Source organism: Lactuca virosa, chromosome 4, assembly GCF_052849685.1.
Source record: "Lactuca virosa cultivar CGN04683 chromosome 4, Lactuca_virosa_CGN04683_v6, whole genome shotgun sequence".
Taxonomy (NCBI): domain Eukaryota; kingdom Viridiplantae; phylum Streptophyta; class Magnoliopsida; order Asterales; family Asteraceae; genus Lactuca; species Lactuca virosa.
In genome coordinates, this window is record NC_136429.1 from 49,247,556 (window position 1) to 49,319,644 (window position 72,089).

General features: G+C 37.3%; 4 protein-coding genes across 6 annotated transcripts; 1 reads left to right on the forward strand and 3 right to left on the reverse strand.

The window, feature by feature from the left end:
- Positions 1-18,020: 18,020 nt before the first annotated feature.
- Positions 18,021-20,270, reverse strand: LOC145104005 (transcription factor SRM1-like). Of its 2 annotated transcripts, none has more exons than XM_079041288.1 (3): positions 20,039-20,270; positions 19,055-19,484; positions 18,021-18,738 (listed from the first exon to the last, which is right to left on the reverse strand). In XM_079041288.1, the coding sequence occupies exons 2-3, from the start codon at positions 19,444-19,446 to the stop codon at positions 18,357-18,359; spliced, it is 774 nt and encodes a 257-aa protein (XP_078897414.1). In that variant the 5' UTR covers positions 19,447-19,484; positions 20,039-20,270; the 3' UTR covers positions 18,021-18,356. The 2 variants fall into 2 exon arrangements, with proteins under 2 accessions (XP_078897414.1, XP_078897413.1); XM_079041287.1 differs by having other exon boundaries at positions 19,055-19,481; positions 20,039-20,269.
- A 2,022-nt stretch (positions 20,271-22,292) lies between these two features.
- Positions 22,293-23,782, reverse strand: LOC145104006 (forkhead-associated domain protein). Of its 2 annotated transcripts, none has more exons than XM_079041289.1 (4): positions 23,596-23,782; positions 23,197-23,396; positions 22,686-23,098; positions 22,293-22,611 (listed from the first exon to the last, which is right to left on the reverse strand). In XM_079041289.1, the coding sequence occupies exons 1-4, from the start codon at positions 23,750-23,752 to the stop codon at positions 22,569-22,571; spliced, it is 813 nt and encodes a 270-aa protein (XP_078897415.1). In that variant the 5' UTR covers positions 23,753-23,782; the 3' UTR covers positions 22,293-22,568. The 2 variants fall into 2 exon arrangements, with proteins under 2 accessions (XP_078897415.1, XP_078897416.1); XM_079041290.1 differs by having other exon boundaries at positions 23,197-23,446; positions 23,590-23,782.
- Positions 23,783-34,485: 10,703 nt separating this feature from the next.
- On the forward strand, positions 34,486-38,063 carry LOC145104008 (protein GAMETE EXPRESSED 1-like). Its single transcript, XM_079041291.1, has 7 exons — positions 34,486-34,817; positions 35,641-36,152; positions 36,252-36,839; positions 36,937-37,063; positions 37,150-37,336; positions 37,431-37,575; positions 37,663-38,063. Exons 2-7 carry the CDS (start codon positions 35,668-35,670, stop codon positions 37,907-37,909), a joined length of 1,779 nt encoding a protein of 592 aa, XP_078897417.1. The 5' UTR covers positions 34,486-34,817; positions 35,641-35,667; the 3' UTR covers positions 37,910-38,063.
- Positions 38,064-44,434: 6,371 nt separating this feature from the next.
- LOC145104009 (polyamine oxidase 2-like) lies at positions 44,435-48,937 on the reverse strand. Its single transcript, XM_079041292.1, has 10 exons — positions 48,329-48,937; positions 47,281-47,396; positions 47,058-47,146; positions 46,833-46,946; positions 46,450-46,537; positions 46,253-46,338; positions 46,033-46,135; positions 45,665-45,762; positions 45,103-45,532; positions 44,435-44,991 (listed from the first exon to the last, which is right to left on the reverse strand). Exons 1-10 carry the CDS (start codon positions 48,369-48,371, stop codon positions 44,683-44,685), a joined length of 1,476 nt encoding a protein of 491 aa, XP_078897418.1. The 5' UTR covers positions 48,372-48,937; the 3' UTR covers positions 44,435-44,682.
- Positions 48,938-72,089: the final 23,152 nt, after the last annotated feature.

The following is a 72,089-nucleotide window of genomic DNA, read 5'->3' on the forward strand; positions in this document are numbered from 1 at the left end:
ACCATAAAGATAGTGCCTCCATATCTTTAAGGCAAATACTACCGCTGCCAACTCCAGATCATGAGTGGGGTAGTTCTTTTCATGCTCTTTCAATTGCCTCGATGCATACGCTATCACTTTATCCCTTTGGGTCAGAACACATCCTAACCCAACTCCAGAGGCATCACTATAAACTACGAAGCCATCAACTCCTTCAGGTAACGAAAGAATCGGTGCTTCACACAATCTCTTCTTCAACTTTTCAAAGGCTTCCTTATGCTTCTCATTCCAAGCATAAGTAGCTCCTTTGTGGGTCAAAGCTGTTAATGGAGTAGCAATCGAAGAAAAGCCTTGGATAAATCGGCGATAATATTCGGCTAATCCTAAAAAGCTTCTGTAATGACCCAAAAATCATGACTGAAAATTTCCTTTTAAAACATTACTTAAAACATAATTGTCAAACCATAAATGAAATCATAACATAAATCAGAGTGTAAATTCCAAAACATATTTTCATTATCAGCGTAAAACATCCCAGGCTGACTAATCAATGGTGTGTGCCATGCGATCACCCCGAGCTCTTCCCTCCGCTACCGGAAGTACCTGAAACCAAAACTGAAAACCGTAAGCACGAAGCTTAGTGAGTTCCCCAACCTAGCACACATACCATACAAATCTACTGATCCGAACATAATCCGGAACACATAACCATATACTATCTCACACCCCAAAACCAGAACGGCGGAAACGTTCGGAGGTGGAGGACGTCATGTTTAGTATCACGAGATATGTATATGGTAAGCAAGTAATGAACAACCATTTCATTTCGAAAGAAAGTGTTTACAATGTGTGTGTTCACAAAACATAGAATTCATAAACAAATAACAAAACAAGACTTGAAGCTATAATGCTCCATCTTCTGAATTCCCAGCACGAGCACCTGTCTAATAGTCTCCTGAGAATACAAGTTATTTGAAAGAGTTGATCAGCAATTAAGCTGGTGAGTTCATAAGATTTTAGTGATGCGAGTAAGTTGTAAAGTGTTGTTGAAAATGTAGATGTAAAATGGTGTTGAAAATGCAGTTGTAACATGTAGTTGTAAAATGTTGTAAGTTGTAAGTTCTGTTTTGAAAAGTTCGCCTGTTCCTCTAGAAAATCCTATATTTCCTACTTTGATGGAAGTTTGAGTAAAATGACACTACAACCCTTTCTATGGGTACTAAGTGGGTACAAGTTATATAAAACTCAGAGTAAACAAACAATCGATTGTGCGCATCTGCCCTAAGCTCACAACCAAACAAGGAACAGAAATTAAGGCGGATAGCACACATCCCATTGGTTGTTAGATCATCGTCATATATAACCCTGGTGTATTCACTTGTTACTCATGGAGTTAATTGTAATGGTTCCTTTATATCTAATGAAAAGTTCTTTAAGAAAACCCTTATATCTTATAATAAAATGGTGACCACAGTGACTACTTTTATAATAGCTTAGTTTATACTGATATATATAATCTAATATCGGATAGAAAGTTAATTGAGTGAATCTGCCCTAAGCCCACAACCAAACAAGGAACAGGAAGTAAGGCGGAAAGCACACATCCAACTACCTATTGGGTATTAGTTTTATATATAAACATGATGTAAAAACTAAGGTATTATAGAGTTACTCACCTAAGGTCCTTTAAATTATACTGGTTTAATAAAATGGATTAAACCCTTTACTGGGAAGTTTCTAGTTTTGTGTACCAAAAGTACTGAATTTGGAAAGTATGTTTTGTACTAGAAAAACTGTACTTTGACTCTGTGTCCTATAACCTGACCCATACCTGGTACCCTTATGATGACTTAATGTATAATAAGCATACATATATATAGAATCGTATAGAATATAGATTGGGTGAATCCGTTCCAAGCCCACAACCAAACAAGGAACATGAAATGAAGCGGAGAGCACACATCCTATTACCTGTCGGACCCTATTGGTATATATATATATCCTGTAATGTATACATTAAGGAATCATAAGACTAGCATTATGGTCCCTTCTTTTAAACGTAGCCTTCTACTAAGGCATCTTCTGTTATGTGCTAGACTCGACTGTTCCGTTTGTCGTTTGTAAAAATGTATGTTTTCCCTAGTTTATAACTATCTTAACTCGAAAATAGTTTGAGTTTGACTTTCAAGTGGTACTGTCACTTTATGAAAGTAATGGGAAATGTAAGTACACAGTTGTCGTTTATAATGACATGCGGATGTACAAATGACCTAAAAACATGTTTGTTTTAATACGGTCATAATGTGAAGGCTAGAACCCCTACTAAACGTTCTCCTGTCAAGAGATTAAGGGAACCAAACGCGACCTCTGCAAATTCTTGCAAGCCGTGTAATCCACATTTGTTATATGATCATGTATACCCAATATAACTATCACCTTTTGTTTAAAACAATGAGTTAGTGATCAATTGGTATAATTAGATCCTGTGTATGTGTTCTCATGCTATAGCAACCTAACTTGTTTGTTTTGTACTGTATATTGTACGTTCTGTTTGTTTCTCATAATTGTGTGTTCTCTCTGTATGGTATTGTTTGTTTCTCTTCACTGTGTTTGACTCATGTAAGAACTGACTCTTTGTGCGCTTCATTGTACTAGAAGTAATGAATAGCATTCTCCTAAACTATACCTATTATAGTTTACTAATGTTCTACTTGGACTGTTACTGAAAAGACTCATTTATCTACTAAGTTATGTTTGTACTTTAAAAACGGAGTTTTGTATAACTATAAAGTAACATAACTTTTAAAAGAGTTTTTGAAATGTTTTGACAACTTATAAATGACATAAGTAACATTTTGAAAGATGTTTATAACAAACATTTACACAATTATCATTGTGTTCCACTTGTATTCCCCCCCTTAAAACAGTTAAAAGATTCATTACGGGGTATGAACTCACCTGAAATGAGTGATGCGAATGAAAGATCGGAAAAAGGATGCTAAGTGTCAAGTGAAGACTTGAGCACACGCGGATCCTATTTAGCATATAAAGACACATATATGCATGCAATTAGTGCTTATACAACTAATTAAGAAGGGTAACACTCTCATAGACTAGAAAACACTCTTATCGAAGTGTTACTATCATAAATGATTACATAAAATGAGTGTATGGTTACCAAATGGAGCTTTTGGCCTAAGTCGTATGTTCCTAGGAGCTTTCGGTCCTAATGGAATTTTCAGTCCAAATGGTTCTCGGTCCAAATGGTTCTCGGTTCAAATGGTTCTCGGTCCAAATGGTTCTCGGTCCATGAGGTTAAGACCGAAAACTCATGATATTTGGTGCATAAGGTGATTTTCAAGGGCTTTCAAGTATGTATAGGGGTTCTAAGTTTCATCCAAAGCCTTATGTGAGTTTAAGGTCTTAAAGGCACCTTTCTTTAGGGTTTTCGGTTAACGGAGATACACTTGACCGAAAACACCTATTGTTCTTGAGAAAAGGATGTTTTCAAGGCCCTAAATCAAGTATCCTCACTAGATAACAAGTATAGGAGATAGATACTTACAATATGGAAGCAAAGAAGGGTGTTTTCGGCCCAAAACACTAGTGTGTGTTCTTGGTGAAATGAAGAACACTTGAAGATCTAAGAAAATGGAATGATTTCATGGATGAAATCATGTAAGATCACTAGATAATGGAAAAGATCAACTAAACAAGGAAGGAAACACTTACAATCTTGAAGATCTTGACAAAAATTCGGATGATACTTGAGAGAGAATTGTTCTTGACTTGGAAATGGGAAAAATGACTAAAAATGACTAAGTGTCATTTATATACCCTTTAGGGTTTTCGTCCCTAACACTATTTTGGGTCGTAAACCCTAAACTCTTGGAGTTTTGTGACTTAAATGTTGCACGATTAATCCCAAAGTATACTTCCTCTAATTATCTCTTGAAGTACTAGGCTTTAGAACACTCAAACTGACTCCAAAAAGCTTAAAAATTAGCAGAAATAAATCTGACTTCTACTGAAGTGCTAGACGGTAGAGTTTGTTCAAATGGAAATTTCGGGTTGTCACATCATCCCCCCGTTAGATGGAATTTCGTCCCGAAATTAGCTTTCTTAGCATTACTACTGGGGTTGCGCTCCTCTGATTGGCAGAATACCCACTCGTAGGCCTGGCAACTTTGCCCTAGTGTTCATGATAGGATTCGTACTTGGTCCATCTATCATTACCTCGTGTATACCAGTCGTATATAATTAGGGTTAGTAAGACGGTCGGATGTGCGGCTTTGCCCCAGGTCCACAACCAAACAAGGAACATGAGATAGGGCGGAAACACACATACTAAATCTGCGTAATCATAATCATATACTACCCTCGCGTATACACTGAATAGTGATAGGTGGGCTGTATTCGTCCATAGCCTCTGTGCTCGAACCTGGTCTGTTGGACGAGTGGTATTTCATGACGGTCTGCGGACATCTGACGATAAGGCTTCGGAGGACAAAGTACTCTTCGCATGAGTACTTCGGGGTTTAGAATACGAAAGATAAAATTGAGGTTTAGGTCGGACTTTCGATACAAATGACGAAAGTTTCGAGAACTTGCCGATCGAGGCGATAGAAACATATGAACTCAGTATGGTGAGGACCACGCCAACTCATGACGAACGAAAGCAACAGACTCTTTACTGAACAACGTTTTGGTCAAATGAAAGAAATGTCTGATATACGACGATGTATCCCTTGTATGCTCGATACTGTACTCCTAGTATGTTCGAAAATGTACTCTTTGTAAATGTTCCTGTGTTTCCTGTTTTCTCTTTGAAGTTAACACTCCTACGTATCGTACTGCTATGTGCGCATACATACAAACGAAAGTGCTCTAATAACAGGTGGGGATACTTTATATCATGATCCTCCTTGGTACCACTACAGTCGCCTGCCATATACAAGTTATGAATATTTAAGATGAACCAGGCAGTCGACTGAGTAACTCTGCCTCAAATCCTCAACCAATTAAGGAATGGGGACCTAAGCGGAGTCACTCACTCTAAGTCTGCAACATCTTAGTTTTGCACAACCCTGATGTATATGGTAAGCCATAATAGCTTCTCTAAACGGATCTTTTAGTTCTCTTGAATATTGTGACCTATTTCAACATGTGAGTTATTATAATTACTTTTAGGTGTTATCCCCAAATTTTAATCTTATATGAATATAAATTAATTTTAAAAGTAATTACTATTTCGAAAACGTACCGCTACTCGTCGACGACTCCAGGGTAGATTCTCCTGCGGTGATCATCAGAATGCGTCCATCCGCGCCCGAGTTCCTTATTATCGGGCAGTCCCTCTGATAGTGTCCTGTCTCACCACAGCCATAGCAGGCTTGGTTTTCTTCAGCTCCGGGGACTTGGGAGATCGGTTGAGCCGGTGCCCTGCAGAAACGGACTGTGTGTCCCTTTCTGTAGCAGTGCAGACACTGCATTTCCAGGCATACTCCGGTGTGGTGAAAGTTTCACTTTCCACACTTCGGAAGGTTTCCAGCATATCGACTGGCAAGTGCTGAAGCAGTAGGCGTCGTAGCGGCGTACATAATACTCGCTCGTTGCTCTTGCGGGGTGTCTTGTGTTGTTTGCTTCTTCTTCCTCTTGTTCCCTGACTTCTGATTATTGTCCTCTTCCCTCGATGGCTTGGAAATAGGGACTTTTACACCATGTCGGACTCCATCGTCGATGAGTCGCTGAGCCAGGCGTTTAGCACTATCGAACGTGGCTGGGTTAGAAGACAACACATTTCCTTGGGTCGGAGCAGTCAGACCCTAAATGTATCTTTCTATCTTCTTGCTCTCCGGGGTAACCATCCCGGGGCATAGAGCTGCTAGCTCGCTGAACCGGTCAGTGTAGGTCACTATGTCTGAGCCAACCATAGTGAGATCCCACAGTTCTTGTTCCAGTTTTTGAATTTCGCCTATCGGGCAGTATTCCTCCCGCATTAACTCCTTTAGGTTTTCCCAACCTAATGAGTTAGCCACTGATAGAGTCAGTGACTTAACATGGCTGTTCCACCATGTTAGGGCCTTGCCAGAGAAGGTGCAGGCAACAAACTTTACTTTGCTTCCTTCTGGGCATAAACAGATTTCGAAGATCGACTCTGTTTTCTCGAACCATTGCAAGAGGGCAATGACTCCTTCAGTCCCATTAAAGGACAATGGCTGGCATTTGGTGAAGTCCTTGTAGGAGAACTCTCTCGAGCGTACGGGGACCTCACCCTGAGTAGAATCAGTAGGCGTTTCACCTCCGCTGGTACTGATGGAGTGATAATGAGCCATGGCTGTTGCCACAGCCGCAGCCACTGCAGCGTTTATAGCTGCCATATCTATTTGCGAAGGAGGCGGCGTTGGAGTTATCAGAGTAGAGCGTATGTTAGATCTGCGAGGAGGCATCTTTGCTAAAAGAATACAAAGATGAGACAGAATAAGTCTAAAGCAATGGACACAAGCCGAAAGCTGAAAAGACAAGGTTATCCTAGTTCTGGATGTATCGGGTCCTGACTTCCACAGGGTTCTAGAAAAAATTCATAAAAGAGTCTATACCTAATAAACTCTATGAACTTGAACTAACTATCCTCGAATGAATATCTGTTTCCTGAATAACTGTTACCAGCTGCATGTAAGAAAATAATCTTAACATATAATGTGAGCAGTGTTTCCACTCGCTCATTTAAAATAACAAGATTAATATTTAATAGTGTGACGTGCAAGACGTTTTGGTTACTTCGACTGATCCCTCTTTGAAAACTTCTCATGAACTTGTTCTTGTTCCTCCTGGACTCTTCTGTTGTCTACTATGAGGAAGTGGTTACACCTATCTGGGCTTGTCGTGCGAGAATGAAAGTGACTAAAGAATCTATGAGCTTTAAGGTAACTTTATGGGGTGATCCTTACGGAGTCCTCCTATAATTGTACAATGTACACAAGTTTTTATATAATTGAAGATTAAATAGACCTTGGAATAAGTGATCCTACTCCAAAACTACACCCTTAAGAGGAATGGATAGCGAAGCGTGGACCACAGATTCTAAGTCTATAAGATCTTGATTATATATAAAACTTTAGGAATATACCTTGCAAGATTATAGACCTATCTGTAAGGGTCTTTTAAGTTATCACATAAGTTATTTATATGGACTAAAATACTCCTATAGTATTTTAACGTAATGTACTTGGTATGTTCTAAACTCGTTATCGCGCTATCGTATCATAGAATACTCCTATAGTATTCTAACTCTGAATGTACTTGTTCTGGTGTTCTCTTGACTGGTGTTCAAGTAAGTTTTAACACTGTTGCAACACCACATCATTCCCAAACACATGTCGGTCACATCTCGAATGAATATAGTTGATCAGGCTATATTGATCCTAGCTATGATTACATAACTGTTCGGGTTGACGACAGTGCCCAACGTTTAAATACTTTAGTTCTGTTCTCCTCGTGACACTAGTTCTATTATGTACATGTATAAGCAAGTAGGTATTTTTTTTATAACCTATAGTTATATTCTAAAAATATATCATTATCCAGAGCACTTAAGCCCCATTGTATTTATAGTTGTATATCTTTTATCGGTTGATATACTTAGTTCACTATAAACAATGCTCTGATACCAATCTGTCACACCCCAAAACCAGAACGGCGGAAACGTTCGGGGGTGGAGGACGTCATGTTTAGTATCACGAGATATGTATATGGTAAGCAAGTAATGAACAACCATTTCATTTCGAAAGAAAGTGTTTACAATGTGTGTGTTCACAAAACATAGAATTCATAAACAAATAACAAAACAAGACTTGAAGCTATAATGCTCCATCTTCTGAATTCCCAGCACGAGCACCTGTCTAATAGTCTCCTGAGAATACAAGTTATTTGAAAGAGTTGATCAGCAATTAAGCTGGTGAGTTCATAAGATTTTAGTGATGCGAGTAAGTTGTAAAGTGTTGTTGAAAATGTAGATGTAAAATGGTGTTGAAAATGCAGTTGTAACATGTAGTTGTAAAATGTTGTAAGTTGTAAGTTCTGTTTTGAAAAGTTTGCCTGTTCCTCTAGAAAATCCTATATTTCCTACTTTGATGGAAGTTTGAGTAAAATGACACTACAACCCTTTCTATGGGTACTAAGTGGGTACAAGTTATATAAAACTCAGAGTAAACAAACAATCGATTGTGCGCATCTGCCCTAAGCTCACAACCAAACAAGGAACAAAAATTAAGGCGGATAGCACACATCCCATTGGTTGTTAGATCATCGTCATATATAACCCTGGTGTATTCACTTGTTACTCATGGAGTTAATTGTAATGGTTCCTTTATATCTAATGAAAAGTTCTTTAAGAAAACCCTTATATCTTATAATAAAATGGTGACCACAGTGACTACTTTTATAATAGCTTAGTTTATACTGATATATATAATCTAATATCGGATAGAAAGTTAATTGAGTGAATCTGCCCTAAGCCCACAACCAAACAAGGAACAGAGTAAGGCGGAAAGCACACATCCAACTACCTATTGGGTATTAGTTTTATATATAAACATGATGTAAAAACTAAGGTATTATAGAGTTACTCACCTAAGGTCCTTTAAATTGTACTGGTTTAATAAAATGGATTAAACCCTTTACTGGGAAGTTTCTAGTTTTGTGTACCAAAAGTACTGAATTTGGAAAGTATGTTTTGTACTAGAAAAACTGTACTTTGACTCTGTGTCCTATAACCTGACCCATACCTGGTACCCTTATGATGACTTAATGTATAATAAGCATACATATATATAGAATCGTATAGAATATAGATTGGGTGAATCCGTTCCAAGCTATACCTATTATAGTTTACTAGAAGTAATGAATAGCATTCTCCTAAACTATACCTATTATAGTTTACTAATGTTCTACTTGGACTGTTACTGAAAAGACTCATTTATCTACTAAGTTATGTTTGTACTTTAAAAACGGAGTTTTGTATAACTATAAAGTAACATAACTTTTAAAAGAGTTTTTGAAATGTTTTGACAACTTATAAATGACATAAGTAACATTTTGAAAGATGTTTATAACAAACATTTACACAATTATCATTGTGTTCCACTTGTATTCCCCCCCTTAAAACAGTTAAAAGATTCATTACGGGGTATGAACTCACCTGAAATGAGTGATGCGAATGAAAGATCGGAAAAAGGATGCTAAGTGTCAAGTGAAGACTTGAGCACACGCGGATCCTATTTAGCATATAAAGACACATATATGCATGCAATTAGTGCTTATACAACTAATTAAGAAGGGTAACACTCTCATAGACTAGAAAACACTCTTATCGAAGTGTTACTATCATAAATGATTACATAAAATGAGTGTATGGTTACCAAATGGAGCTTTTGGCCTAAGTCGTATGTTCCTAGGAGCTTTCGGTCCAAATGGTTCTCGGTCCATGAGGTTAAGACCGAAAAGTCATGATATTTGGTGCATAAGGTGATTTTCAAGGGCTTTCAAGTATGTATAGGGGTTCTAAGTTTCATCCAAAGCCTTATGTGAGTTTAAGGTCTTAAAGGCACCTTTCTTTAGGGTTTTCGGTCAAGGGAGATACACTTGACTGAATATCGTACTAGCATACTGTGCCTAGGGCTAACCCCCGGGTCTTCCTACTCATATCTACATGGGCCGGCATTGTGGCCGTAGACCCATCCACACAAAGGGAAACTCACCTGCACCGCTGAACTTGCCGACACGCTTCTGACTGCTGACTAACAACTCCCGAACCGCTGCTCCTCTAGCTCCCCAAGCTACCAATAACAACATAACACTTAGCCCCCAAACTGACCTCCAGAAGTCAAACTAAGTCAACTCCGGCCCAAGTCAAAGTCCTGGTCAAAGTCAACCTTCCAGGTCGACCCCACTCGCCGAGCCAGCCTATTGACTCGTCGTGTTCATAAGCTCAGGAATCCTAACATCCGCGACTCGACTCGCCGAGTTACCCCACGACTCGCCGAGTCCTCAACCTCCGAGTCCTAGTCCTGGTCCTGACCAACCCACTGAGTCATCACCTCAACTCACTGGTTCAACTCGCATCCAGAAGGGGTTAGGGTTTGCGACTCGACTCGTCGAGTCCAAGAACAGAATCACCGAGTCCACTTGTGACACCTTCATTCGGACGATTATAGTCCATTCCAATGCTTCCCACTTGTAGATCTGGACTCCTAGGGCTGGCATTACATGTAAAGTTGCCAACTTTACGTACATGCAAAGAGCTATGAAGCTTGAACATCAAATCTAAGCTAAAAATGAAGGTCCAAAACAAAAAATGAGGCTATGGCTGAATAAAGCTTCTCACTCAGAGCTCCTAAGGCTCATAAATACTCAGATCTAAAGTCCTATTCGTCCACAAAAGCTCAATACTCGGGTTGACCTTGGAAATGGCCCAAAAGTGACAAAATCTAGGTTAAGAAGAGGATCTAGATGACTATCAGTCAAGGTATGAGCTTCATACCTTTAATTGATTTGAAATGCTTCCCAAACTCTGGATCTACTGCCTCTTCTTGAATCCCCAAGGTTTTCCTTCTTCCTTCTAGCTTTAAATCACTCAAAAATGGCAAGAGAAGCTTAATTACACTCAATGGCTGCTTAGGGTTTCGAGAGTAGGTGAGGGGAGTGATGGAGGCTGGGGTGGAGGCCTGAAATGATGTTTAAATAGGGTACCAAGTCCGGAAATTAGGGTTTCCTAACCCAGACCTGACTCGCCGAGTCCACTCGCCGACTCGTCGAGTCGGCCACTTACTCTTCCACCCGGATCCCGCTTCGACTCGTCGAGTTCTTCCTTGGACTCGACGAGTTGACCCCTTTGACTTAGGGTTTTCCTTTCCTTTCTTGGCCTTTCTGATTCTGGGTGTTACAGCTTCGAATCTCCGTAGGACTTTTTGGTTGTTCCCACTTCATTACAGCTTCAATCTTTGCTGGGTCAACCATTATTCCTTCCTGGTTAGCCACATGACCTAAAAATTGGACTTCTTGAATCCAAAATTCACATTTGGAGAACTTTGCATACAACTTCTCCTTTTTCAGAACTTCTAGCACCTCACGCAGATGCTTTTCATGCTCCTGCTTGCTTTTCGAATAGATCAAGATATCGTCTATGAATACTATCACGGATTTATCAAGGTATGGTTTACAAACCCTGTTCATTAAATCCATGAAAGCTGCTGGGGCATTAGTTAGTCCGAACGACATAACCAAAAATTCATAGTGTCCATATCTTGTTCTGAACGCAGTCTTTTCGATATCCTGCTCTCTCACCTTAAGTTGATGGTATCCTGACCTAAGATCGATTTTCGAGAAATAGCTCGAACCTTGCAACTGGTCGAACAGGTCATCGATTCTCGGCAACGGATACTTGTTCTTTATTGTCGCTTTATTCAGCTCTCTGTAATCGATGCACATTCTCATGCTCCCATCTTTCTTCTTTACAAACAACACAGGGGCTCCCCAGGGTGATGAACTAGGTCGAATGAAACCTTTGTCCAATAACTCCTGAACTTGTGTCATAAGTTCTTTCATCTCGGTTGGTGCTAATCGATATGGTGCTTTGGCTATCGGCGTCGTTCCTGGTAACAAGTCGATACGAAATTCTACTTGTCGATCAGGGGGCAATCCGGGAAGATCTTCGGGAAAGACTTCCGGATAATCACACACCACCAGAATATTCTGCACCTCCTTCTTTTCCTACTTAGCATCGATCACGAACGCTAAATATGATGTACACCCCTTGGCCAAACACTTTCTGGCTTTTATTAGGGAAATGATTCCAGCATTTACTCTGCGTTTGTCTCCATACACCATAAACGACTCTTTCCCTGGCGGGTTTACTTTTACTATCTTCTGCTTACACAATATTTCGGCATCATTGGCGCTAAGCCAATCCATTCCTAAAACTATGTCGAAACCATTTAAATCGATAGGCAATAATTCCTCGTGGAACTTATTCCCATTCAAGTCAATGAGGATGTTTTTCATACGATGGCTAACAGGTACAAACTTGCCACTAGCAATTTCGACTAATAAAGCATTAACTAGTCTATCAACAGGCAAAGCTAGTTTTCTACCAAATTCATGCGAAATAAAGGAGTAATTGGCTCCAGAATCAAACAAAATTTGGGCAAGCAATTCGTTTACGAGAAAGGTACCTGAAGCGACATCGACTTCTTCTTTTGCAGCTTCAAGGGTCATCTGAAAGGCACTTGCCTTCGGCTTTGGTGGTAGATTGGGCTTTGCTGCATCCTTCCTCTTTGGACAGTCTTTAAAAACATGCCCTTCTTCATGGCACTCAAAACATACCCTCTTGTCGGACGGACACACGTTGGCATAATGCCCAGTCTTTCCACATCAGTACATTTCCCAGAGTGCTTTTTCTTGCACTTCTCACACCATTTCACTTCACATCCTCCTCCTCCAAACTTCTTAGACTTAGAAAATTTGCCTTTCTTGTTGGAACGTGAAGTTCCTTCAAAGTTTCTCTTTTCACCAACTTCTGCCCTCTCCAGACCCTTCTCTCTGATCTGAACCTCAACATTCTTAGCAGCCCAGATGGCGGCTTTCAAAGTGGTTGCTTTCTTGACCATCAGACCAAATTCCGCTGGTAATCAGAGGGCAAACTTGTTGACCTTAGAGAGTTCAGTTGGAACAAGATGAGGAACGAGCTTCATCTTTTCTGTAAACTAGCAGCGTATTCAGTAACGCTCATCTTTCCCTTTTTTAAATTCTGGAACTCATTATTAATTTCCAGAAGATCCTGCTCAGAGCAGTATTGCAATTTTAGTTGTACCACAAAGTCTTCCCAAGACATCTTGCTAGCTTCTCCCTTGGGCATGGAATCAGCTAGTAACTTCCACCAGCTCAATACACCAGATTTTAATAGAGGAATTGCAAGTGCGGTCTTTTGTTTGTTGCTGCACTCACAACTTTCAAACATCGCCTCCATTTCGGAGATCCAATTCATGACTTCCACCGGTGTTGGACTTCCAGATAGACACGGTGGTTTGGATGCCATGAAATCTTTGTATTTGCATCCGCGCCCATCAACTCCTCCATCCTGATTGTTTTGTCTAAATATCGGTGGGTTGGCTTGACCAAGAGTCCCACTGTAGTTCCCTCCTAGTGATTGCCCTTCATTCAATTCGGGCTGTTCAACAGGTATCGTAGTTTCTTCCCTATGCTGTTGTAGTAATCGCCTTGTCTCCTCCATCTGGCGATCTAACATCATCTGCATCATTGCTTGTACCCCAGCCATCGTCATTGGCTCAGGTGTAGCTCCTACAACAGGTACTTGCTCAACTACTTGAGGTTGAGGCTGTTGATCCCTGTTTCCGTTTGCATTTTCAACTCCACTACGAGTTCTTGCCATTACAATCTATATACCGAATAAGGCGAATTTAGGTCTTTATCCTCGATAGGTATTTAAATTCCCTTATCACTCCGAAATGTTTACATGTTAGTTCTAATATCGTAATCATACGCTTAGAATCCTACACACATAAGGTTTCCAGATCCGGTCGGCAACAGACCATAGATCCGAACAAATAATGGCACATATGGAAAACATATAGCATTTAGCACATAAGGGCATTTTAGGCATCTTTCCTAAAATAAACTAGTGCTCGTGTCTAAAATATGGTAGAAACTCATCTCACAATCATCACTTAGCATTCTAAGTTTAAGTCTAGAAATCGTAGGATATTTCTTAGTTCGCTTAAACTAATGCTCTGATACCAACTGTGACATCCCCTAATTTCTCGGCTAGAAAAGACAGATTTAATTTATGCTTTTTAAAATAAAATCAGAGAAATCTTTTTAAAAGATGTTGCGGAATTGGTCCCCAATACAAAATATGATAAAAGTTTGTCAAAACCTTTCTTTAAGAAATATATAATTTCATTTCATATCAAAACCTCGGGATGTCATGTTCCGATACAGATCAAAAGCATAAACAAGACATTATAAGCCTTTCAACAGTTATTTACAACTACTGGCCTATAATCCAAAAATCTCTCATCGTCCTTCGACTATGCTCGGGGTCCACTACCTATAACATAAAAAGCTGAGTGGGTCAGGCTTGGGAGCCTGGTGAGCATATAGGGTTTTCAACCCACAATAATAATAAACTTATTAAGTTCATCAATCAACAATAACCCTGATTACCCGTTCTCGTTATCCTCACTTTACGTCCCTAAACACTTATCACAAGGGACCTAGCCTATAGAATATCATCGGGATGGACACTACTGCTAAGAGGTTTCCTCAACCATACATGTCCTAAAGGCAACCATGAGGGGGATGGAGTACAGCGAATGAACGCCCAAGTTCATTAACACCTATAGGTTGCGGGCCTGCCAACGTTTCCACTGGACTGTCTAGAAAAGTCCGTGGTCGTCATCCAAACTCCGCTAGATGACTGAATCACAATCACATCGAGGCCTCTCATCACTTTATTTCATCACACACCAACTATCTACCCATGTTTTACCCAACATATTTGTAGATAAAAATACATATACAGTTTAAAACTTGTATAAAACATCTATTCAACAGTCACCTCAATTAAACAATTAATATAATTACACGTCGCACGTATTTTATAGAAAATACTTCATATCTAGGTGTAAGATGAAGGTGACTATACACTCACATGATTTGATGATAAGCGGGCAGCAATTCCTTTCCTAAAACGTTCGTTTCTAATAAAACCGAGAGTTTTATTCAGAAACCGGGCTCTACGAGGGTCGGGCTTCGAAACCGAAAAGATAAATTTTCCGGGCTTCTCGGGCACTTCGTAGCGTATTCCGGGGGTTATAATTGATACCGGGGCTTTGGGGGATGTTAGAATGAAAGAAATATGGGTTTAGGGGCTAAAAGTGACAGGTTTTCAAAATACCCCCGGGAGGTCTCGCACCCTCCTATTTATAGGGGCCGAGGCTGCTGATCCAATGGCTGAGAAGCCTCCACACGTCAGCAGATCCGAAGGCTCGCAGGTGACTCGCACGTGGGCTGCACATGCGAGGGGCTCGCTGTCAACTTCTAAGTGGACCGAAGCCTGGGTCCGAGGGTCGGGTCCGAAGCAGGAGGAAAGGGTGACAGCTGGTGCGAAGGTCGGACACGCGGCAGGATTTGCGAGGTTCGGACTAGGCTGCACACGCGTCGCTCCTCGGATGCGCCACAGCTTCGGATGACTCAGCAATTCTTGGACACGCGTCGGATGCGAGGCGAGGACACGTGGCCGAAGTCCACGTATGCGAGATTTCTCGGTTTTGACAATATTTCTCGATTTTGACAATATTTCTCGATTTTCGCGCATAAACTTCTAAAATCCATAACTTTCGCATACGAGCTCCGTTTTTGACGTTCTTTATATGCACGAGTAGGTAAAATTACGCTCTACAACTTTCGTTTGGACTTCGTCGGCTAATTTTGACTTTAATTTTTATATTATTATTTTTAACAGACCGGGACAGGAAATCCGTTAAAAATTCATAACTTCTTCATCCGACGTCCGTTTTCGTCTGTCTTTTTACCGTTGTGCTACTAATGATGAGACCTTCGATTCTCGTTTAGGTCGTGTCGGCTAAAAATCACTCGATCTAAAATTCGAGTTTTTAGCTGTCTACTGCAAAGCTGAAACTTCGAAAAATCATAACTTCCTCATACGAAGTCAGATTTGGGCGTTCTTTTTATACATACTCTCAGTTTAACGAACACTACGAGTTTCATTTAGATCACTAAGGCTAAAAATTAGTTTATCAAAAACTCACTTTTTACGACATTCAACACCGTGCCGGTTTTGTCGCGAAACTTCGACAGGTCATAACTTCTTCGTTATAACTCGGATTTTGGTATTCTTTATATATCCATAATCCTTGTCACACCCACTACAAGTTTCTTAATAGATATCGGCTTTATCTAATATTTATTTTCCACGCTCATTTTTATTATTAATTAATTAAACCCTAATAATTAAGCATAAAACACATAATTTACATAATATTCACATAATTCCTTTTCATTTCTTCAAAATGAGTTACAAAGGTTAACCTAGACTATCACATCAATATTAATGCCTAGGCTAGAAACACGAGCGTTACATAACAAGCTTATGATCACATAAAATTGCTTTGTTTTTCAAAATAACTTTGCTTCTTCTTGCCAAACATTCAAGATCAATGTTGAAACTCTTTTCTTTGGGTAGATAAGGTAAATGTCGGTAAGTGTGCGTAAGCGAGTGTGGTAAAAAGAGTAAATGCCCTCATGTGCAAGACACATGAGACTTAAGAGAGGTTAACCGAAAGAAGGAGACAATGTCAAGTAGGGGTGTTCGCGGTACGGTTTGGTGCGGTTTAGAGTTGAAACCGCAAACCGCACCGCACATGCGGTTTGAGTTTTTTGGTAACCGCAAACCGCACCGCGAAAGCTCAAAACCGCATTATGCGGTGCGGTTTCATGCGGGCGGTTTGTGCGGTTTGTTTGTGGTTTATGCCGTTTGAAAAGTTGTTCCAATTTATAACTTTTGTTGTTAATCATTCCATTTAAACACTTTCAAAATTTATTAATTATATTGCATACCTTTTAAAATGCATAGATATTGCAAACAAAAAAACCACATAATCTTTTTCTAATTTGTTGTGACTTATGAAATTGATATCATAGTCTTTTAAGTCTTTAATTATCAAATTTTACCATCATGATATAGAAAAAAGTTATTCGACAGTATGAAGTATTTGGTGATTGGAAACTTTGATATATATATATATATATATATATATATATATATATATATATATATATATAATTTTTATTAATACGATGCGGTGCGGTTTGAACCGCGGTTTGGTAACTATAGACCGCAAACCGCACAACGTAGTGCGGTTTGACAAAATTACGAACCGCAAACTGCACCGCGAAATTCTAAACCGCATTACGTGGTGCGGTGTGGGCGGTTTGTGCGGTTTTTTGCACACCCCTAATGTCAAGTGTCATGGACCAACCTTATTAGTTTAGTTTGGATTGGGAACTCAACTTGCAAAATCAGTTTACTAAACCTTGGACCAATGATAACCTTTTAGTAACAAGGTTTTTTTTTAAGCTTTAATCACATATTGGAAGCAGTGTTGTAAAACTCGTCGAGTTAGCCGATTACTCGGCCCCTTACCGATGTAAGTTACAGAATCCGAGTACTCCCCGATCGACCATTTACTGAAGCGAGCAGTGTTGTAAAACTCGGCCAACTCAGTGATAAATATGTATAATATACTTAAGGATTGATTATCTAACACACACACACACATGTGATTATTACTACATATATATCTTAAATTTTCAGTAATTATTCACGAGATGTGACCATTGTGTGTTTTTCAATTTTGTGTATTCACATGTATCTAATTTTGTTATATATTTCAATCAATTTATGATTTTAACTTATGATTTTAACATATATAATTTTCCGAAAAATATTTCTACAAGAATTACCGAATTCGAGTACTCTCCGAGTGCTCCCGAGTACTCGCTACTCGGCCGTACAACCTTGATTGGAAGCATAAAATCAGAACACATTGGTATTACATTATTCTATTAAAACATAACAATTATAATATATAATTAATTATTTCTTTATATATTAACAATATTTTACATAAAAAAATTTACTAAGATAAAAGTGATAATGTATATATTTATAATTTTGGAATATCAAATTTAATAATTAATTCATTTAAAGATCCCAAATTAGATTTTTATGATTATATATTTTCATAAGCCAATTCCCTATAACTATAATAAAATGAAGATTTATTTTGTCAGGTGTCAATCTCTAATGAATTTTAACACTTATAACAATTATATATTTTTATAAGCCAATTTCCTATTTTCCTATTTTTTAGTAAAAAATAAATAGCATAACACTAAATTAGCATGCTCACCAACAGTGTTGTTGGAATGTAAATAGAGCATTTTGATTTTATGTCGTCCACCTGAATAAAACAATTATTTAATCACAATGTCAATTTCCCTTAGCAAATTGTTGCATATCAACAACAAGCAACTTCTTTAACAAATAATACACATATTTGTCACTTAACCATGCACACAATTAATATAATAAGCAAAATCTTCACCTATATGTCTTATTAGAATATAATATAATCAAAGACTAATCTCATTAAAATAAACTAAATTCAAAATCATTTCTACTCACGTAAGTCAAACCACAACATATGATGTTGATCCATTCCTAGCTACTATCCTTGTTTGTACAATCTTAAAACTTTCCTTCCTTCCCTTCTTCATCACCTGTGACGCGATGCCCTAGGATCCATATTGGGTGGTGCAGGTGCACCATATGCCATGTGTGGTGGCGGTGGTGCAAGACTAACCGGTGTTCCTACCGCTGGTCCAACCGGTTGTCCGATTGTTGTTCCGCCATACATACTGACACCTGGCGGTTGTTTGGTGTTTGTAGGTGGCTGTGGGACCGACACGTCACCATTGTTGACACTAGTGATGTCATGGATGCTCGATCGCCTCCTGTCTTTGTTCATGGAGTTTAAACGAATGAAATATTTCTGTGCGTGACTTGCTACTTGTGTTGGTGTCCGTGTCACCACATAATTTCTTGATATACTCCGCCAATCCCCTTTCCCATATTTCTCCAAACCAAGAAGAAATAACCTGTAAAAGAATTTATTATAATGTTAATTATATATGAACCTATAGGGGTCAAACATAAAGAGTATTAAGTATTTAGTCAAGGAACAAATATGTTACTAAAACTTCCTCCTACTTTAGTTCCCTATTTCATCCTCTTCATAGTCATATGAATGATTGACATGTGTAATGCACTAATTCTCTTTTTTGGTCTCATCCTTTGATTTTGACACTTGTAATGATTCAGTGAGTAGAGGATAAGTAGGAGTATTTAGTAGGAGGATATTAAATTATTGATTCTCTCACAATAAATTTAAGGAATATGTAATACATAACTAACCTGTGTTCATCTTCTGTCCAAGCAATCCCTTTGCGTCGTTCTTGATCTGACTTTGAGGCTTTACCTCCATGATTGGATTCACTTGTGTTCTGAGCTTTCTTACTGGTCCCACTTCCACCATCATTACCCGCATGGCTTTCTGAATCATCATCCAAAGAGGAACTATAACAAGGCAAAGGAACAAGTCCAGATTCAATTCTATCCAAATCCTCCATTAACATCTCGTAATGACGCTTAATCTCTTCCACTGATTTCCCTGGAACATCACCAGCAATTTTCTCCCATCGATTCTCATCATCTTCATCAGGGTAATCAACCAAAGCATTTTCAAAAGCTTTATCCAGCTCTCTACTCCATATGGAATTGGAATCTTTCACAGGTTCATCAGACATTGTATGTAATTTGTTAAATCTAGTTCAATTGACCCCTGCTGATGACAAACAAAATGAAACCACAAATTTGAGAAATATCTGAATGTCATTAAATCAAAGATGTAGCATAGCAACATATAGGCGCTAGTAGATCATGGTCGGTATAGTTCAATGGAAATTTAGGGTTTTGGAGTGTACCCAAATGTAAAAGAGCCGTTTTTTGTAATCAAACAAAGAAGATGTGCTCAGAAACTGTAGATTGGATAAATGAAAGAAAGAGGAAATGGAATTTAAAAAAAAAAACAAAACAAAACAAAAAAAAAATCTATTTACGATGTCAGCAGGAATACGAAAAAAAAAACGATCTATTGCCATTACATAACAATAGTTTTCACCGAAACAACAGAAAATTTCACCAATCCTTATGTTCTTATTTTTTTTTTGTACACTCTAGAAATGTACCTAGTAGAGAAGGATTTTATCACCCATTGTAGAATTAAAATCAAGACGCTTATAACTCAACTGGAACTAAATCAAGAAATGAAGTAACTGGAACTAAATCAAGAAATGAAGTAACTGGAACTAAATCAAGAAATGAAGTATGAACAAATACCCTTGGAATTGATATGTGATCGGCATCAGCAGAAAGCTCGACTGAACAGCAGTCTATTGTTTTTCTTCGATTAAACCCTAAAACTGATTGAAGTGCCCAAATTAGGAGAAGTGGGGTGGAGGCGGTGGATCGGTTTTGATATAAATGTAAAATTGCAGTAAAAAGGAAGAGTGATGACGACAGAATGACCCGGAAGAGAACTCAAGTTGTGAATTGGCGATGTCAGATATTTTTATCTAGAATCTTGTATATATAGTATATACTTCCTCGCTTCAAATTCGGCACACATCGTTGACAGTGGTAACAAAATTTTCGTAATTTGCAAAAACGAGGTGGAAACAAGCAATGAGCCAAAAAAAAAAAAACTCGGTAATTTGAAATATTAACTTTGGTAACAAAATCTTCATATGATAATATGAGCATTTGTATTAAAAATGGGAAAGTGATTTGTGCATAATTTTTTTTCGTAGACAACAAATTATGTTTTATATGATGATTGTATTGTACAACATTTTAAAGCATGAACTGTTGTATATGGAAAAATATTGTTGTGTACAGATCAGCTCCCAATAAAAATGTACCGACTACAATAACTTTTAGTTTAAACATTTACTCTGATAAATGAATGTTTTTTTTGTTACATGTCACACTCTCATTCAATTTGTTAAATGTCATTTTATAGTTATTTTGAATTAATTTATTTTTCACATCTCATTTCATGAGTTTTTCTATTTTAATAAATTCCACATAATATTTTAATGTAATAATTACAATAAATGTAATAATAAATAAATATCAATTTCATTAATAGACTTACCTTCTTATTTCAAAATTCCTAAAATTAAAGCTCATTAGTTTATTTATTTAAATTTAAAAGATAAAAAATATTTCCATTATAATAATTCATTATTTTTCTTATTTTCTTATAAATTTAAAGTTCTCAAATATTTTGACCTTTATATGATTTTTTTTTAATTAATCCATGTAATACATGAGTTTCACGACTAGTTTGTACTAAAAAACAACTACAATAATTTTTTAGTTTAAATCAAATGTAATAATTATAACTATATACATTTTATTGATATAAAGAAAACATGATTTTTTTTTCAGATTAAAGAATAATTTGTCCTTGCGATTCGTCCATCCATATATATATATATATATATATATATATATATATATATATATATATATATATATATATATTCACTTAGACTATGTCTGTTTTAGTTTTATTGTGATTTCCGTTCATACCAGACTTAAAATAACTATGTTATCCTCATGTATTTATTTTTTAAAGTTATTGGGGCTTGTGGTTCCCATTGACTTTATGATACAAAGTCGTGGTGGTTGTACCTTTCCAATGTATCAAAGACGGTATCCCATAGAGAAGTTTGACTAGTTCATTCTTATCTAGTCGAGTTGGGTGATGAGAATCAGATGTGTTAAGTACTTATATATCATACATTGCACTTATTTATACTTTGAAGATACATTACAATAACATCTATCGATATTTGTACTACAATCTTGGATTTTGCGTGTGTTTTATCGAGTTACCAACATGTGAATCACTCAGACTTTTCTTTTAGAATGACAAACACATACACACTCTCCACCTTACTCTTAAACTGGTTATTTTGTTTCCAGCAAGACTTGAATTGAACCCTCTATATATGGTTGAACGGCAAACTCAAGCGGCAAACTCAAGCTTTATGACATAATTTTCTTTCAATGTTGTGCCTTATGTATGCGGTGATGGGATACGATGGCATGGCGTTGAGAGTGGAGAGGAGAGACAAATGAGATGGTATGATGATGTGAATGAGGACATAGTTTGATGCATGGAGTTGGTTTCTTTTCGCTTTGAGCTGATGTAACAAAGTAACACCTTGAGAGTTGTCTATATTCTTGTTACTTGTGATCGGCATACTCTATGAAAATTTGGTTGTGATTTTAAAATTCAGTAAAATATCCTCACCTTTCCAAGGGTGTTACAAGATTTGGAGTTGAAGAACATCTATTAGTCGTTAACTCTATAACTTTTTCTTCAAATATCCATCTGGGTTTGTCAATTCCTTCATAACGTTACAAATTATAAAAATGGACGAAACTTGCCATTTTCAGCATATCACTGGGATGACAACTATAATTTACCCTAAAAATAAATCATGATCAAAACCAAGGTCAAACCTAAAACAAAATCAAACCAAACCAAACCAAACCAAAATCAGTTTTGTAACTCAAGAACTTATCATAATTGGTGTTGTAACTCAATTTTTTATTTCTCATTTCCACAAGTAATCACACAGAAAACTCAAACATGATGTCTAATTTTTTTGGAAGAAGAATATGCCTAAAAATGCTTAATTCATCTATGAGATAATGGCTTTACAATTCATATGTTAACCTGCTGCAATAAAATGAAAACAATTATATGGCCATGATTCAATTCAATCCCCTTACTTTTAATTTCTTTCTCATTTTTTCGGATCTGACTGGAACAATTGAGCATTGTTATACATATTCATTTCGTCTCTGCTTCTTTCTGCATAATAATGTTAGCAATTCTGCAAGCATAAAAAAGTCGAATGTTCAGCTGGAGTAATCATCATCTTGAATAAACTGTAGATTATATTTATACCTTTTTCTAAGGTCTCGAACAGCATCAACAATTCCCATCAGTTGTTTCACCTTCACATTTTCATGGCTTTTCTCACTTTCAAGAATCAAGCTTGAGAACTTCACAACTGTCATGAGCTCAGCTTCAGTTTTGTTCAGATGCTGATCAATACGATCCAACAAGTCTCTGTAAGAAGTCAACTCGGTCAAGCTACTGATCAGGTCACTATCACTATCAAGAACTTCCAAAGATTCTTCAAGATTGGTGGGCATGTTATAGGTTTTATCTTGCAGTTCTTGATCATCACTAGAATTCAGCAAATCCTTTTCAGAAGGTGCAGACACAACCCTAACTGGAGATGTATCATCTTCTGTTTCAATTTCAACGTCTTGACCTACTGTCCCAACAAGCTGCTGTTCTCGCAGAGATATTGCCTAACACCAGATGGAATGAATACTCAAAAGTGATGTACATGGAATGTAGCTTCTAAATCTCGAAATTGGTGATAGAAAAGGTTAGTGGATGAACAGACCTCAATAAGCTTAGTAGATAGTTCATCAAGCAACTCGATTCGACTTTTTGTCTTCTCTAAAGCTTGCATTGTCTTCTTCTTTTGGAATAGCAGATCTCTAGCATCGTTTTCTTTTCCAGTTTGAACGCTAATGGCTGCCTGTCTTTGAAGTTTCTCTGCTGCTTCAGACAAGCGCAACAGCCTCTGTCTTGCTTTATTAGCTGAGATAACCATATTCATCACTTCTTTAATGAAGGCTTGTTGCCAAGGGGTTTACCTAAAAGGAGCATATGTTTTTGAAGCTAAAAGTAATATGATTTACAGTTAAAGCCATATGAAGCTCTTTTGTTTACAATGAAGATTGTATGTGGGATCCAATGGTGAAACCTAAGATTGTATGTGGGATTCAATAAGGTTTACCTTTAGCTCTGGTGTTTGAAGCCTCATAGTGAAGCTGATCGAGTTGATCTCGTAATTGATCGGTGTCGGTTCGAGAAGCCAAACACACTGTCCTCGACGGGGAACACCGGTGAAGAAAGGTTGCAGCGCCGGTTAGCATCATCGCTCCCGGAAACATTATCCTTGTGCCCTCGTTCCGTATATAATTTTCAATTTATCTCGACTTTTGGTTAATATTTTTCCCTTTCATATTTATTTATTATTTTTTACTTTTAAAGATTTTATTTTTTAATTTTAATCTTAAATATTTTTATTTGTATTTATAAATTAATTGATGAAACTTATAACAATAAAAAGACATTTAAATCACAATCTATTCATATATTTTGCATCAAGTATTATATATATATATAAATAATTTAAGGTCAAAATTGAAGAATAAAGACTTTAAAAATCAAAAGTGGACAATAAATATGAGATAAAGAGAATATTAAATACTTAAATTTCATGCAATTAGTCTCGATAAAATATACTCTAATAAATGAAAGTTTTTTTCGTCACATGTCACACTCTCATTCAATTTTTCAATTGTCATTTTGTGATTATTTTGAATTAATATTTTTTTCCACATGTTATTTTATTAGTTTTTTTATTTTAATAAATTTCATGTAATACTTACAATAAAGATAGTCATAATTGAATATCAATTTCATGAATGGACTTACCTTTTTATTTTAAAATTCTCAAATTAAAGCTTTTTAGTTTATTTTGTTTATTTATTTAAATTTAAAAGATAAAAATAATCAATTTTAATAATCCATTATTTTTCTTATTTTCTTATAAATCCAAAGTTCTTAAATATTTAGACATTTATATTTATTTTTTTTAATTAACCCATGTAATACATGAGTTTTACACCTAGTAGATTATAATTATGATTTTTAAAACTTTAATACGAAATACGATAGAAATGAATTGACTAAATTATAAAAATCAAGACCGTCAAAAGTGAGATCTTGATCATATATCTATGAAAACTTAGTTGCATTGCAATTGGATTGTTTTGTAGATCGCAGATAAGATCGTATGATCAGGTCTGATCCGATCCTACCAATCCATGAAAATTTCCAAATTTTAATTCGATTTTATTATCTTACCTATTTACTGGTTGACTCTCTCCTTATCCGAAAGTTAATCCAAAATAGCCACATTCTTATATTTTTTTTTTTGTGAACCGTAAATGACCAACACCCCTAGAATTCTTTTTCTTCTTTTATGTTTCACCCTCTTCGATGGTAACATTTGAGATTTAGCTTCGACTGTTATTAATTTCTTCATTCAACAACTCAAGCGCACAACACACATACGTACATACATATACACATACATACACACACATACACATTCATTTACTCATGTGTTAAACGTAGTTTTTTCTGCTTATTTGTGTGTTAAACATAGTTTTATTATTATTATTATTATTATTATTATTATTATTATTATTACCATTTATATTATTATTATCATCATTATTTTATTATTATTTGTTGATACATAAAAGTGACTTTTCGCAGCTAAGAAGATCTTTTGTTGTTGCGGAGACTTTGGTGATGAAGATGCGGAGAGTTGTCTCTTTTGATATCGCAAAGAAGTTATGATGACCAAAGTTGAAGGAGACTTACTGAAGACTTGATATTGATTTGTCTTTTGGTGTATCCGAGGAGATAGTATAATGATCAACTTTTGCTGACATTGAGTGTTTGGTTGTATGTGTCAGTTTAGATGTGGCAAGCATGGCCGCCTATCCTTATCTCACTTTTTGTATTGACCGGATCGAGACATGTATTTTTTGCTTCTATAAATAGATGGTGATGTTGATCGATAGAATGTGTGTTTGATCTTATCATCCTTGTAATTTTCACGATATCGAAATTCAAGTCTCCTTATCTCCATTATCTTATTATACTTTGTTGTTCATCATTTACTAACTTGTGTTTGCATGAAAACCATGTTACGATTCAACAAGTATATTTAAAATTGCTTACATTTATATTTTTATTTTGTTGTTATGTTTCTTTTTTAATTATGCAATCTTATTATTGTTGAGCTATCTAAATATCCATGAGATTAACTTAATATTCCACACCATAATCTCTTAAACATAAGTTATTCTCTCAACATTATTATTATTATTATTATTATTATTATCATCATCATCACCATCATCATCATCATCATCATCATCGTCGTCGTCGTCTTCGTCGTCGTCATTTTTCATTTTTCAAGTATTAAACGTAGTGTTTTTCGGATCGTTTTGTTTACATATTTATCATACATATTCACATATATACACATCTTAAATTTATTGTGTCACTCCTACTATGAAATCATGCTTCCGCCCCTCCTTGATACACATACATTATTGTGTTACATATACACACATAAAACATGAAGCAGAAAAAACTACATGTAATACACGAATAATGGAAAATGATGATGATGATAATAACAACAATAGCAATAATAAACAATAACAACAACAACAATGCTGATGATGATAGTAGTAGTAGTAGTAATAATAATAATAATAATAATAATAATAATAATAATAATAATGAATGTGTTTAACACATGAAAATGCAGAAAAAACTATGTTTAACACATGAATAAATGAATGTGTATGTGTGTATGTATGTATGTATGTATGTATGTATATGCTTAACACATGAATTAATTATAATTTATTAATATATTATATGAATAATATATTAAAAGAGAAATCATATTGTTTAATTAATATTAGTCAAGAATTAATAAGAATTAATTTTGTGGCTAAAAGAGATTAATTAAATAAAGGGGACTGATACTGTAATTATAAGATAATTTCATAAATTGGGCTAATGGTGTAACGCCCGTGTTTCTAGGGTAGGCATTAATATTGACGTTATAGTCTAGGTTAACCTTTGTAACTCATTTTGAAGAAATGAAAAAGAATTATGTGAATATTATGTGAATATTATGTGAAAATTATGTGTTTTATGCTTAATTATTAGGGTTTAGTTAATTAAGAATAAAAATGAGCGTCGAAACCAAATATTAGATAAAGCCGATATCTATTAAGAAATTTGTAGTGGTCGTGACAATGATTACGAATATATAAAGAATACCAAAATCCGAGTTATAATGAAGAAGTTATGACCTGTCGAAGTTTCGCGACAAAACCGGCACGGTGCTGAATGACGTAAAAAGTGAGTTTCTGATAAACTATTTTTTAGCCTTAGCGATCTAAACGAAAGTCGTAGTGTTCGTTAAACCGAGAGTATGTATAAAAAGAACATCCAAATCTGACTTCGTATGAGGAAGTTATGATTTTTCTAAGTTTCAACTTAGTAGTAGACAACTAAAAACTCGAATTTTAGATCGAGTGATTTTTAGCCGACACAACCTAAACGAGAATCGAAGGTCTCGTCAATAGTAGTACAACGGTAAAAAGACAGACGAAAACGGACGTCGGATGAAGAAGTTATGAATTTTTAACGAATTTCCTGTCCCGGTCTGTTAAAAATAATAATATAAAAACTAAAGTCAAAATTAGCCGACGAAGTCTAAACGAAAGTTGTAGAGCGTAATTTTACCTACGCATGCATATAAAGAACGTAAAAAACGGAGCTCGTATACGAAAGTTATGAATTTTAGAAGATTTTGGCACAAAATTCGAGAAATTTCGCATGAATAAGCTTCACCCGGAAAAGCCACGTCACCTCGCATGAACAGTAGCTGTGTGTCGCTTCTGGATTCGACCGAAGTCTCAGCCCTCGCACATCCGACGCGTGTGCACCCCCGTGTCCGAAGCAGCTTAGTCACCCGGTGACGAGTCTCGTCCGAAGCCTGACGCGTGGCCTCACATGCGAGACGTGTCCGAGCTTCGCTGCTGCCACCTGTCCGAGCCACGTGCCTTCACCTCCTACTGCCTCGTGCCCTCGCTGCTGACTCACTCCTCTCGGCCGACCTTCGGATCTCCCCTATAAATAGAAGGTTGCGAGCATTCTCGGGTAATTTTGAGAAATTGCCATTTTACACCCCTTTTTCAATATTTTCACTATTTCCACTTCCCCCAAAGCCCCGGTATTATACCAAATACCCGAAATACGCCCCAAAGTGCCCGAGAAGCTCGAGAAATTTATCTTTTCGGTTTCGAAGCCCGACCCTCGCAGAGCCCGGTTTCTCAATAAAACTTCCGGTTTTATTAGAAACGATCGTTTTAGGAAACAAAGTGCTGCCCGATTATCATTAAATCATGTGAGTGTGTAGTTACTTTCACCTTACACATAGATATGAAATATTTTATATAAAAGACGTGTTGTGTGAATATATATTGTTTTTTTTATTTGAGATGGATGTTGAAGGAATGATTTATACAGGTTTTTAAATAATTTAAACTGTATATGTATTTTTATCTACAAAAATGTTGGGTAAAACATGGGTAGATGAAATAGTGGGTGTGTGATGAAAGATGAGTTGGATAAATGAGATGATCAGTGATATAGATCATGAGTTGAGGGTGAGTGGTGAATTATGAGAGAATCACTTACCCAAACGTTGGCCCCCGTCATTCAGCAGAGTATGGATGACAACCATGGACTATTCTAGATGATCTGTGGAACACTAGCAGGCTCGCAACCTGTAAGTGTGTGAACTATATGTTCATCAGTTGTACTCTAAAAACCCATTGACATGTATGGCAGGGAGATTCTTGTGAATAATATTGTCGGTAAATAAGAGCTATGGACTTAGCACATGTTGTATAAACCTTGGCAACTATGGATTTAGTGCCTGTTGTATAAACCCTGGCGACGATGTGACTTCGTGCCTATTCCTTAGGATGAAACCTTAGGAATGAGTGGTAGTTGACTCTTATGGTAAATCCTTAAGAAATAAATAAGATAATGGGGTTGGGGTAATTTGGTTGATTGTTGATGTTTAAGCATAATAAATTTATTTATTGTGGGTTGAAAACCCTATATGCTCACCAGGCTTCCAAGCCTGACCCACTCAGCTTTTTATATTACAGGTAGTGGACCCCGAGCATAGTCGGATGATGATGATGAGTGATTTTTGGACTATAGGTCAGTAGTTGTAAATAACTGTTGTAAGGCTTATAATGTCTTGTTTATGCTTTTGATCTGTATCGGAACATGACATCCCGAGGTTTTGATATAAAAGGAAATTATATATTTCTTAAAGAAAGGTTTTGATAAACTTTTATCATGTTTTGTTTTGGGAACAAATTCCGCAACATCTTTTAAAATGATTACTCTGATTTTATTTTAAAAGCATAACTTAAATCGGTCTTTTCTGGCCGAGAAATCTAGCAGATAATCCAATAGCTCCCTCCCGGGATAAAGGCTGATATCACGAGTCACTTATAATATAGCAAGGAAACTCATTTCCCTGCCTAAAGTCCAACCCATAAGTTGACCAAAAGTATACTAAGTCAAAAAGTCAACCCCCACGGTTAATGGTCAAGTCAACATCCCAAAAGTCTAAATCAGCGAGTCGCCACGTTGTATCCATCCATTTGCCACGTCGTGGAAAGATAATGACAAAATAGACAGGTCCTTAACCAGTCACTATGCCGTAGCAACCTAAGGTCACACCGTAGGGACTGATCTAGACAGCTTAACATATTAATCCATTTTCCAACAATTCCAAGAGCTCCAAAGCTCATATATGGTCCTTCCCACGGTGTTGATGAATAAAGTTTCCAAATCTATCCATTAAGACATATCAATAAATCAAGATCCTAAACCCTAAATCCTTAAAGGCAACTAAAGGCATGCAAACACCCATTAAACACCTAATCACTAGAGTTATTCTTCCAAAGTTTCTAGAATGGTTTTCTACACTTAATGGAACATAGAAATCGTAGCTTTATAGACATGCATGTCCAATGCATGTCCCTTCCAATTTAGGTAAAAAAAATGCCAATTAGGAACTCAAATCTTGTGCATGAGACCAAAACTCCAAGGATCCTCATATCTGGAACGTATGTCAGTAAGATGACCATAAAGATCTGTAACGCCTTGTTTCGAATTGTTGCCAGGTTGGGGATGGTGATTAGGCTGGGTATTATCAGGCTTCGGATCCTCGAGGAGTTGGGTTTTAGACTCAGTTGGGGTTGGATAAGGTATTTTGGATGGTTCGGGTATTCGGTTTGTGTTTTGGAATCTAAGGGCATTTTGGTAATTTGTCAGCTCGGGTTTTTATGGAAAGCGGGTGTTTGTCCGAGATATCATATGGCGAGTATGAATTGATAATAGTGTAGAGCGTCTCGATACCTTTTTATGGATATATTGATGGTCGAAATCGGAGTAGTATCGAGAGAGTTATGGCATTCGGAAGAATTAGGGTGTGGGGAAAACCCTAGTATGCGGGGCGTACCAGGGAGGTACGCGGGACGTACTGATGCGAAGCCGGTTAAGCAAGGCGTAGTGTAGAGTACGTACAACGTAGGTTTGAAGTTTGGGTCGGGGTGCGAGACCTCGTATGCTGGGCGTACGAAGGGCAGATTGAAAACCCTAATTCTAGGGTTGTACCCTATATATGCATTATGTTAGCCTCTTTCTTCATTTCCTAAGTCAACCCCCACCCTATAAAACCCTAGAATTCGTCCTTAAGTCTTCATGGTGGCATCTTGAGCTTATGGTGTCCATTTTTGGTGTATTTGGTCCATTTCTAAGAAGATGGAGCTTGGTGCAAGGATGGGAATCAAGGAAGAGCTTATGGATCTTGCCTATGTGTCTCATTTCCAGCTTGTTGGAGGTATAAAGCTTTGAACTTGATCATTGATTTCTTAGATCTACCATTTATGAGTTTTGGTTTATTTTGGTCCCAATAATGAGATCTAGTGGTCTTGATTCCATTCCAGGAGCTTTGAGTTGCCCCTTTTAGTGTTATTTTGGTCCTTGAATCATAAAGTTGCCATCTTTGGGGTCTAAATCCATCCATGCATGAGTTAGGACCATTTCCATGATAATAGAGTGTTATATTTTGAGTTTGGGTCCATTTGGGGCATGCAAAGTCACCAAGTCAATGACTTTATGGGTCTAGACGTTGTTTGGGACTCATATATGTAGTTTGGACTTATAAGATAAGCATTAAGTGCTTAATGGCAAAAGTGGGATTAAGAGAGGAGTACGTTGGGCGTACAAGCCTGTACGCGCAGCGTACAAGCTATCCAGCGTGTACGTGCAGCGTACAGCTGAGTACGCCCTGCGTACTCAGTCAGAATGGGCTTTGCAATTGTGGGCCTCGGGTTGGGCCATTTCTTGGACTTAGTTGCTGTGGACCTTAATGGGCCATCTGGAAATAGGTTTTTGGACTAAGGAAATTATTGGGCTTTAGGATAAGGCCCATTGGAAAGGTATGGGCCTAATTTGGAAACTTAGGCCATAAGTGGGCCATAATTGGGCTTTGGATAATTATCGGTTAATGGGTCATTGGAATGCAAAGTGTATTGGACTAGAAAGAATGGTTGGACCTTAAGGTAAGGCCCATGTAAAGGGATTGGGCCCAATTTGGAAAATTGCGCCATTGGTTGATTTATTGGCATTTGGGCCTTTCAGATTATGAATCTGGGTCGTAGTTTTGGACAAGGCTAGGTTAGGGGTAAAATGGTATTTTTACCCGAGGTAGGGAGTTGTGGCTATGGATTGGAACCCAATTGTTAATTGGGTGTTGTTTTGCTATTGATAGTTCGTGGATCTGCCAGCCAGCAGCTAAGAGTGTTTCTGTATGATTCAGCAGTGCGAGGTGAGTATTCTCACTATATCCATGGGTCGAAGACACCAATGTCGGCCCAATACGTGTTATATGGTATGCTTGTTGTCTCTGTGATACTTGCATGGAAGACCCCGGGGAACCCGTGGCAATTGGATGTCAGACCATGGGGGAAAAGCCCATGACATTCCAGGCAAAGACCATGGTGGAGCCCATAACGTAATTGATAAAGACCATGGGGGAGCCCGTGGTAACTATATGTATGTGCATGATAATATGTGGTTGTATGTGGTATGATATTTTGGTGAACTCACTAAGCTTTGTGCTTACGGTTTTCAGTTTATGTTTCAGGTACTCCGATTTTCAAATGGAAGAGCTCGGGATGATTGTAGAGCACACACCGCATGGTTTTGCATTCTGTGAATTACTCTGGTTAAAAGATGTTTTGCTAAATATTGGTCACTCCGGTTTTATGGAAACAATATGTATTAACGATTTATTAATTTAAAAACAAGTTTTTTTATATCGTGATTTTTGGGTCGTTACGAGATCCATAAAGTTGTCAACTATATGGGATCCAACCTTCCAAACTCCCACACCATGAATATTAAGGGACAAAAGGGCTAGATTTAGAGACAAGTAACATAAAAATTGGATCTTGAGGACTTACAAAAGTCCAGAAAACATGCACATGGAGGATGGGGAGAGGTGCTTGCAGAAACAAAGCTCAAGGGCACATTCTTCTTCTTTAAAACACCACCAAACACCACAAAAACTTAAGAGTTAGCAATGGAAGCTAAGGTTTTCTTTTGGAGGCTGAGGCAGAGTGTTTGAGGCTGAGGGTGGGCAACCCTATCCATGACATCCCTTAAATAGGGGCACAAACCCCACAATTAGGGTTTGTCATTAAACGGAGGTCACGCCATGGCGAATAGATTGCCACGCCCTGACACTTACTTGGCCTCCACGAATCCACTGATCATGGCCATGTCGTGGGACTCAATCACCACTTCATGGCCACTAGAAATTCAAATTTTAAAATATTAATATTTTTTAAAAGAGATATACATGAAACTTGGTGTTACACCGCATATCGTATCCTCCCCTGCCTCCAATATTTCACACTATTCTTTTATTAACTTATCGTATTTGTGCATTTCTTCGTCAAACTCTTCTTCCTTTTTCAAGTCATCATCTGTCATCCCTTTTACGATGTCATTTATTTCTTCTTCAAATGTATTGACATAAAATACTTCGTCATCACTTTTCCTTGAATATTTTGTTGCTTGATCAACCCCAAATGTGATTTCTTCTGAACCCACTCTTAAAGTCACCTTCGAATCGTGAATGTCAACTAAAGCCTGCGCGGACGTTGCTAACGAATGGCCGACCAAGAATGATTGGAATGTCATAATCTTCCTCCATTTCAATTACCACAAAATCAATTGGAAATACAAATTTCCCTATTTTTACAAGTAGACTATTCACAATGTCCTTCGGATAAGTTGTCATCTTCTTTGTCATATGGATTACCATTCTTGTAGTTTTGTCTAATTATTATTTGAAAGTATATGTTTGTACTTAGTATCAAAATCTTTAACGACTTTTCCTTGTATAATATCGTATGACATTATGTACAACTAATCATGTTGAACTAAAAGGAATTAAACATGAATATAATATACAAAAGATCAAACATGGTTATGTATAGAAAAAAAATCAAGAATTATCAAGTTTATATCAAAAAAAAATAAAAAAATAACAAGGACATATACAAAACATGTAACCTCGAATTTTTTGAGTTGTTTCTTGATTCTTTTCTCGAGTTCTTCATGATTCTTTGTTTGCTTTATGAGGACGTGACAAGTTTCTTGAGTGGCTAAAGGGAAATTTTATTTTACGCCTTTTACTTTACCCTTTTAATCGTTTACTGTTCAAAAAATAAAACAATAAAAAAATAAGGGGGAAATATGTACAAACCTATTGGGTAATGTCTAAATTCATATTTTGATTGAATGGTAAGATCAGATGGGATCTCGACCTTACAATTCTAATCTTAATCCCACAATCCCAAATACGATCTTATGCCAAATTCGATCCTAATATAATCCCAAATGTGATCTTATGACAACCTTGATTATGAGTCGTTTTGTTTGATATATTCATTATAATGGTATTAAACTCTAACCCCTAACTTAATTTACTTTGAAGATTTTCAAAATTTCACTATTATCTTCCTCTTATATCACATCTTTTTGCCGAACACCTACTACGCTATATATATTATAGTTGAAAATGAAAATTATGTAAGAAGAAGATTAAAGTGAAATTTATAAACATCTTGGAAGTAAATCAAGTTAGAAGTTGAATTATAAGAACATTGGACAATTACAATGTATATATATGATACAAAACAACATAGTATGGTGAGTTTGGGTACCTAAGCTTATATACCCTTAAGGGTATATTCACTTTTCTCATATATATATATATATATATATATATATATATATATATATATATATATATATATTTGTTTTGTTTTTGTCATTCCTGTTCAATTTGTTGGAATTGATGAACAATTAGGAGAAATCAAATATTCTCATACTTTTTTTCTTCTACCATCTTACTACACATTTAAGATTATGATACTTGTTATATTTAATAAAATTAATAAATTTTTATTACATTTGTAATCATCTAAAAACACTAGGAAAATAGATAGGAAAAATAAAAAGGAAAATATTTAATTTATCAACAATTAGGTGTATTTATTAAACTAAAAAAACAACTTTTTAATTCAATGTCTTCAAAATACAACATAAACTAATCTAAAAAAAACTTAAGAAATAAGCATTTAATTTCGCTGATATTATTTCATTACAAAAGTTTAATAGAATAAATATGAATATAACATAAAGGATTGAGTGTGGAGTTGAATGATCATGAAATGATGTAACGTATAATAGAAAGAAAAGAGTGTGTGAAGTTGAATGATCATGAAATTTTTAATAGAATTGTGATGATAATTTAGGAATCTTTTAAAAGTTGAAGTGAATGCATAGATTCTCTTTCTTATTTAAATTTGATACAACTCTTCATGGATTTAACCATCATTGTGCAATGGCTAATGCACAACCCGACAATACAAACCTACGTAAAAAAATAGAAAAATAAGACATCTACACAATCTTCTTTGTCAGTGATGGGGTCACCCACACCTCCAAAATACAATTTTTGCCACGGAGTATTACGGTAGCAGGCGGTGGTCGATTACCAGCCCCACGGAAGCGCGGAGTTGATTGAGAAAGGAAGCGTTTAAGTGAAAGTGGGAAACAAAATCCTGACGACCCATTGACACCCCAACCGTTTCATCCCTTTAAAACCATGTTTTACCCTTTTGGCACATTTGGTAATCGGTGGGTTCTTCTTCTCTTTTCATTTCGAGGAGAACTTAGTAGACTGTAAGTACCCAAATTTCTACTGAGCATCAATTGTTTGATAAAATGCCTCAATGGTAAAAAGCTCCTATTTTTCGTCCTCTATATGAAGTTTAATAGAGTTATCAACATACTCACAAAAAAAAGTAGAAGTCTTATTGATAAAAACGTTGCAAAATTGTTCATTTCTCTATTTGATCTGTACTTATTTACAGCAGAACATAAACAGTAATCTGCATCGAGCTTTCTTCTTGAAACGATGAGAGAGTATCAGATTGAATAGATTTACTAATCAAAGTTATAGTAGTATCTGGTTTGTTTGGAAAGTATGGATCTTTATTTATCATATCAAGTGTTTATGCTTGTAATGTTATCATATGAGGATATTTGCTTCTAAAAATAAGTGAAATAAGGTCCATCTGTGTCATTAAGTTCATTATGCCATACCACTTTTCGCATAATGAAATTATTAGCCTTCCATTTAAGTTAACAAATTTCTAAGTTATATTTTTGACAAGAACAGGGACCATTTTTGCAATTTTGTCTAGAATAAATTTTATGTCCGTTTTCTTCACGCAAAAGCAACAGAGATTTTAATATAAATATTATATATTCATGGGCAGTCTTTTTCCGCTTGCATTCTTTTTTATCTGGTAGGCCCTTTGCTGTTGACTTGTTGTGGGGTTTTTTTTTCCCATGTATTCCTATCGATTCTATTCCACTTACATATTGAATTGTTAACTCTTCGTAATTCTTGCCTCACAAGTTTTGCACTATTCATCTTATACAGTCTCTCTCCACTAAATCATATCTTTTGATTATATATATTTCTACAATTTCCATACAGGCTTCTTATCTTGGTTTATTGGATCCGATGAATCAGCATAAGCTTTATAATATTGGGATCCTATGGGTTCTTTTGTTTCTATCATACAACATCAAGTCCTTTAGTTGGTTTTTCACTACTGGAAAGATTGATTCTATTGACAAACCTTCAGCGTTTCCAGTTGTTTCACATGATGTTGTTGCTGAATTCTCAATGGAATCCTTGAATAGCAAGAAAGGAATGAGTTTGGTTGAAAAAGCAAAGAGAAAGGTTGTTGCATCCAATTCTTGTTGGCAAAATGCATATCAAAATCTATTTGCAGGATGCTCAGAGATTCTAGCAGGTGAAGAACAACGGTCTAGACTGGCTTGGCATCTTACTGATTGCTTTCAGAAGGACACTGGGAGGTCTCATTTTCCTTATTGTGATGCAAAAGCTCCCATGAAAAATTGTCTTAAAAAATTAGACGAAGATGCTCATAGGATTTATCTTGAGTTCTATCTTGAGACCAATTCCATCTGTCATCAGTTACAGTTGAGTCTCTCATATGCTTCTTTAGATTATTATAAATAAATAAAAAAAAAAGTTATATGGAGACATTAGCAATTATTAGAATTGGATTTGTATTGTAGAACGGATGCTTTCAAGAGACAAACAGAAAGACTAGTGAATGAACTCAAAAGGTCTGCTGAATATGCAGAGGACAAATTAGAGAACATAGAAGAGCAGGCAGAACGTATGTTGCATAGTTCACAACATATTCATGAATCATTGGCTTCTATTGATGTTCAAACTCAACAAGTGGCTAAAACATCAAAAAACGTTGAACAACATGTTAGTGTTGTGTTAGAGCATTCCCAATCGATTTATGAGCAATCCCTCAAACTAGCAGATTCTCAAATGGAGCTGAGTAATGGACAAAATAAAATGAATGAAAGACTGGATGAAGGGATGATGATGTTGAATGAATCTGCCAATAAGATTGGGGGAGAATTGAAGAATTTAAGAGATGAAGCTGTTGAAATAGAAAAAGAGATTGGTAAAGTTGGAGATGTAATGTTTATGAAAATGGATACATTACAAAGCAAAGCTGATGATATTGAGAACATAACAGAAACTTCATTGGATAAGCAAAAACAACTTCTTGATAGCCAAACTGCTGCGCTTGAGGCTCTTCATACTGTCACAAGTTTTCAGTCCCAAGCCCTAGAAGAGAGCAGGTAAATTAGAAAATAAAAATCCCGAAAAAAAAAGATACATAATATATTTATTTGCATATATTATATATACTTATTGAGTTTTACAATTTTGTTGAAGGGGCACATTGCAACAGTTGATTGAGCTTGGTCATAGTCAACAACAGGAACTCATACAAAGGCAACAACAACTTAAACAAGTTCATGATCATCTAGTTGAGAATTCAAAAACTATATTGGCTGCCCAGGTTCGCGTTTTTTTAGTATTTTTTATATTTGATTATTTGTTTTATCATTCTAAATAATCTTTTCATTATTTGGATGTTTGTGTTAGGAAATTTTTGAGTCAAAGCAAGCGAGTATGTTTGTTGCAATTGACAAGCTTTTCACTCTGCACAATGCAATTTTGCATGAATCACGAGTCTTTAAAGCTTTCCTTGTGTATTCTTTATTAATCTTCACGCTCTATATGTTCACAAGTACAAAGCAAACCTACAATGTGAGGTCCAGGCTTTATATAGGTAAATTAGCTAAAAATTTCAATCAGTTCACTTTTAGGATGTTTCCATATCTTACAATAATCTTCAATATTTTTTTTTCTTTTTGTTTGTGTAGGATTATGTGTGACATTTGTGATTGAGTTTGTGGTGCTTCGTTATGGAAATGACATTGAACAACAGAGATGGATTATAAGCATTGTTAGGTCAATATTTGTGCTTCTTGCATCATGTCAACTTCTGTATGCCATATACACATATAGGTAAACATGAAGACTCTTCCATTAGAAGCTGTGTTTTTTTTTTTTTTGGAAATATCACTTACTGTTTTTGTAATTGAATTCAAGCAGAGATTACGAGACATTGAACCATCGTATGCTACAATCACTAATTGAGAAGGTTAATGGTATGCAAGGAAATAAACAGATGGTAGCTGATGATGATGATGATGATGTGGACTGGTCTTCATGGGTTGACACTGATTTACCCGAAGATGAATTGGACGACCTTGACTATATGGTTCCAGAAGGACTTGGAGAGGCTTCAATCACCACTGCAATTTCTAGACAATATAATCTCCGCCATCGTCATCTATAGCTTTAAGATCCATAAATATTGAGGCAACAAGTATTCTCATCGGCTCATTAAACTGTGCTTTGAGATGATACAGTTTCATATGCGTGTTCTATACAAACCATAAACATGATCCATAACAATGATAATATCTAGTTATCTATTATTAGGTTAATTACTTATCTTTGCAATGTGTCATATTTTTCAATAGAACACCATAAACATGATCCATAACAATGATAATATCTGATTATCTTTTATTGGGTTAATTACTTATCTGTGCAACGTGTCTTATTTTTCCCCGTTTATGCAACGATGTTTCTTAATAAAAAAAAATATGCAAGCACATTTCAAACTAGGGCCAAATAATGTCATATGGGAGTAGGTTCTTTTAAACACTTATGTCGAAAATGTAGATATCTCAAAACCCGTTTGGCTGTTTTCCAGTGGTCCATACTTAGGTTGCTTAGATATCTTCCCAACATCCCTATAATGAAAGATATGTCGGGACGTGTACACACTTGAGCATACATAAGACTCCTAACAACTGATGCATAAGGAATCTTCTACATCTCTTTAACTTCAAGGTCATTTTTAGGACATTGTTGAGACTGAATTTGTCTCCTTTCGAAGCAGGGATGTCTCCTGATTTGCAGTTTTGCATTCCAAATCTTTCAAGGATCTTTTAAATATAACACTTTTGTGATAATCCTATAATTCCACGAGATTTGTCTCGTTAAATTTGGATTCCTAATACAAATGAGGCTTCCTCAAGATCTTTCATCTCAAAATGATTTGAAAGAAATCTCTTGGTCTCATATAAGACCTCCAAATCCTTGGTGGCAGGTAAGATATAATCAACATACAAAACCAGGAAGATGTATTTACTCCCACTGAACTTGGGATATACACAATCATCTACTCTGTTTGCCTTAAAACCAAACGAGACAATGATCTGATGAAACTTGTGGTACCACTGGCGGGAGGCTTGCTTGAGTGCATAGATAAATTTATTTAGTTTGCAAACCATTTCCTTTGAGTCTTTCGATAAGAAGTTTTCTGGTTGCACCATATATATAGTTTCATCAATGTCACCACTGAGAAATGTTGTCTTAACATCCTTCTGATGTAACTCAAGATTGTAATGTGCAACTAGTACCATGATCAAGCTAAAAGAGTCTTTTGATGAGACCGGAGAGAAATCTCTTTAAAGTCAATTCCTTCCTTTTGAATAAAGCTCTTAGCTACAAGACGTGCCTTATGTCTTTCCACATTACCTTTTGAATCCCTTTTGGTCTTAAAAATCCATTTGCAACCAATAGCCTTTGAACCTTTAGGTAATGGAACAATATCCCAAACTTTATTGTCTTGCATGGACTTATACTCCTCATTCACGACATCAATCCACCTTTGAGAATTTTAACTTTGCATGGCCTGAGAGAAGTTGATTGGATCGTTTTCAATCATTCCATCTGGTTCTTCATTTTCTTCGACATATACATAGAAATCGGAAGGAATTGCACTTCTCTTTTCTCTAGTGGATCTCCTACGTTGAGGTTATTGAGGTTGTTCATTATGAACATGCTTAAACTTTTAAAGTCCGTTAAAAATTCATAACTCTCTCTTCCAACGTTCGTTCTTGACTGTCTTTATATTGACAGACTCTTATTAGCGAGGTCTTCGATTCTCATTTAGATTATTTTTCCTAACAATCGACCGATTTGAATTTTGGTTTCCGTGCTAACACTGTTACGCTAAAATATTAGAAAAATCATAACTTTGTCTTAGGAAGTCAGATTTGAGCGTTCTCCATATGCACGCTCTCGATTTTATGACTACTACGACTTTTGTTTAGATTAATTAGGCTAAAAAGTAATTCATCAAAATTTCATTTTTTACGATACGCGGAGTCGTGTCGATTTAATCGCGAAACTTCGAAGAAGGATAACTCCTTCATACAAAGTTGGATTTTAGCGTTCTTTATATGTACAAAATCTCTGTCACATATACAATAACTTTGATTAAGATTATTTATTTTAAATAATCTTCTATCAAAAAGTCATTTTTAACTCTTATACTATCTTAATTGACTAGCCTCAATCTGCGGGTGTTACAATATGTGTATGTGTATGTTTGTGTGTGCATGTGTATGTATATGTATGTGTGTATGTGTATGCGAATGTGTGAATATGTATGTATGTGTATAACCCTATTTTCGATTTTTCCATAAGAATAAGCAAACAAAATATAAACTCAATCTTTATGTAGTGCAAATATCATTTAAGCATGGCTCTGATACCATCACTGATAGGTTTTCTATATACTTCCTAGATTAATTACATGGCAGCGGAAACAAATAATTTTAATCTAAGGAAAATAAACTCTAAAACCTTTAAGGATCTTTAACTTAATTGATATTAACAACTACAAGAGGGATTAGAAAATTACTAACCTTTAGCAAAACCAATTTGTTTGAAGAACTTTGATGTAGATCGAATTCAAACAAGCCAAGGAAGATAGCAACCAAAGTAGATTACCTCTAATGGTTCACACCCAACAATTCCAAATTATTAAATGTATGAAATTAATCCCTAGAAAAATAGAGATTGACTAAGGAGTTAATCAAAAGAGAAGAGAAACTCTAAGAACAGTAGAGTGGGACAAAATTATGAGCGTCTGGGAGGGGGTATTTATAGTTTTCAGTTGCTTGCAAAGAAAGCATATTTGAATATAATCCAAATTCAAATATCTTCTTTATATTAAGCCATGGACGAAATTTCAAGGCCTATCCCTTAAAAATTACGTTCATCCCTCCAAGGGATCCAAAATGTTCTAATTATTCAACTATTGAACAATTAACATTCAGTCACTGCACCTTTTAACTAGCACAAATTAATTCCAGATTACTTCTAATTAATTCCAAACTAGTTTCTAATTAATTAATCATCACATGAATAATTAATAAACTATTTGTATATCTCTCTCTCATAACATTTTAATACTATTTGGATCATTAAGGGCAACCCAAAAAGGACCCTGTTATTAATGGATAGTCTTACCAATTTAGTTATGATATTGGACACTATTCCAACAGTAAGTACCTCTACGACTCTATATATCCAAGCTTATTAACCTTTTCCGTATGAGTTTCTCATAACGTCTTTGTCTTCCTTCTCTATAAAGATTATAATAGTAGCTTCCTTGGTTGCTTTGTTTGTTGAGCATGTCACTTGAGATTCTTTGAAAAGAAACCCTTTCTATGAACTTCTTGTTTTCTATTTCCTCCAAAATCTTTGGCTTAGCCTTTTTAGAGGCCAAGTACTCAACTTCTCTAGCATAAGCAAATTTTGTTTCAACCTTTTCCTAGACGGATTCTTCAATATTCATTCAAAACTTGTAGCATAACTTACAAGTGTCTCTAGAGCATAAATTGCAAGTCTCTCTAGAGCTAATGAACTAAAAGGATTTTATTGTAATGAGGATGAAACAAAAGAATGAAAAGCTTACTTGGATCTAATATGTGAGGAAATGGATTCCCGATATTTATCTCCATTTTTAGATATGTAGGAAGAAGATGGCTTCTTGGATGAACTAGAAGGCTCTAAATAGGGCGTTTTTCTTTAAAATGATTTTCTTCCTTCCCAAACTTGTCTCTCCCTTTTTGTCATCACTTCCTTAGAGGGAGAAGCATGAGATAAAGCAAGGGATTTATGGATTTACTCCTTTACGAGATGGAGACTCCCCCTTTGATGTTGTAGGAGGGGAAGTGGCAAGGGGAGTGAAAAATATTGTTTAAGTAGCAGATAATGGTTATGAAGAAGAAGAAGCATGAGGTATTTTGGGTTTGATTTGGGTGGGTGGCATGTATGATTTTGAGTGTGGATATGATTCATCAAAAGATAATGTTAATGAGTGGGAGAGATTTGAACTGGACTAAGGATTGATTGAAGGCATTGGTGATTTTCTCTATGTTAGTGTCCATTTCTTCACCAACACTTCAAATGGCTGAGTGTTAGGAGTTGGGGGACGTAGGTGAGAAGCCAAGCTGAGTCTGAATGCTTTTAAGGGAAGAGATCAGATCATGTAGGTTCTTGGTGGTTTGTAGGAGTTAGGAATGAGTTTCTTGGATTTGTTTAATAGTTTTTGGGTTAAGGTGTTTTGGGTGGAGTATAAGGTTGAATAGGGCTGGTTAAGGTGTTCCTCAACTACTTTAATTCCTATGTATGATTTTTAATCATTTCTAATCAAACATGGTACAGAGGATCGCAATTGAGTGACTATATTGTTAATAAATATTGAAATTGGTTTGGTTAGGGTTTCTATGAAGCTTTTTCATATCTTCCACATAGGAATTGAGCAAAGACACGAGTTTTGAAATAAGCTCATGATTAGGGCTGTGAACGAACCGAATGAACACGAATAAGAGCTTGTTCATGTTCGTTCGTTTAAGTTAGCCGAACAAATGAATGAACATGAACGGATAAACGAACGAGATTTGTTGTTCATGCTCGTTCATTTAACAAATTACCTTGTTAATGTTTGTTCGTGAACATGCTAAACGAACATAAATGAATGGACATAAACGAACAAATATAAACAAACACAATTGAACATATATGAAAATAAATGAACATGTGATATAGTAATGTAATAAAAAAACAATTGAACATATAAGAGCATAAATAAACTTAAATGAACGAATATAAACGAACAACATAAACAAACGTTCACGAACATAAATGAAAGAACAAGACCATTGTTCATGTCTATTCGTTTAACTAAACGAACGGGAATTTGTGTTCATGTTCATTCATTTATTAAATAAACGAACATAAACAAACTTCCTACTGAACGGTTCACGAACATTTTGCCGAACGTTTAGTTCATTTACAGCCCTACTCATGATGGGTGAGTTAAGGGTGGTTCAAGTAGGTTGAGGTGGAGGAGTTAGTGTAGAGGTTAAAGCTTTTGCTTGTTTGAGGGCTTTAACCTCCTTGGTTAGGTAGGATAGGGTGGTTTGCTGGGAAGAGATAGTTTCACGAATAGACTGCAAGATGAGGTTAATATCCTTTTTATTGGTTTTAAGAAGAGGAGAATGTGTAGGTGCATGACTTCGTGACATCCTCATAAAATCTGGATAGTACACACTTCCTAGCCTTTGTTCTAAGATAGACAATTGGAATATTAATTGTTGTTGGGAATACATTAGAGCTGGGTTGAAAGGGTATGTATGATTGTAGTAGGCGGAGAGGATGGGGTCATCTACTTGCATATCCCTAGTTGTGTGTTGTGGAGTAGATAAAGGAGAAAGAGAAGGGTTACCAAATTATTGAGAATTTGTGGCACTTCTAGGAAAAAAGGATCTGACAATGAAAGAATTATCATCCACTAATCATCAGTTCTACCATCACTAACATCACTACCACAACTATCATCACTAATGACATCATCAGTTGCGACACCATAAGTCTATAACCATCACCATTTCTATCATCACTGTCTCCACAATTGGAGAGCTTTTTCAATTTGTTTTTTTTGTTGTATATATAAGTTGTAAATTTCTAATTGGTTGAAAACATAAAGACCCATATACACCCCTTCTAACTTACCAACACCACCCTACCTACTCGACCTATACCCCACCCATACCTACCCATATATATGCACTCACCCCACTTACCCCTAAGCCACCCTTGCAGACCCTACTCACCAACCCACCCTATCTACCGTCACCCATCCATCTATGAGCCACCCTATACTCATCCACCAAACCCACTCCACCCGACCCTATAGACCTACATACCCTCCCTTACTTACCCCATCCTATCCACCCACCCTCACTCATCCCTAAACTCACACTACCCATCTCTTACCCTATTTAAACCAACTTTAAAAAAATCAATAGTTTTTTTTTTCCAAAAACAATTTAAACCCAATTTAAAATAACAAAAACTAGAAATTAAAAAATAAAGAAAATACACAACCAAATACTATTTCTACTTTTTAGAATGAAAAATAAAAACTCAAATAGTTTTAACCAAACGTGCTTTTTAAATTTTGAAAACTAAAAAATAAAAATCACTCTTTAAAAAACATTTCCAAAAAAACTGAAAACAGGTTTCCACAACCAAATACAACCTTATATACTATGATTTGTCAACATAATACATGCTATCACTCAAATTGTTATCAACATAACTCGTTACTTCGATTTAAGGGTAAATACATGTTCATCCAATAAACATACCATCAACAAATTTACTTACTATTTTGTTAAACCGATCCATAATTTCAAATTTTTTAAAATGGAAAATGAAAAGTCAAAAGTTTTAAAAATTGAAAATAAAAACTCCACTCCTTTTTTTAAAAACATTTCCTAGAAAATTGAAAAAAGTTTTCCACGACCAAATGGAACCTTATAAGTATGATTTGTCAACATAATACATGCTATTCACTCAAATTGTAATCAAGATAACTTGTTACTTCGAATTCAAGGGTAAATAAATACATGTCATCCAATAAACAAACCATCAATCAATTTACTTACTATTTTGTTAACCAATCCATAATTTCATATATTGTTCTCAAAGTTCAGATCGTTTCATAAACAGTGTCCTCAATAAGTTTGGCTATATAGTCCACACACCTCATTATTTATATCCATAAAGCAATCTCAATATTAGGTTCCCTTTAGGCTGTGAGCGTTGTTAGGGTCCTGGTTACAAACAACCATGACCCACCGCTCACAATCACAAAAATAGGAACCAAAACCCAGTAAGTAACCCGGTCCCACCTTCTTAAATACGCGATATCAACAAAGGAATAGAAGCAGGGGTATCCTCACCCATGACAGGCTGGAAAAGATCAAGCTCTCCATAACGTTCTAGAACACGCATCCTACAGTCCTCAGCCGCCATTAATCCAGTGTGGTAGGCACCATGTACGGACCCCGGGTAGTCGACACTTGTCGCTTCCCCAGCAAAAAATAAGTTATCCACAGGAATCCTTAGCCTTTCATACAGATCATGGGGTTTCCCTACTGCATCATAGCTATACGACCCGAGTGAATTTATATCACTACCCCAATGCGACACCAAATGTTGAATCTGCATCAAAACAAATAAAATATTCACATGAATTATTGAGTTGCTATGGTTGTGGTGTTTGTTACTCTTTTTTTTTTTTTTTTAATATAATAATAACGGTATTCGTATTACAGGGGGGGAGGCGTCAGGAAGAATCTTTTTGAGATGTAAAAAAGCAAAATTAGCCGCAGCATCATCCGATAATTTCTCGATGTCTTTTGCAAGGCGTCCAGCTGGCATATAAACCAAGACAGGATGACCAGTGGCTTTGTGGAGATTAAGAAAGTAGCTACATCCGTAAGAAGTTTCTGAAACTACTCCTAGAAATTCAACATTTGGCCAAAACACTCTCTCAAAATGCAAAACTATCTTGTTTTCGATTCCGACTCCGAGGTCGGCTATGGCTTCCTCTTTCCATTCCGGTAATCTGGGTTCGAATTTAATGGTGTTTGACTTCAAAACGCCAAGTGGCACTGCCACAACAACTGCATCCGCAAATAATGTTTTCCCGTTTTCGACGCTTACTTTTACGCCGTTTTTACGTCTATTTATCTTCGTTACCCTTTGCGAATATACACACCAATAAGTATTAAACAAAAAAAAGTGGGTGTAAGTTGAAGGGCGTAAAAGAATATGTTAGTTTTTGTCCTTTTATTGGTTACTATCTTTTGGTATATAAGAAGATGAAATCTACCTGTGATCTAATCGGATGTCAAGCCCTTTGGCAAGTGTGTTTATAACCGGAAGGTAACCACGGACCATAAGTCCATGTCCACCAGGAAGCAATTCTTCCTGCTCATCAAAAAGCAACTATCAGATGACATGACAGTACTGAACAAGACTGCTTTATACTGTGTTTGACATGCATTGGAATAAAAGTACAAGACTCTCAATGGGACAAAAACTGCAACTTTTTGTTCTGCCCAAAAAGGTGGGACAACCGATAGGGACTCCTGACTCTCTTGTCTGTGCAAAGGACGAGAATGCCCTCTGTAGTCTAATATATCTATATAGCCATATAGGGGGAAAAAGGAAAAAGGAAAAGGTAAAAAAAAAACATGCCTTATCCCAGCATTTAAGGGATATGGTTTCAGCATCTGCAGCAAACCAGCCTTCCATTCTACATAAGTACCACTGCAAGACCTTATGAGAAAGCCCCTCCAACCTGTAACAAATGGATGCTTTAGTTATAGTGTTTTATGACAAACAAACAGACTTAAAAACTGGAAAACTGATTTTAATATTTTTAACATTATGTTATTGAAGTGTGATATGAATTTACCTTAGTTTTGGGTTTCTTTCAAACACGATTGATATTGCATGCTCTATAGACATGTCTTCAGGGAACTCCTCCCTCACTTTATTAGTCTGCAATACATAAAGCAGCATGTCAAGAGACCAATAATGAAAGAAAAAAAAATGGTTAAATATTTAGAAATAGATTTGATTAATGATAACAGTTGTGATAGACGAACTTGCCTCTTCCAATATGGTCTCAAATGTTTTTCCAACCTGTGAGACTAATTCTTGAGGAACTTGATTCCCATCCATATCAAACAGTGCATAGCTGAAGAGTAAGTACAAAAAGAAAATTGAAGGAGTACATCAGTAAACAATTTGCACCTTGAATTAAGTCATTAACAAAGTAAATGCAAACTGATCATTATCTTTTTTTTGTTTCTATGTTCAAGAATCTAAACCAATAGACATAACTTATTTTCAAGATATGAATATAACACATACAGAAACCACAATAATTAGGCAAATATTAATAACAATACACTCACCACATACAACTATATAACCAAACTAGAAGTAGAGCTAACAATATACATTAAATATGAAGATTTGAAATTCATTACCTCTCCAAATCATGATCATATAACACTGAATCATCGCCACTAGTTCTGTATAAAGGCAATCCAAGTCTACTGATAACTGGTGCCAATGGATTCTCCTTGCAAACCCCATGCAACCTGAAAAGTTAACATTAATGTACAATTAGGGAAAGAATCTTAATAAGGTATTATTATATTTATCTGTTTATGTAAAGTCAAACAGTCAATGGATATGAAGGCCCTTCTCACCATGATGCACCTAAGTCCACTGGAAAACCAAATGAGTAATCAGTACGAACCCGACCACCAATTCTATTACGAGATTCAAGTACTATAACCTGAAAAAAAAAAAATTAAATTCATGCTTATGTCTTGTATGTTTGTGTATTATTTATCTTCAAGAAATAGTGTCACTGCAAAAGAATCATCATTTAACAATATCTGAAGAAAAAACAATGTTTATTTGAAGTACCTGAAATGAAGCATCATGAAGGGCACGAGCAGCAGCAATGCCAGCAAATCCACCACCAATCACAATAACAGATGGTGAGGTTGAACGCCTTGCTTCAACATTTGAATAGCAAATTGCTACATTTTAAGGGGGAAACAAGAATTAGATATGAAACTCTCATATAAATAATTAATATGTGACTATGAGTACTTGAAAGTCAACAATAAATTTACAGTTTTCTAACTTAACCAAGAGAATGAGGCTTGATTCATTACAGCTATTCAGGATAGAGACTCACATACAATTTTCTCCATAAAAGGTTTACAATTTAGTAACTGAAAGTACAAAACATACATATACATACACAAACATACATATATACATACATACATGTGTGTGTACGCAAAGAAGTTACAAAAAAGAATCTGTAAAGATTTGCTACTTTAGATGACATGAATGCTTTTTTTAGGGACCACATTGGAATGTGACTAGAATGCATAAACAATAATACAGATTCTCAGAAGCGACCCCACCAACAGTATTGATATGCACATGTAGTGATGGTATTATATTACTATTAGTATACACTCCATTCCAAAAATAGTGTTACAGACAGGTCAAAACACAACATGTAGAGCCCAAATATATGAAAACTATTTGTCATCGTATGTGGGATACCCCAAATAATACTTCCCCATTTACAAAAATTCATGGTAGAGGCAACGCCCCATGACACGCAGTTCCTTTAAAACCCTCTTTCATAACCACAAATAATATGATCGGTTATCTGTTCTTGACTTTTTGTAGTAGTAAATTATCTATTACCACTACAGTTTATTCTTCTAGACAAGTAATACCTAATTGTAACTTTGGTGTGTCTTTTAAGTTTTAATCTTCTCCTAAAATTCAAGTTTAGAATTAAAAGAGAACTAGCAAAAAGTGCAATAGTGCAATATGCTGTTACATATGAAGATCCCCAAAAATTGAAAAGTAATCGAATAATGAATTATTGCACAGGTAATACAGATACTAAAGTAAGAACAAAAAGAGAATAGATTTTACGAGATACCTTGTTTCAATTGAGGATTACTCTTGTCTCCTCCTGAACCCATGTTGCGATGATGATGTTGGACCAAATAAAGGGATTAATTCGTAACCAAAACAATAATAACGACAACTGTAAGAGGGAGAAACTATTAACAGGCCTTCTAGGATCCAAGGGTTTGTCGAACTGAAAAAGGGAAGTAGGTAACAATTGGGGTGAGTGATGAAGAACGAAAAGGAGAAGACAAGTGATGAAGTGATTTGAATTCGAAGAATTACAACCCAGATTTACCAACCAGCTCATGCGTATTACGAACTCTTGGTTTCAAATCTCTGTATAAATCTCTCGGAAACCCTGGTGCCTATATGGTCTGGTAGGATTCGGGTAAAAGATCAAAATCCAGGTAACCAAATATGGTAACTCCACCGGAATGATTTGATGATTGCTAAATGCGTTTCAGAGTTTGATTCGACAGAGACTCAGAGAGAGAGAGAGAGAGAGAGAGACAGAGAGAGAGAGAGAGATCCACGGGTGAGATATTTTGTGATTTTGGATTTGTATTTATTAGTGAGATGATGAAGAGATCAACCAACACACGTTGCTTTGTTCCCCTTCCTTTCAATAAATTGTGTGAGAATTGTTAGGTTTGATAAAGTACCTGCTTTTCCTCTTATATGCACTATGCGAAAATATACTTTATAAAAAATAAAATTATTTATGGAATAATAATTTTTATATTAACTTAGATATAAAGATAGAATAATTATTTTTTTATATTTTAGTTTTATCTTTATCATAAATTTTTTAAAAGAGATCATTAAACTCGGATTTAAAATAAATTATTTATCTTGAATCATGTTTATTTAAAACTTCAAACTATTCAACTTTCTATTAGTTAACCATAACATTAATTTATTTTAATACTAAAATTATTGATCTTTTAACTAAGTAAATTCTACAATTTAAAAAACATTTTAACTTAAGATATTTAATTAATACTCGTGACAACTCAAAAGATTTTTTAACTTCTTATAATTAAAGGTTAAGATTGAATTTTGTCATTTAACTTTTTATTTGTATTTATTTGGTCACTTAAGTCACTTTAAGTTTTATAATGTCACCTAACTTTTTGTTTTCTTCCGAAATGATCCTGTGAACGGTATATCATGTAACCTATTGAATTTGTTTACTTAGTCCCACTTGGAAATATACATATATTGATTAATCCCATTTGGAAGTATATGTGGCAGTTGACCTTAAAACAGACTTGAAATACCATTAAACAAAGACTAAGCCTCTTCATCTTTCAAAAGTTTCAACGAGAAGAAGTTCAAGGTCGGTGAATGACAAGAACTTCAAGGAACGACTCTCCAAGTGAAAATCTAGGCACGCAACTAGCATTAAACAAACAATAGACCTGGATCACCTTAGATTTCACACTGACGTGTTCACATTTCTCAAAGTCGTTAATAGAAGAACTTCAAGAAATAATTTTGAAAAATTTGGCCCTACAAGTGATCTTACAAGTACACAACTATCATAAAACAGTCATGTTTAGATTTGATCTTGAAGTTCTGAGTTTTGATGTTTTGTCAATGGAAAGCAAATTTTAACTTGTAACATCCCAATTTTTACCACAAAATTTTTCATTTTTAAATATAGAAAAATCTCAAATATCATAAAACAAAGTCAGTAAAAATCTAAGGTACATCAAATACAAACATCCTAATCAGAGTATCAAAATACATAATTGTAAAATCTGCAAGCCGGAGTGTACAGTCAAGCATTCGCCTTTCCGCGATCATCTGAAATACATGTAACACAATAATCCACAATTGTAAGCATGACGTTTAGTAAGTCCTTTCCAAAATATCCATAATGCACAGCATAACAAATAATTATGGGTTATCAGCAATCCCATTGAGCTAGCAGCACGCTCAGCGGATTATCAGCACGTTTCAGGGGTTATCAGCAACCCTGGGGATTTTCAGCAATTCCGAAGTTATCAGCAATTCAATTCGATTCACATATAACAACAATCAACAATTAAGAATCAGCTGGTCACATACATAAATACCACATATGTAACTATAGTGAGAAGCTCACCTCGCGAATAGCATCTAAAAATACCACAACTCTCACACAGGGTAGGCAGGAGCAATGAGACACCTAATAGCAATAAAGAATTACCCTCTCAGAATACACTCTAAAACCCTAGTTTGACCAAAAGTCAACCATGGTCAATAGTCAATGTTATGTAACATTCTGTTTATTTAATAAATAAATAGATAAAATTGATGAACGAATAGTCACCCTAAATCCATATTATTTAGTGGAGTGTTGGTTTTGGGGAGCCGGATGTTATAATTTGGATTATTCGGGGGTTAAAGCGTAATTTCGGGACTTGTTTTGTAGAGATTTTTAGAGGACAAGGTGTGTTTGGTATCATCTGGACCTGATGAAAGGATTTTGGATGGTTGGGGGCAAAAAGGGTAAATTATGTACCTCAGTTGAGAAGAATTTGTCAAGCAAGGGGCTGTTTTGTAAAAATTCAGACTTAATTAGTAAAGGTTTTCAGGGGCAGGGTTTAAATGGTAATTTATAGACTTCTTTTGAAAGAATAGGTGAAGGGAGGGACCATTTGTGACAATATGGCAATATGTTTCACCGTCAGGTATATAAGCCAACGAAACCCTAAACCTAATATCATCCTCAGCCGCACCACCCTTATTTCTCCTGTGTGCGGCCTGCTGAAGCCGGAGAACCACCAAGATGCCACCGTCGTCACCCTGTCGCCGTTCGATTGCTGATGAAGCCGAGAACATCGAAGACAGTCGTCATGGCTGTGTGCCGCCATGGTCGGACACGCCTCACCTTCCTCCTTCTGTTTGTTCGGTTCGCCATCATTCACGTCGCGGGTGTCAAGCAATAACCATTGTGCCCTTCTTCTTCTTCTTCTTCCTTCTGCTGTGGTTGTGGTTTTCGGTGGTGGATTGCCACCATTTCCCCACCGTAAACGCCCCTCCATCTCTGTTTGCTATCATACATGTTATATTACCACCGCTGTCGCCGTCGTTTTATGCCATCATCGCTGTTTTGCGCCACCAGGTGGGGTGGCTGGGCTCATTTACGATCAGAAGTGCGTGTTGTGGTGTTCATGCCTGTATGTTGTGATGGTTTGAGGCTACAGGAGCATTGCTTGGCCGGAGATCAGAAGAAAGACCCCACTGCCACCACCGTGAGGTGGTGGTTGCCGCTCTCTACCGCCGACTGCCGCCTCAAGGTGGTTGTGTGTGTGTGTGTTAGATGTGTGTATGTGTGTTAATTGAGAGTAGCATTGTAATTGTAATTAGCAAAAGATTAAGGCCGCCGCCGTGAGCCGCCGTTGACCACCACTACCTTAGGTGGTAGTGGGTGGTGCCCGACTAGCGAAACCCTAATGGACCTAGAGAACCCCTAATGGGCCTAATGAACCCTAATTAATCAAAAGACCTAGTTATTGGGCCTATTGGGCTATGATTGGGTTGGAAACCCTAATTAGGGTTTGGAAAAACCTAATTTTGGGATTTTTGGTTTGGACTTATCAGGACCCGAATTTTGGACCATTGGAGTGAAGTGATGACTCAAGCCCGATTTCATTGTATGTTTGGACTTAATGGATTAAGTCCTTAATGGGTTAAATAGGAACACTTAACCCTAATCGTCATTTTATGTGAAAAACCCTAATTGGGTTTGGATGCTTGTTGGGCCACTTATTGGACTAAGCTGTTGTGGGCCTTTGTGGGCCAATTGGGAACACATTTATGGACTAAGGGGAATTATTGGGCTTCAGGATGATACCCATTAGAGAGGCTTGGGCCCAATTTGGAAAATTGGGCCATAAGTGGGCCATAATTGGGCCTTGAGGATTATTAGCCATTGGGCCATCAGAATGCCAACTGTTTGGACTAGAATAATTGGTTGGGCCTTAAAATAAGTCCATGTAGAGGTTTGGGCCCAATTTGGAAAATTGGGCCATATGTTGGGCCTTGGTTGACTATTGGGCTTTTGGGCCTTTAGGGTGTGAGTTTGGGCCTTGGTTTTGAACCAAGTTATGTTAGGGGTAAAATGATCCATTTACCCCAAGTGTAGATTATGGTTGTGTATTGGAACCCAATTATTAATTGGGTGTCGTTTTGATGATTAACAGTTCGGGAACCTGTCAACCAGCAGCTAGAGTTTTATCCGTGGGACTTCAGCAGTGTCAGGTGAGTCTTATCACCATACCAATGGGTCTAAGGCACCAAGGCCGACCCATTTTATGATATGCGGTACACTAGCTGTAGTAGAGATATGTGGTATGATAGTTAGCTTTATGATAAGCTATATGCTAGTGATTATGTGATATTTGTATGAAAGACCATGGGGGAGCCCATGACACTTGGATGTAAGACCATGTGGGGGAGCCCATGGCTTTCCGGCAGGGAAAGACCATGGGGGAGCCCATGGCACATAGGTGTAAGACCATGTGGGGGAGCCCATGACGTCCTTATGCAGGGATATGTGGTAGAGATAGCTTTTATAGCTAATGTTATGTGGTAGAGATAGCTTTTATAGTTGATGATATGTGGTAGAGATAGCTTGTATAGCTAATATGATATGCGATATGTGGTAGAGATAGCTTGTATAGCTAATATGATATGCAATATGTGGTAGAGATAACTTGTATAGCTAATGTGATATGTGTTATGTGGATTGTGTGTGGGGTATGCTCTGGGGGACTCACTAAGCTTTGTGCTTACGGTTTACAGTTTTGGTTTCAGGTATCATCGATTGGGAAAAGAAGAGCTCGGATTGATCGCAGTGCACACACCTATGATTTCCGTAATGAATGATTTTGGGATGAACTCTGATAAATGATTTACTTAACGATGATTTGAAATGTTTGAAATAAATGGTATCAATGTTTTAGCTAAATAAAAAAATGAAATTTTTACCCTTGATTTTTGGGTCGTTACAAGCTGGTATCAGAGCCTTGGTTTGAGGGATTCGGGGATACCTTCGGGTGTGTCTGAACTCAAACTGAGGATCTGTAAAGTTTTCAAAAAATTTCAAAAGAAAATGTTTTCAAGGAAAAGGTTTTTCTAAGACGAGAAAGGGTGTGGTGCATGCAATCAACCGAGCTCAAGTAAGTTTCCCCAGAATACCCACATATGTTATCTGTTATGACTTGGTTTATGAACCTGTGAATCACATGCTAGTTAGGGCTAGGGGAGATGCTTGTATATGTTGTATGAGCTAGTAGACTTGCATGCTAGTGCTGAGTAGTCAGCAATAGGTTGGCCTAATACGTGGTGCTTGTAGCCTTCGGAATATTGGATGCCATGCTGGAATGAGAATGATAATTGGTATTTTTAACTTCTATGTGTATGCTTTTAAAATTGTATACGGTTAGGATCTTATAGCCTTAGAATAATTGATTTGGCCTTATTTCCTGTTCCTTGTCTGTTTGTGGTCCTAGGGTAGAGTCTATTATTCGACAGTCTATTAGATCTTGTTCTGTGTATAATTTGCATGCATAAGGCAGCCATAAGTGAGGATGGATGGATGTAAATAGCGCGAGTTGCGATATGTGGGCGGAATGTTCTATGGCAGTTCTTTGGATCGGAGTGCTACTGCACGAATGCTGCTTACTTTGTGCTTTGTGGAACTCTTGAGTGATGGGGGTCAGCTGCTAAGTGGATATGACGATATCCAGGAGGTGGATGGTTGGCATCATGGGGAGTTCCTTAGCAGCTGATGGTAGGGCGAGGTTGGGAACCTAGGAAAGCCTAGGATATGCCCCAGTGAGTTAGTGGGGCGGTTCAGTGAGGTTGGGAGCCTAGGAGGTGCTTCAGTGGATATTGTGTTGCTGTTTGGCGGATATTTGGTGGATCAGTGGGATAGGTTACTTATAGGATTCAGGAGGATTGCTGAGGAAAGTATGGATAGGTGTGGAAGGTAGTATGGGCCCGTACTACTGAAAGTACATGATCCATACTCGAATCAGTGAGAGTCTTGGAGAATCTAAGAAGCTGATGGGAAAGGGAATTCTTGGTTATCCTCTAATAGTGGGGATAGCTGCTTTGCCAGATGAGGATGAGCACACATGAGGGAGGACCAGGGTTTGGTCCCGGCTCCAGTAGTGAGCCAGATAGCGGAAGGACTGTCAGGATTTTGAGATCGTCGTGGATCTCTCGTATCGGACGACAAGGATTGATTGTGCGATCTATTGCACTTTCGAGATTAGAGAATATGTCTTGGGGGTAGTTTGTAGCCCGGTTTAAGACAGAGGTTGCTTCAGCTACTGTAGTTCAGCCGTGGACTATTGAGCCGGTGAGGGTGCCAGGGTGCGAGACCCTGGGTGATATGATTTCTAGAGCTCGAGAGCAGGGATTGATTTGAGGCACATTGGGAAGAGGGGACCAGATCAGGTACATACATTGGAGGGTCCCAGTAAGGGACCCAAGAGTTCGAGTCAGATTTTGAGAGGCCAGCAGGGCCGGATTCAGTACAGTTCTTGCGGGAAACTGCACGAGGGAGTTTTCGTTTCGAGGGTTTTAGTAAGTGTATCTCTGGGTTTGTTGCCCTGCTTGTGTTTGGATTATACCTTCAAACATTGTCATATGTCAATTGCATACCGTGAGTTACGGGGTGGTTAGTGAAAGGTTGTATCACTCTTTGCTGGTTTGGAGCGTTCAATGTTATCTAGGTCTATGGTCGGGATCGATTTAGAGACGTGATACGGAAGGTCTACGGTCAGGATTGGTAACTCAGCCATTATGCTCGAGTCTGCTTTTGGAAGCGCTAGGGGAAGCGGGTTACTGTTGAGGCTTGGCCTGGACATCGATTATTCAAACTTCAAGAAATAGGTGGGGCATCATTTCAAGGCGTCTGAGATTCTTAGTTCCGCTGGGATTCGGGAGGTGTTCGTTTGATCTTTGGGAGTTGGGTGATCTTTTGGGGTTTGGGTCAGTAATAGAACACTAGCACGGGAAAGCAGCAGGTGGTCAGCAGTTTGGTTATTTAAGAGTAAGCAGGATTGGGAATCCTTCAAATCTCATGTATTGCCAAGACCTAGTCGAATCTAAGTGGGGGAGAATCGCGCACGTATTCAGGACAGGGGCAGGTATGAGACCGGGATAGGTTTCTCATCCCCATCGAGGCAAATGGCGGCCAAAGTGGCTATTTGGATTGAGAGTTGTGCGATTTGGAGTTCGGTAAAACTCCCCAGCGTGTGAACCGCGTCTTCTTGGGGGCTTGATAACAGAATTTGGGGAAGCAGGTTGGGACTCCAGTCATGAATCGAGTTCAGTTCGGGTGATCGGTCGAGTGGGTGTTTGACTCCGCATGCGTTTTGAATCGATAGATTAGGGGTAAGGTATTGGGCTACAATTGTGTTAGGATGAAAGTGTTGTAATACTACGGGGGAGTCGTAGCATTCACTAATGGTCAGTTGGTATGGGAGTGTTGTAAGACTACGGGGGAGCCGTAGCATTCACTAATGGTTAGTCAGGATGAAAGTGTTGTAAGACTACGGGGGAGCCGTAGCATTCACTAATGGTTAGTCAGGATGAAAGTGTTGTAAGACTACGGGGGAGCCGTAGCATTCACTGATGGTTAGTTGGTAAGGGAGTGTTGTAAGACTATGGGGGAGCCGTAGCATTCACTCATGGTCAGTAGGGTGAAGGTGTTGTAAGACTACGGGGGAGCCATAGCATTCACTAGTAGTCAGATAGTGTGGAAAGTGTTGTAAGACTACGGGGGAGCCATAACATTCACAACGGCCAGATAGTGTAGGAGATACAGACAGAATGCAAGGTAGCTGTGACATTCACGGATTCGTTCGGAGGACTTAGGCCAGTGTGGGCCAGTTCGCAAGGTTGTGAGTAGGTCACAACATAATTGGAATCAGGGAACGGTAGGTCGAAGGAGACCGGGTATGATGTAAGACTACAATTATTCTGGGAGCATTCACCTTTTTGTGCGTCGGATTCAGTGGCGACAGATTGTCAGCCTATCACGATTAGATGGATCAGAAGGATTAGATGAGCCATGAGTGGCGGTATAGTTAGGGCAGTTATTGTCGGACGAGGTATCCTTCAGAGGTCGCGTGGGACTGCTGAGTGTGTTTTGGCTCAGCAATCGGTTAGATGTCCGTTGTTTCGAGGGATTATCTGAGCTTCGGTTAGATATAAGTGTACTGCAGGGAAATTTGGTTTCTGACTCTATTTTCTAGTGGGAACCTCAGGTTATCAGGAGTTGCATAGCCAGTTGGGTGATAAGAGTAATGAATTCAACAATGATTCAGTGCGGGCAGTCTGTCAGGGGGACAAACCCTCTCGAGACTACAGATCTCAGACGGAGTAGAAGCAATCATGCTGCAAGTAATTCGTTCATCTTTGGGTTTTAGAACCCTGCGGGGTTGGTTTTGGTTGCCTCGGAGAGGCTATGGTATGCTTGTGGTTGTGACCATGTCGTCCAAGTTGTCGGGTGGGTATAGAATGGTAAGGAATGATTTCGGGGACGAAATCTAATTGAAGTGGGGGAGAGTTGTAGCATTCTGTTTATTTAATAAATAAATAAATAAAATTGATGAACGAATAGTCGCCCTAAATCCATATTATTTAGTGGAGTGTTGGTTTTGGGGAGCCGGATGTTATAATTTGGATTATTCGGGGGTTAAAGCGTAATTTCGGGACTTGTTTTGTAGAGATTTTTAGAGGACAATGTGTGTTTGGTATCATATGGACCTGATATGAAAGGATTTTGGATGGCTGGGGGCAAAAAGGGTAAATTATGTACCTCAGTTGAGAAGAATTTGTCAAGCAAGGGGTTGTTTTGTAAAAATTCAGACTTAATTAGTAAAGGTTTTCAGGGGCAGGGTTTAAATGGTAATTTATAGACTTCTTTTGAAAGAATAGGTAAAAGGAGGGACCATTTGTGACAATATGGCAATATGTTTCACCGCCGGGTATATAAGCCAACGAAACCTTAAACCTAATATCATCCTCAGCCGCACCACCCTTATTTCTCCCGTGTGCGGCCGCAAACCTCATGACCCCCACCACCGGTCGTTGCTTCCTCGCTTGCTAAAGCAGGAGAACCACCAAGATGCCACCGTCGTCACCCTGTCGCCGTTCGATTGCTGATGAAGCCGAGAACATCGAAGACAGTCGTCATGGTTGTGTGCCGCCATGACCGGACGCGCCTCACCTTCCTCCTTCTGTTCGTTCGGTTCGCCGTCATTCATGTCGCGGGTGTCAAGCAATAACCGTTGTGCCCTTCTTCTTCTTCTTCTTCTTCTTCTTCTTCTTCTTCTGCTGTGGTTGTGGTTTTCGGTGGTGGATTGCCACCATTTCCCCACTATACACGCCCCTCCATCTCTGTTTGTGGTCATACATGTTATATTACCGCCGCTGTCGCCGTCGTTTTATGCCATCATCGCCGTTTTGCGCCACCGGCTGGGGTGGCTGGGCTCGTTTACGATTAGAAGTGCGTGTTGTGGTGTCCGTGCCCGTATGTTGTGATGGTTTGAGGCTACAGGAGCATTGCTTGGCTGGAGATCCGAAGAAAGACCCCACTGCCACCACCGTGAGGTGGTGGCTGCCGCTCTCTACCGTCGAATGCCGCCTCAAGGTGGTTGTGTGTGTGTGTGTGTTAGATTAGTGTGTGTGTGTGTGTTAATTGAGAGTAGCATTGTAATTGTAATTAGCAAAAGATTAATGAAAAAAAACTCAAAACCACCACCGTGAGGTGGTGGCCATCGCCGTGAGCCGCCATTGACCACCACTACCCGAGGTGGTAGTGGGTGGTGCCCGACTTGCGAAACCCTAATAGGCCTAATGAAACCCTAATGGGCCTAATGAACCCTAATTAATCAAAAGACCTAGTTATTGGGCCTATTGGGCTATGATTGGGTTGGAAACCCTAATTAGGGTTTGGAAAACCCTAATTTTGGGATTTTTGGTTTGGACTTATCGGGACCCACATTTTGGACCATTGGAGTGCAGTGATGACTCAAGCCCGATTTCATTGTATGTTTGGACTTAATGGATTAAGTCCTTAATGGGTTAAGTAGGAATACTTAACCCTAATCGTCATTTTATGTGAAAACCCCTAATTGGGTTTGGATGCTTGTTGGGCCACTTATTGGACTAAGTTGTTGTGGGCCTTTGTGGGCCAATTGGGAACACATTTGTGGACTAAGGGAAATTATTGGGCTTCGGGATGATACCCATTAGAGAGGCTTGGGACCAATTTGGAAAATTGGGCCATAATTGGGCCTTGAGGATTATTAGCCATTGGTCCATCAGAATGCCAATTGTTTGAACTAGAATAATTGGTTGGGCCTTAAAATAAGTCCATGTAGGGGTTTCGGCCCAATTTGGAAAATTGGGCCATATGTTGGGCCTTGGTTGACTATTGGGCTTTTAGGCCTTCAGGGTGTGAGTTTGGGCCTTGGTTTTGAACCAAGCTAGGTTAGGGGTAAAATAGTCCATTTACCCCAAGTGTAGATTATTGTTGTGTATTGGAACCCAATTATTAATTGGGTGTCGTTTTGATGATTGACAGTTCGGGAACCTGTCAACCAGCAGCTAGAGTTTTATCAGCGGGACTTCAGCAGTGTCAGGTGAGTCTTCTCACCATACCAATGGGTCTAAGGCACCAAGGTCGGCCCATTTTATGATATGTGGTACACTAGATGTAGTAGAGATATGTGGTATGATAGTTAGCTTTATGTTAAGTTGTATGCTAGTGATTATGTGATATTTGTATGAAAGACCGTGGGGGGAGCCCATGGCACTTGGATATAAGACCATGTGGGGGAGACCATGGCTGTTCGGCAGGGAAAGACCATGGGGGGAGCCCATGACACTTAGGTGTAAGACCATGTGGGGGAGCCCATGACACTTAGGTGTAAGACCATGTGGGGGAGCCCATGGCGTCCTTATGCAGGGATATGTGGTATAGATAACTTTTATAGCTAATGTTATGTGGTAGAGATAGCTTTTATAGCTGATGATATGTGGTAGAGATAGCTTGTATAGCTAATATGATATGCGATATGTGGTAGAGATAACTTGTATAGCTAATATGATATGTGATATGTGGTAGAGATAACTTGTATAGCTAATGTGATATGTGTTATGTGGATTGTGTGTGGGGTATGCTCTGGGGGACTCACTAAGCTTTGTGCTTACGGTTTACAATTTTCGTTTCAGGTATCATCGATTTGGAAAAGAAGAGCTCGGATTGATCGCAATGCACACACCTATGTTTTCCGCAATGAATGATTTTGGGATGAACTCTGATAAATGATTTACTTAACGATGATTTGAAATGTTTGAAATAAATGGTATCAATGTTTTAGCTAAATAAAAAAATGAAATTTGTACCCTTGATTTTTGGGTCGTTACATGCTAAAGTCCACTTCAGCTGATTATCACGTTGTGACCACCCATCGGTCACGTCGTGACGGAGTCAGGACAAAAAAGTCGCAGAAACATCCTTCGTTACGACATGACACACAACCCGTCATGTCGTGAAACCTGATCTGAACAACTTAGAGCATTATGCACTTAATCCCTAAAGCCAAACCTTCAAACCTTCCAAAAGGTTTTCCCCAACCCAAAGGACCATAAAAATCATAGCTTTTTAGTCATGCATGTTCAATGCATGAATTGAACACTAACCAAGTCAATAAAGAGAAAATGATGTCAATACTCATGTTTTTGGAGTCCAAGCCACCGATAATCCTCATATATGATGTCTATGCTAAACAAAGGGCCTCAATAATCCATAAAGTTGCTAACTTTATAGATATCATGCATGCTACTCATCCCAATCATGAAGAAAAGTGAATAAAACTTAGATCTAGCATGCTTAGATGAGAAAAGCGAGAGCTTTAGGACTTACAAAGGTCCAGAAACAATACAAGGTGATGAAGAGGATACTTGCTTGCTAAGATAATGCACCAATGGAGCCTTCTTCTTCAAAAAAGAGTTATAAACCACTAAAAGAGCTCTTCACGGTCACAATGGGAGCTAACTTCTATTTGGGCAGGAGGGGGTGATGAAGGTTGAGGGTATGCAACCCTAGCCCCTCACTTCCCTTAAATAGGGCGCAAAACATGGAATTAAGGTTAGCCCGTCTTCACATCGTGACCATCCATATGCCACGTAGTGACCCGCAAGGATGGACACGCGTTTATGCATCGATAGTCACGTTGTGAGGCTTCCTTCCTCACGTCGTGACCACCTATAATTAGTGGTTTTACAACTTTAATTAAATCAAAAGCATAAAAAGATCGAATACCCACATTAGGTTTTACATAACTTTTGAAAGTTAACTGTGTTACAAATGGGGTTTCGAATTAATAGCGACCGGTGTCGATTTCAACGAAATGGAGAACCCATACCTAGTAGAGTGTATTTTTAGGTTGACCAACTTCACAGTTAAAAACCTTTTTTACTATGTTGGAAATCAATCAATGGCAAGAAGTTTGAAGTTATTGATGTGGGATATAGATTTCAAACAATGCAAAGTTATGGGAACATCTTAATGGCGGTCAAGTTTGTATGTATATTCATTATTATGACTATAATATTGGATTGCATTGTAGAGAAAACCATCATCTTGATCAAATTGATCTCAGACATGATGAACTTAATGAGAGTGATAGTAACAAGATAATGATGATGACTATAAGTATGAGTATGAAAAGGATGGGAAGATGGTGACCTTGTGAAACATCCCAAAAATACATACCAAAAATTTCTTTTTAAAATCATTTAATAAAAACCATAATCCATCAATATCATAATAAATCACAAATCATATCTCTCAAAACATCATGTCAAATACTGCATCACGATCATGTGAGAAAAATACCAGAGTCTAACAATCCCAGGCTAAAACTGTGGTGTGTGCCATGCGATCATCCTGAGCCCTTCCCCTTGCTAGTGGAAGCACCTGAAACCAAAACTGAAAACTGTAAGCACGAAGGATAGTGAGTCTCCCCAACTACCACATACCGTACACATATCATGAAACATCCCAAAAATACAGTTTAAAATTTTCGTTTTAATTCATTAATAAAACCATAATTATCTTTCAACATATGAAATCATAAATCGTGTATCTCAAAATATCATATCAATATATCAGAGTATAAAACATCCCAGGCTGAACAAATGGTGTGTGCACTGCAATCTTCCCGAGCTCCTCTTTTGAAACTGAAGCACCTGAAACCAAAACTGAAAACTGTAAGCATGAAGCTTAGTGAGTCTCCCCAAACAACCACATACCATACACACAACATATCACAAATAAAACAACTATGGGACACCGCCCAACTGCATCGGGACGAACCCGACATCGGCTTACCCGGCATCGGGCTTACCCCGACACATACACAACATAACGTACATCATAAACCCATAACATAATCACATAACCTGCATCGGGCTTTCCCTGACATCGGACTGAAGCCCGGATCATATAACATATAACATACAAACTAGCATACATCGGGCTTGCCCCGGAACACATAACACATAACACATAACATATAAACTAACATACATCGGGTTTGCCCCGACATCAGACCAAAGCCCGGAACACATAACACATAACATATAACGTGCATGAATCACAAAGACATCACACATACATAACTACTTCTTGGGACCGCCCCAACATAGGACCGAAGTCCGGAACATATAAGCTGCATCGGGCTGACCCCGACATCGGGCTTACCCAGGAACACATAACATATAACATATAAGTTAACATACATCGGGCTTGCCTCGGCACACATAACATATAAAATGCATGAATCACAAATGTTGGATTAATGTCTAAGTCCATAACTATATTTGGTATGTACTTGACCCGACCCAACATGGTCCATTTGGGTTGCACTTCACCGGCACAATTTATATGAATAGTCTTTTGAGAATAGTATATTTATGATTTATATTAATATATTATAAGTTCTAATATATTAATATGGAATCATATTATTTAATTAGTATTGATCAAGAATTAATTTAGAATTAATTAAGTGATCAAAAAGAACTAATTAAATATGGACTCTTATATATATGGAATGGGCCAAGTTCATTTAGGTTGGGCTAAGCTTTCATGGATGGTCCATGGAGCTTTTAACCCATGGATCCTATGTAAATGAAAGGTCATGGGTATTAGGGTTTACATGGATGTAACCCTAATCCTCCATAATATATAAAGGGGTCCTTGGCTCACAAAATTGGCACAAGTGTGTGAAAATAAGAGTGGGCCGATTTTAGTATGCATACATATTCTCTCAAGTTCTTCCAAGGTGTTTTGGTGATTTGTGATTCCATTTGAGGCTTCCACACTATTGGGGCTAAGCTCTTAAAGCTTGAAGACATCAAGCTACATCAAAAGGTATGTCATCTAACTAGAACTTTGTAGTATAGGTGCTTCATAATATGCTAGTTAGGATGAAACCTTGGAATAGTTAATATTTGCATGTATAATAGAGAAAACATAGATCCAAGGTTTATAGGGTTGCATGTACACCATAGGAGTGTTAGAATGCTCAAAACCCAACAGTGGTATCAGAGCCATGGGTTATTTTCTGTTATATTGATGCAAATGTTTTATTTTCAAGTTGGAAAAAAAAGGAAAAAAAAACATGACGTTTGTCAAATTTTAAGATAATTACTTGTTTTGTGAAAAACGAATTATTTGTAAAATTTGAATCATTTGTTATATGAGTTGAATTAGGTCAAATTTAGTAAAAGATAAAATGATATGATTATTTTATTAGTTTTAAAAGTTTGATCTAAATGTTTTAAGGAGTTACATATTTTGTCATAAAATTTTGGAGCTCAAAAGTTTTTTTTAAAGTTGTGATCTTAAGGGTTTTTGAAACTTCCATAAGTTATGGATATGAAAGTTTTTTTTTTAAAAAAAAAAAATTTGATTCAAAGTTTTTATGGAGTTACAAAATTTGGTGTTAATGTTTTAAAGAATTCCATAACTTGTTCTTAAGTTATGGAACATGGAAAGTTTCATCATAAAACACCATTAATTCCATAAGTTATGGAATCCAAAGGTTTTCAAGAATTACAAAACTTGCCCTCAAGTTTTGGAATTTGAGAAAAGTTTTTTATGAAAAAAAGAATTGAATTCTAAAACTCTTGGGTTCTTAACTTAAACAATTAATTAAATGGTTTTAATTTTGAGTTTAATAATTGGAATTATGATGTTTTGTTGAATAGTTCAAATTAACTCTTATGGACTTTATTAATAGTTAATTAAAACGTTTAATTAAACGAGTATTATTAAATCCATAAATATATGGTTTGAGTTTAATTAAATTAAAAGTCTAGTTTAATTAATAGATTAAACCACCAAGTATTTTAAATGTCTAAAATACACCCTTATACTATTATAATATTAAAAGTTTAATATATTATATGTATAAGAGCAAGTCGTCTTACCATTAGTAGGCCTCATTCACGAAGCCGGTCTATAAGGGGGGTATAAGGTTACTGCCTATAAAATGGCAGTTTAATGGGTGTCCACTCTCACTCACCGCTTCCTTGACCGGTGGAGGGTCGTTAGCCGAACAGGTAGGACAATGACTATAATTCTCCCTTCATTATAAGTATAATGATAAATACTAAGTAACTAAACACTTATAAATTCCCAATCTTAGTTACTTAGGAAAATGTGAATAAGGTGCTAATCCATGAAATTACACTTTGCACTTTGTTTAAGCTGTTAGTGGAGCGTGTGTGGTTAACCGGCACACTAACCTGGACTTAACAAGGTAGGCAAAGGGTAACTTAATGTTTATCATAGTATCGTTGAAGCGTGTGTGGTTAACCGGCACATCGATTGAGGGGTAAATATTAAGGGTACCAAGTATATTTGCATGGTTACTTCACACCTTGTTTTGTGATCCTTGGCATCCCAGTCACAAAACCTGAAGGGCACACTCGATATTGAAACATGCCATTGAAAAGTTCAATGAATCTCAAAAGAATCTAGGAGTTTCAAAACCAATTAAAACCTAATAATACATTTTGTTTATCTTGGTGGAAATTGGTGAATCGTCATTCACCTACCTTCAAATATTTTATAGCTTGGATTACGGCATCCCTCTTCCAAGTTATAAAATAGTTTGTTGGGTCCTAGCCTTAATATTTCATATTGGGTGTTATATTAAGGACTTTAAATCAACTAAACTTGAATATCTCCCAAAAGATGTCTAGTTCAGACATCTATGATCTTCCCAAATCTCTTGGAACTTCACTTCCTCCACCTCCTCCAATTATTCTCCCTAACCCACAAGTTCAAGGTCACTCAAGCCCTATTGGCAAGGCAAGGTCTAGGTGTGATCACATATTGGAGATGAAGTCACATATTGACAAGCCGGGAGAGTTGGGTGTCAAAGTCTTGAGAAAGTTGGTGGTTCAATCACTTTCTAAGTCACATAGTGAGTTCCTTTGGGACTACTATGAAACAGACTATGACATGAACCTTAATGATCATATCTATTTGCTTGGTGCTGCTGAATCAGCAATGATTTGGAACGATAGTAAAGCAAATTTGATTAGAAGATCAACTTCCCAAAAACTTTATGGACAGTGACAATGGTGACACTGGAAATCCAGAAAAAACATTCTCTTCCCAATGGAAAGGGATTGGCCATAGTCAACCCGGTTGACCAAATGGTAAAGAGAAAGGCTAAGTCTGAGATAGTCCCATTACCAAAGGGTCCATATGTTTATTTTGCCAAAGGAAGGGGCGTTGATTGCAAAGCTGCCAAATTTACCTAAGGATGTTAAAGTCAATAAGTTTGACTCTACATCAGGTAGAGCCAATTATCTAACTCTGTTAAGTTCTATTTTGAGATCCTCATTACATGATGTGACTGGGTCACATGTTGATGTTTTAACAATCAAAGAATAGAGAGAAATCTTAAAGGAAGTATATGCTGATTCTGATCGCGAAGGTGGATTTCGATCGCATCAGAATTTTGAGCAGTTGCTTAAGAAGTTATGATATATTGCTAAGGAATAGATAACAACAATTTTCCATGTGGATTGTAAGGATAAGTTTTTCCGCAAAGTTTTAAAATAAAATAAAATTGTTTAATTTTATTTATTTGAAGTATCCTTACAATGGCATTTGTGGAAAATTGTTGCTTATATGATTCCACTGACAGCAATATTGGAAAATGGATTTAATTCTTTCATTTGTGGTAGTGTCTAAATTTACCAAATCAGGAAAGTTCCTCATCGCCCAAGTTTCAATTGGACCGAAACTTGGAATCATGCAAGTTGAATAGTATGATGAATGAGAATTTTCAAGCATTGGAAAATCAAGACTAATTACTTATTCACATGGATGTGTGAGTCAAGTGAAGGACTAAAGGGATCGAGTACACATTCTTGTGCACTGGTCATGTCCACCACAAAGCTCGTTAAGACTATTTGATTTACTAAAGTTTAGTAAATATGGTTATACTTACAAGTTTAAGTATAATTCTGAAACATTGGAAAAGTCTCAATGTATGGCAGAACGAATGGGAAGAATCAAATTAGGCAGAAAGATAAAAGTTTCTCAAATCTGAAAAGATGGGAGAGTACTTTAGTATCATGTTTGTGATCATCTTAATGATTTAGAAATCATATCACAATTAGTCCTCTAAAGGTCATCTTAGTGCATTCTTATGACTAAGAAGAGGAGTCATGAATTGTTGAAATGGTTAAATCAGGAAAATGAGTCATACTTCGTTCCAAAACAATTCTTAGAGTCATACTCCAAGATTGTAACTTGAGTGACATATCTTAAAGAAAGGTTTAAAACACTTGTCAAATGTAAGAGTAAAAGTGTCCTACTCTTGTACATTTGAAATTGGTAAGTTGTGATGTTTTGGATAAAACAAAGACCAACTAAGGCCAATTGTGTGAAGTGTTTGTCTTGATAAAGAATCCGCACTATCTCTTGAATATTTGGCAAGATAGTCTTATATGTCAAGAGGATAGTGGGAGTCTTAAAGATCCTAAAAAGAATTTCAAGAACTAATCAAGAATAAAACCTGAGGTTCTTCACTAGCACACGACTTGAGGTTTATAACCTATCGTGTTGACATATTCTGTGCCCATTCCAGTTAAAGTTGGCTTTGCATAGGAGTTCTGAAAGTTCTCAATTGGTTGCATAACAACTTGGAAGCAATGGCAGGCCCTGTACTGCCAGGTAAGAAGTTAAGATTGCATAAGTTCAGTCCATATGAGTTTGGATTTGTCATTATCCTTGTCTTGTGACTATGGTTTTGACGATTCACATGGATAAGAACACATACACCATAAAATCTAAGGGTCATAAGGTTTCTCTCCGATTCATGAAAATGATGGTGAGGAAACACTTCCACCAAGTAGATTTGAAGCAGATGGCAAAAGGTCTAAACAATTGAGACTATGATTACGGCATCCCTTTTCATAGTTCTGAAATTGTTTAGATACACATGCATGCTATCTAAGGAAAGGTGTATGATTTTGATAAAGTTTTATCATAGCATCTCGTATCAGAAATCTGAACTTTGGTAAGAAAGTCAATAAATTATTGATTTCTAGAAGTCCAACTGATTTCTGAGTACATGTCAAAGCTAGTGGGAGCATAAGTGTTGTGCTAATAATCATCATGTTAGTGGGAGCATGATAATTATTGTTAGTGTTGCAAGTTAGCAATGTTAATTATAGAAAACAAAAGTTTCAATTCGTGAGGCTACAAGGATTGAAAAAGTTGTTTTGCTATAATTAAGGGAGAGGATATACTTCATTTCAGTTCTAAAGGCTTAGATTGAGACCTTAATCATCTTTAGTCAAGAATATATATATGAATTTCATGTTGGATTGGTTCAACTTAAGGAAATTCTATATATTGCGTTCTCAAAATTCAATTATGATTACGGCATCCCTCTTCATAGTCAAATTTTGAAAACATGGCAAATAAAAATATTGTAGCAAAAGACTGGTCTAGAATCATGTCTTTATGTGAGACATCATGAATCGTGTACCATTTGCTTTGGGTACAGGATCGATTGCATGTGCTATAATATTTGTCATTTCTAAATTTTTCCAAATGCCCAGAGGCATTAAGAAGGGAAAAGGTCTAGAATTGGATATGACTAAAATGATTAAGCAATTGTCGAGGACAATCTGAGGTTTACCAAAGATTGGTTGCTCAGTGACAGTTGGAAGTATAGTGCTAATTTTGGAAGGACCATATTGACATATTCTGAAAAGAGGCATCTCTTATTCAGAAGTGATAGTCAAAATGAGAATATAGAGTTGTCTCCATAGGTGGAAGTTATCTGTGTAAGATTAGAAAACTTAATGCAAGAAGCATGTCCAAAGCAATGTACTTTGAATATGAGACTTAGTTTCCATGGAGTTGATCTCCATTGGAATACCTTATAATGACTGTTGACAAGTCTTTGTGACTTTGTACATATTCATTACAGGAGGGTCAGTGCATATAAGTTTAAAATCTAAACAGATTTCGATAAATGATAGGAATTTGAAATTCTCACATTTTTCGATAAGGATTTGGGAGTGTGAAATTAGAATCATTGAAATTATGTTCAATTGGTTTATTTCACAAAGTAAGGATCATAGACAAATATAGAGTGCATACTTGGTGTATGGCAAAGCTATTGTTTAAGAAAAACATAGTGTACATGCTTGGAGTATGGGACAACTAGTGCTTTTAATTCAAGTATAAAGTTGATAAAACCGAAACAATGAATAATGAGTAATCAGTATGGTGATAAATAAAAGTGTTTATTTATATTCATAGGGTTTGATACCATATTTGATTCATTTATTCTTGTGTTTCACTTTGCATGTTTTGACTTCCAGCATAACTAAGTCGCTCTTCCTGAATGATTAAGTTATTCAAACCATCCATAGTCGGTCATATGTTGGAAGTAGATATGAATCAAGACTGTCATGGGTTGGTTTGTAGAGGTCCAAGTTGGTGGACAAAGTGGTGCTACAACACTCATGAGTGCTCATAAGTTCTGAGTATTGGATTCAACCCGCGCTCATTTGAATCACTTCATGGATTTTATCACGAGTGATCATGAGACGATAATATCTTATATTCTTCAAACCTAGAGATATGAGTTGTTACTATGAGTTGGTTATACATTGATTGCACGAAAACGCATTGGTAACTCGATGTTATAAAACGTTCCTTTGTGTATGATTCAACAAGTAGTAGAACAAGCCATATGAGTCGAAGTTTATCCATTCCTTTTACCTTCGGGATAAAAACAATATATGTGGGCCCCTCGATGATTTAGCGATGACACATGTGAGTGCTTGGCCAAGCCAGGACTGATTTGATTTGTTCAATCAGTCAGTCATCATAAATCGGAAATCGGGAAACAACAAATGGAAAGAGATAATGATTGATAATCCATGTCTCAGTCCATATGATATCTAGAATGGAGGAATATATGATCCCTTATCTAATGGACAAGTCATTGACAAGGTCAGAGTTCGACAGCGACTTTACGAGCTACGATTGCCAGTTAGGTTTTGAAGTCATACTCAATAATAGTTTTACACTTATCCAAGTGGGAGACTGTTGGATTAATGTCTAAGTCCATAACTATATTTGGTATGTACTTGACCCGACCCGGCATGGTCCATTTGGGTTGCACTTCACCGGCACAATTTATATGAATAGTCTTTTGAGAATAGTATATTTATGATTTATATTAATATATTATAAGTTCTAATATATTAATATGGAATCATATTATTTAATTAATATTGATCAAGAATTAATTTAGAATTAATTAAGTGATCAAAAAGAACTAATTAAATATGGACTCTTATATATATGGAATGGGCCAAGTTCATTTAGGTTGGGCTAAGCTTTCATGGATGGTCCATGGAGCTTTTAACCCATGGATCCTATGTAAATGAAAGGTCATGGGTATTAGGGTTTACATGGATGTAACCCTAATCCTCCATAATATATAAAGGGGTCCTTGGCTCACAAAATTGGCACAGGTGTGTGAAAATAAGAGTGGGCCGATTTTAGTGTGCATACATATTCTCTCAAGTTCTTCCAAGGTGTTTTGGTGATTTGTGATTCCATTTGAGGCTTCCACACTATTGGGGCTAAGCTCTTAAAGCTTGAAGACATCAAGCTACATCAAAAGGTATGTCATCTAACTAGAACTTTGTAGTATAGGTGCTTCATAATATGCTAGTTAGGATGAAACCTTGGAATAGTTAATATTTGCATGTATAATAGAGAAAACATAGATCCAAGGTTTATAGGGTTGCATGTACACCATAGGAGTGTTAGAATGCTCAAAACCCAACAACAAAGACATCAGGCATACATATACTCTTCTCGGGACCGCCCCGACATCAGACCGTAGTCGGGAATTACTAACTAAACGGGCCGGCATTGTGGCCTTAGACCTGTTCCTACTGGAAGAGAACTCACCTCACACTACTGAAGTCCCGCTGACAAAACCCTAGCTGCTGGATGACAGATTCCTGAATCTGTTAACATCAAAATATCACCCAATTAATAATTGGGTCCCCAACTCATATTCATAAATCCAAGCTTGGGGTAAAAGACTACTTTACCCCTAACTTAGCTTGACTCAAGTCCAAGGCCCAAACCAAAGGCCCGAAAGTCTAATAATGAACCAAGGCCCAACTATGGCCCAATTTTCCAAAGTGGGCCCAAACATTTACATGGTCTTGCCTTAAGGCCTAACCATTTATTCTTGGTCCAACACTTGACATTCTGATAGCCCAATATCTCATAATCATCAAGGCCCAGACTATGGCCTATCTATGGCCCAATTTTCCAAACTGGCCCCAAACCCTCATATGAGCCTTACCCTAAAGCCCATCTAAATATTCTAGTCCATATGATCATTCTTGGATGACCCATTATTGGCCCAATTACTAAAACCCAATAGAAAGGCCCAACTTAAGGCCTAAGTGAAATTAGGATTTCACATAAAATGACGATTAGGGTTAAGTGTTTCTCACTTAACCCATTAAGGACTTAATCCATTAAGTCCATCACTCTACTAGATAAATCTATGGTGTGATTGGGTGTAATTCACAATTCCATTCCAATGGCCCAAATGTGGGTCCCAATAAGTCCAAGGCCCATATATCTAAAATTAGGGTTTTCTAAACCCTAATTAGGGTTTTCTAAACCCTAATTAGGGTTTCCCACCCAATCATAGCCCAATAGGCCCAAAACTAAATCTTTAAGCCCATTAGGGTTTCATTAGGTCAATTAGGGTTTCACTAGTCGGGCAGCAGCCACTACCACCTCGGGTAGTGGTGGTCAATGGCGGCTCACGGCGGCGACCGCCACCTCACGGTGGTGGTTATGGTTCTTTTCATTATTCTTTTTGCTAATTACAATTACAATGCTTTAATCCAAAAATAAACACACACACTAACTAACATAAACACACACACAGCCACCCTTGCGGTGGCCGGTGGTGGTACATGGCGGCAGCCACCACCTCACGGTGGTGGTGATGGCTTCACTTTTGGTTCCCGGCCAAGCAATCAAGCCCAATAACGCAAAATGACGATGCAACACACACCTACACGGGATATCTCTAGAAACACACCCACAACCACCATCTTGGCGGAAACCACGGCCGGAAAATAACCTGCAAAAAGGGACAACCGCGATGAACGACGACGACAGTGAATGTCCGATGATAGCTTCGACTTCGATCGGCAGCAAGAGACGGAGAAGGAGTCGTGAGCCGGAAGAGCGACTCGTTCACGGCCCACGCAACGATGACGCTCAAAGCTTCCCTCACCGGTCTTCGGCGACTCTTACAATGCACTAACGCCTCCGGCATCTGGGGCTACGGTGGTGGCGTCCGACGACTGGAAAGGCAGTATATGGTGGCGACAACGCAAACTAGCTGATGTGAAGAAGAAATGGGAGGAGGAGGGATGGTAGCAGCGGGGGAAAGCGTAGGTTGCGCCTCCCCGGAAAAACAACAACAGCGGCCCCCGGTTCATGGACCTCCCGACGTTCCTAACAGCTGCAGGTTCATCCTTGACTTTACCGGCGAGGGAGCGGTGATGTTTCAAGCCACAGCAAGGAGGTGGCGGTCGAGCTTGATGGCGGAATAACGACGGCAGTTGAAGAGGGTTCCTATGGTGACGGCTGGAGGAGCTCCCTCATGGTGGTGGCGGCTATTGTACATTAGGGTTAGTGTTAGGAGGAGGTGACGGAATATATACCCGGTCCATATCACATCTTGCCCATAATTACAATTCTGGTCCCTCCCCATGGGATCTTTTCAAATTTAATCAAATATTTACCCCTTTTCCCCATGATTCCATAATTTCATTTCATTTAAGGTCTAACACTTACCAAATAGCCCCCGACTTCAGAAATCTTTACAAATTAATTTTGGAAATTACCATTTAGCCCTTGCCCTCATAAATCTTTACAAAAGGGCTCCAAAATTTACACTTAACCCCACAATTCCAACAATTATGACAATTAAGTCCCATAGCTAACATCCCCTAATTATTATGGATTTAGAGCTCGAATAAAATAATATAAAAATACATTTCTCATCCCGGGGTTCATTTATTTATTTAATAAATAAACGGGGTGTTACATATCACATAACATATCTTGGGCCCCGCCCCTGATACATCGAGTCAAGCTCGGC

Excerpts from the sequence above, each read along its gene's own strand:
- LOC145104005 (XM_079041288.1), bottom strand. The coding sequence starts at position 19,446 with ATGTCTGATGAACCTGTGAAAGATTCCAATTCCATATGGAGTAGAGAG. Across the intron at positions 18,739-19,054 it reads TGGACAGAAGATGAACACAG|GTTATTTCTTCTTGGTTTGG; the intron begins GTTAGTTATGTA and ends ATTCTTTTACAG.
- LOC145104006 (XM_079041289.1), bottom strand. The coding sequence starts at position 23,752 with ATGTTTCCGGGAGCGATGATGCTAACCGGCGCTGCAACCTTTCTTCAC. Across the intron at positions 23,397-23,595 it reads TTCAAACACCAGAGCTAAAG|CTAATAAAGCAAGACAGAGG; the intron begins GTAAACCTTATT and ends TGGTTATCTCAG. Across the intron at positions 22,612-22,685 it reads GTTCGAGACCTTAGAAAAAG|AATTGCTAACATTATTATGC; the intron begins GTATAAATATAA and ends TTATGCTTGCAG.
- LOC145104008 (XM_079041291.1), top strand. The coding sequence starts at position 35,668 with ATGAATCAGCATAAGCTTTATAATATTGGGATCCTATGGGTTCTTTTG. Across the intron at positions 37,337-37,430 it reads GAGGTCCAGGCTTTATATAG|GATTATGTGTGACATTTGTG; the intron begins GTAAATTAGCTA and ends TTGTTTGTGTAG. Across the intron at positions 37,576-37,662 it reads TATGCCATATACACATATAG|AGATTACGAGACATTGAACC; the intron begins GTAAACATGAAG and ends GAATTCAAGCAG.
- LOC145104009 (XM_079041292.1), bottom strand. The coding sequence starts at position 48,371 with ATGGGTTCAGGAGGAGACAAGAGTAATCCTCAATTGAAACAAG. Across the intron at positions 47,397-48,328 it reads TAATCCTCAATTGAAACAAG|CAATTTGCTATTCAAATGTT; the intron begins GTATCTCGTAAA and ends CTTAAAATGTAG. Across the intron at positions 46,947-47,057 it reads GTGGACTTAGGTGCATCATG|GTTGCATGGGGTTTGCAAGG; the intron begins GTGAGAAGGGCC and ends TTAACTTTTCAG.